Genomic DNA, 72,089 nt, shown 5'->3' with positions numbered 1-72,089 from the left:
GCATATGACTATGATTTTAAATTGTAACCATTTTAATAACATTATTTATACAAAATAGTGTTGTGTGCCATGTTTTGTGAAAACAAACAAGTTTGAGCAACTTTATGCGCGAAAGTGCTAAAAACGATTTATTAGACTACAAATGAAAACTTATCACGTAATTTGATGCATATGACTAAGATTTTCAATTCTTATCATTTTAACAAAATAATTTATACCAAATAGTGTTGTGTGGCAAGTTTTGTGCTAAACAAACCAAGTTTGAGCAACTTTATGTGCAAAAGTGCGCAAAAGGCTTATACACCCTTATCGCAACATAGCAGGTAATTTCAAGCATATGGCTATGATTTTCGATTCTAACCATTTCAACACAATAATATATACCAAATAGTGTTGTGTGCCATGTTTCGTGCAAATTAAACCAAGTTTGAGCTACTTTATGCGTGAAAGTGCCAAACACGCTTAAAAACCCTTAAAAATCGCATCTCAGAACGTAAATTGAAGCATATGACTATGATTTTCAATTCTAACTATTTCTACACAATAATATATACCAAATAGTGTTGTGTGAGTAGTTTTGAGCTAAACAAACAAATTTTGAGCTACTTTATGCACGAAACTGCCCAAAAAACTTCAAAACCCTTACATTCGCAACTTAGCACGTAAAATCAAGCAAATGACTATGATTTTCAATTCTAACCATTTCAACACTATAATATATACCAAATAGTGTTGTGTGCCAACATTCGTGCAAAACAAACCAAGTTAGAAGCTACGAGTAAGTATATGACTATGAGTTTCAATTATAAGCATTTTAGCTCAATAATATATACCGAATAGTGTTGTGTGACAAGTTTCGTGCAAAAGAAACAAAGTTTCAACTACATTATGCGTGAAATTGCAAAAAACGCTTAAAAACCCTGAATATCACAACACAGCACGTAATTTAAAACATATGACTATGATTTTAAATTCTAACCTTTTTAACATAATAATATATACCAAATAGTGTTGTGTTTCATGTTTCGTGCAAAACAAACCAAGTTTGAGATACTTTATGCGCGAAAGTGCCAAACACGCTTAAAAACCCTAAAAATCACAAATTTGCAGATACTTTTAGGCATATGAATATGATTTTCAATTATAAGCATTTCAACTCAATAATATATACAAAATAGTATTGTTTGCCAAGTTTCGTGCAAAACAAACAAAGTTTCAACTACATTATGCGTGAAATTGCAAAAAACGCTTTAAAAACCCTTAAAATCGCTACTTAGCACGTAATTTTAAGCATATAACTATGATTTTCAATACTAACTATTCAACACAATAATATATAACAATTTGTGTTGTGTACCAAGTTTTGTGCAAAACAAACCAAGTTTGACCTACTTTATGCGTGAAAATGTCCATAAACCTTAAAAACCTTTAAAATGGAAACTTAGCATGTAATTGCAAGCATATTACTATGACTAAGATTTTCAATTCCAAGCATTTCAACACAATAATTTGTACCAAATAGTGTTCTGAGGCAAGTTTTGTGCAAAACAAACAAAGTTTGAGCTACTTTATGCGCAAAAGTGCGCAAAACGCTTAAACACCCATAAAATCGCAACATAGCACGTAATTTCAAGCATATGACTATGATTTTCAATTCTAACCATTTCAACACAATAAAATAAACCAAATAGTGTTGTGTGCAAAGTTTCGTGCAAAACAAACCAAGTTTGAGCTAATTTATGCGCGAAATTTCAAAAAACGCTTAAAAACCCTTAAAATCGCAAATTAACACGTAAATTTAAGCATATAACTATGATTTTGAATTCTAACCATTTTAACACAATAATATATACAAAATAGTGTTGTGTTCCATGTTTTTTGCAAAACTAACAAAGTTTCAAGTACTTTATGAGTGAAATTGCCAAAAACGCTTCAAAACCCTTAAAATCGCAACTTAGCACGTAATTTTAAGCATATAACTATGATTTTAAATTCTAACCATTTTAAGACAATAATATATACCAAATAGTGTTGTGTTCCATGTTTTGAGCAAAACAAACCAAGTTTGACCTACTTTATGCGCGAAAGTGCCAAAAAAGCTTTAAACCTTTAAAATGGCAACTTAGCACGTAATTTCAAGCATATAAATATGATTTTAAATTGGAACCATTTTAACAACATAATTTATACCAAATAGTGTTGTGTGCCATGTTTTGTGAAAACAAACAAGTTTGAGCAACTTTATGCGCGAAAGTGCCAAAAACGCTTTATTAGCCTACAAATGAAAACTTATCACGTAATTTGAAACATATGACTAAGATTCTCAATTCTTACCATTTCAACACAATAATTTATACCAAATAGTGTTGTGTGGCAAGTTGTGTGCTAAACAAACCAAGTTTGAGCAACTTTATGTGCAAAAGTGCGCAAAACGCTTAAACACCCTTATCGCAACATAGCACGTAATTTCAAGCATATGACTATGATTTTCGATTCTAACAATTTCAACACAATAATATATACCAAATAGTGTTGTGTGCCAAGTTTCGTACAAAACAAACCAAGTTTGAGCCACTATATGCGCGAAAGTGCCAAAAACGCTTAATTACCCTTAAAATCGAAACTTACCTCGTAAATTCAAGCATATGACAATGATTTTCAATTCGAACCATTTGAACACAATAATTTATACCAAATAGTGTTGTGTGCCATGTTTTGTGAAAACAAACAATTTTGAGCAATTTTATGCGCGAAAGTTTCAAAAACGCTTAATTAGCCTACAAATCGAAACTTAGCACATAATTTGATGCGTATGACTAAGATTTTCAATTCTAACCATTTCAAAAAAATAATTTAAAGTAAATATCATTGTGTGCCAAGTTTGAGCAACTATATGCGCGAAAGTACCAAACACGGTTAAAAAACATTAAAATGGGAACTTAACACGTAATTTCAAGCGTATGACTACGATTTTCAATTCTAACCATTTTAACAATATCATATATACCTAATAGTGTTGTGTGCCATGTTTCGTGCAAAACAAACCAAGTTTGTGCTACTTTATGCGTGAAAGTGCCCAAAACGCTTAAAAACTCTTAGCATCGTAATTTAGCATATCCTTTTAAGCATATGACTATGATTTCAAATTATAAGCATTTCAACTCAATAATATAAACCAAATAGTGTTGTGTGCCACGTTTTGTCCAAAAAAAACCAAGTTTGAGCTACTTTATGCGTGAAAGTGCCAAAAACGCTTAAAAACCCTTAAAATAACAACATAGCATGTAATTTCAAGCATATGACAATAATTTTAAATTCTAACCTTTAACACACAATACCAAATAGTGTTGTGTTCCATGTTTCGTGCAAAAAAAACCAAGTTTGAGCTACTTAATGCGCGAAAATTCCAAACATGCTTAAAAACCTTTAAAATCGCAAATTTGCAAATACTTTTAAGCATATGACTATGAGTTTCAATTATAAGCATTTCAATTCAATAAAATATACCAAATAGTGTTGTGTGACAAGTTTCGAGCAAAACAAACAGAGTTTGAGCTACTTAGCACGTAATTTAAAGCATATGACTATGATTTTGAAATCTAACCATTTTAAAAAAATAATATATATACCACATAGTGTTGTGTGCCAAGTTTTATGCAAAACAAACCAAGTTTGAGCTAGTTTATTCGCAAAATTTCCCAAAACACTTAAAAACTTTTAAACTCGCAACTTAGCACGTAATTTCAATAATATATACCAAATAGTGTTGTGTGCCAAGTTTCAACCACTTTATGCGCGAAATTGCCCAAAACGCTTAAAAACTCTTAAAATTTAAACTTTACACGTAAATTCAAGTATTTGACTATGATTTTCAATTATAACCATTTAAAGACAATAATATATACCAAATGGTTTTGTGTGTCAAGTTTCGTGAAAAAAAATCCAAGTTTGAGCTACTTTATGAGCGAAAGTGCCAAAGACGCTTAAAAAACCCTTAAAATAACAACTTACCTCGTAATTTGAAGCATATGACTATGATTTTCAATTCTAAACATTTAAAAAAAATAATATATACCAAATAGTGTTGTGTTCCTTGTTTCGAGCAAAACAAACCAAGTTTGAGCTACTTTATGCGCGAAAGTGCTAAACATGCTTAAAAACCCTTAGAATCACAACTATGCATATACTTTTAAGCATATGACTATGAGTTTCAATTATAACTATTTCAACTCAATAATATATACCAAATAGTGATGTGTTCCGTGTTTCGTGCAAAACAAACAAAGTTAGTGCTACTTTATGCGCGAAAGTGCCAAACACGCTTAAAAACCTTTAAAGTAACTACTTTGCAGATACTAATTAGCGAGATACGCTGCAATTTATCAAGGACAAAAATTAGCAAGATACGCTGCAATCTTGTCTTTTAATTCGCGCATCTCTCCACTTCTCAGAGGGCGTGTTTCCGTCGGAATGTCGTATAAAACCTATAATATAATATAAAATTAATAGATTAATAAACACTAGATTTTACAAATAATAATAATTTAAGAATGTAACAAATACTTACGGCATCTATCTTTTTGACTCCAACCTCCTTCATGGATTTTAAGATATCGTCCATGTACTTGAGAGTGTATTAGCCGCAATCAACGGAATTAGAAGGTTGTTGAAAGCACTAAGAGAAAATAGATGTTAGTGCCAAAAAAGCATAAAAACGCATAAAATCGCAACTTAATACGTAATTTCTAGCATATGTCTATGATTTTCAATTGTAACCAATTCAACATAATAAGATATACCAAATAGTGTTGTGTGCCAAGTTTCGCGCAAAACAAACCAAGTTTGAGCTACTTTATGCGCAAAAGTGCCAAAAACGGTTAAAAACCCTTAAAATCGCAGCTTAACACGTAATTTCTAGCATATGACTATGATTTTCAATTCTAACCACTTCAACACAATAATATATACTAAATAGTGTTGTAGGCCAAGTTTTGTGCAAAACAAACCAAGTTTGAGCTACTTTAAGCGCAAAAGTGCCTAAAACGCATAAAAACACATATAATCGCAACTCAATACGTAATTTCTAGCATATGACTACAATAATATATAACAAATAGTGTTGTGTGCTAAGTTTCGTGCAAAACAAACCAAGTTTGAGCTACTTTATGCGAAAAAGTGCCAAAAACGGTTAAAACGCATAAAATCGCAACATAACACGTAATTTCTAGCATATGGCTATGATTTTCAATTCTAACCACTTCAACACAATAATATATACCAAATAGTGTTGTGAGCCAAGTTTCGTGCAAAACAAACAAAGTTTGAGCTACTTTATGCGTAAAAGTGCCAAAAACGCTTAAAAACGCATAAAATTGCAAATTAACTCGTAATTTCTAGCATATGACTATGATTTTCAATTCAAACCACTTCAATATAATAATATGTACCAAATAATCTTGTGTGCCATGTTTCGTGCAAAACAAACCAAGTTTGAGCTACTTTATGCGCAAAAGTGCCAAAAACGCTTAGAAAACCATTAAAATCCCAACTTAACACGTAATTTCTAGCATATATACAACAATGATTTTCAATTTTAACCACTTTAACACAATAATATATACCAAATAATGTTGTTTTGCAAGTTTCGAGCAAATCTGATACAAATGTGGTTGTATCGAATGAAGATACCAAAGGAACCCACACACGGCTGCATAGGCTGCATAGAAACTTCACAGAACAGGTCATGGTTTTAGAACAGGACAACAGCAAACTAGCGACCAGACCACCTTGCACGACACGTGGAAACCAAACCTATGCATCCAGGACCTAGGCTAAAGTGGAAATGGAATCTTGGTACTTGGATCTAGCTATCAAGGTCCTAAAAAAATTCTAATAATCCTCGTGGACTCCTAGAAGCTGAGCTGAAGGAGAGCCGCTCGACAGTTTACTAGATCAGCATTGTATAAGTGTTTTTTTGTTTTCTATTTCTATTTTAAGTGCCAATGTAATAGCACGTGCGTTGTAATTAGGCGTGTGCTAATATAGCCGTTATGTTAGTTGAGAGCTCGAAATAAGGAGAACCTCACTTGTGTAATAAACGTTGAACAACTTATGTTTCAGATTTAATCAAAGTAATAAAGAGGTATTTCAGAACATTGATCCTTGGTTTTGTTTGTGGTTGTTTTGTGTTGTTTTCATGATCATTTGCAGTTTTTGTCTGTGTCATTAATCGAAGCTTCCGCACAACATTTATCCTTGCATAACCAAGGCCTTAATCTGCCCCAGTTTCGCATCAAAATCATACCAAGTTTGAGCTACTTTATGCGCAAAAGTGCCAAAAACAGTTAAAAACCCTTAAAATTGCAACTTGACACGTAATTACTAGCATATGAAAATGATATTCAATTCTAACCAGTTCAACGCAATAATATATACCAAATAGTGTTGTGTGGCAAGTTTCGTGCAAAAACAAACCAAGTTTGAGCAACTTTATGCGAAAAAGTGCCTAAAACGTTAAAAAACGCATAAAATCGCAACTTAACACGTAATTTCAAGCATATGACTATGATTTTAAATTCTAACCACTTAAACATAATATATCAAAAAGTGTTGTGTGCCAAGTTTCGTGCAAAACAAACCAAGTTTGAGCTACTTTATGCGCAAAAGTGCCTCAAACGCTTAAAAACGCATAAAATTGCAACTTAACACGTAATTTCTAGGATATGACAATGATTTTCAATTCTAACCACTTCAACACAATAATATACAGCAAATAGTGTTGTGTGCCAAATTTCGTGCAAAACAAACCAAGTTTGAGCTACTTTATGCGCAAAGTGCCTAAAACGCTTTGAAACGCATAAAATCGCAACTTAACACGTAATTTCTAGCATATGACTATAATTTTCAACTCTAACCACTTCAACACAATAATTTATACCAAATAGTGTTGTGTGCCAAGTTTCGTGCAAAATAAACCAAGTTGAGCTACTTTATGCGCAAAAGTGCCAAAAACGCTTAAAAACGCATAAAATCGCAACTTAACACGTAATTTCTAGCATATGACAATTATTTTTCTATTCTAACTACTTAAACACAATAATATATACCAAATAGTGTTGTGTGCCATGTTTCGCGCAAAACAATCCTAGTTTGAGCTACTTTATGCGTAAAAGTGCCAAAAACGGTTAAAAACGCATAAAATCGCAACATAACATGTAATTTCTAGCATATGGCTATGATTTTCAATTCTAACCACTTCAACAAAATACTATATATCAAATAGTGTTGTGTGCCACGTTTCGTGCAAAACAAACCATGTTTGATCTACTTTATGCGTAAAAGTGCCAAAAGCGCTTAAAAACGCATAAAATCGCAACTTAACTCGTAATTTCTAGCATATGACTATGATTTTCAATTCAAAGCACTTCAACACAAAAATATATACCAAATAATATTGTGTGCCATGTGTCGTGGAAAACAAACCAAGTTTGAGCTACTTTATGCGCAAAAGTTCCAAAAACGCTTAAAACCCTTAAAATCGCAACTTAACACGTAAGTTCTAGCATATATACGACTATGATTTTCAATTCTAACCACTTCAACACAATAATATATACCAAATAATGTTGTGTGCCAAGTTCCAAGCAAATCTAATACAAATGTGGTTGTATCGAATGAAGATACCAAAGGAGCCCACACAAGGCTGCATAGGCTGCATACAAACCTCACAGAACAGGTCATGACTTCAGAACAGGACAGCAAGAAACTAGCGACCAGACCACCTTGCAAGACACGTGGAGACCAAACCTATGCATCCATGACCTAGGCTAAAGTGGAAATGGAATGTTGGTACCTGGATATAGCTATCAAGGTCCTAAAAAAATTCTAACAATCCTTGTGGACTCATAGAAGCTGAGCTGAAGGAGAGCTGCTCGAAAGTTTGCTAGATCAGAATTGTTTAAGTGTTTTTTTGTTTTTTGTTTCTGTTTTAAGTGCCAATGTAATAGCACGTGCGTTTTAATTAGGCGTGTGCTAATATAGCCGTTATGTTAGTTGAGAGCTCTATATAAGGAGAGCCTTACTTGTGTAATAAACGTTGAACAACTTATGTTTCAGATTTAATCAAAGTAATAAAGAGGTATTTCAGAACATTGATCCTTGGTTTTGTTTGTGGTTGTTTTGTGTTGTTTTCATGATCATTTGCAGTTTTTGTCTGTGTCATTAATCGAAGCTTCCGCACAACATTTATCCTTGCATAACCAAGGCCTTAATCTGCCCCAGTTTCGCATCAAAATCATACCAAGTTTGAGCTACTTTATGCGCAAAAGTGCCAAAAACAGTTAAAAACCCTTAAAATTGCAACTTGACACGTAATTACTAGCATATGAAAATGATATTCAATTCTAACCAGTTCAACGCAATAATATATACCAAATAGTGTTGTGTGGCAAGTTTCGTGCAAAAACAAACCAAGTTTGAGCAACTTTATGCGAAAAAGTGCCTAAAACGTTAAAAAACGCATAAAATCGCAACTTAACACGTAATTTCAAGCATATGACTATGATTTTAAATTCTAACCACTTAAACATAATATATCAAAAAGTGTTGTGTGCCAAGTTTCGTGCAAAACAAACCAAGTTTGAGCTACTTTATGCGCAAAAGTGCCTCAAACGCTTAAAAACGCATAAAATTGCAACTTAACACGTAATTTCTAGGATATGACAATGATTTTCAATTCTAACCACTTCAACACAATAATATACAGCAAATAGTGTTGTGTGCCAAATTTCGTGCAAAACAAACCAAGTTTGAGCTACTTTATGCGCAAAGTGCCTAAAACGCTTTGAAACGCATAAAATCGCAACTTAACACGTAATTTCTAGCATATGACTATAATTTTCAACTCTAACCACTTCAACACAATAATTTATACCAAATAGTGTTGTGTGCCAAGTTTCGTGCAAAATAAACCAAGTTGATCTACTTTATGCGCAAAAGTGCCAAAAACGCTTAAAAACGCATAAAATCGCAACTTAACACGTAATTTCTAGCATATGACAATTATTTTTCTATTCTAACTACTTAAACACAATAATATATACCAAATAGTGTTGTGTGCCATGTTTCGCGCAAAACAATCCTAGTTTGAGCTACTTTATGCGTAAAAGTGCCAAAAACGGTTAAAAACGCATAAAATCGCAACATAACATGTAATTTCTAGCATATGGCTATGATTTTCAATTCTAACCACTTCAACAAAATACTATATATCAAATAGTGTTGTGTGCCACGTTTCGTGCAAAACAAACCATGTTTGATCTACTTTATGCGTAAAAGTGCCAAAAGCGCTTAAAAACGCATAAAATCGCAACTTAACTCGTAATTTCTAGCATATGACTATGATTTTCAATTCAAAGCACTTCAACACAAAAATATATACCAAATAATATTGTGTGCCATGTGTCGTGGAAAACAAACCAAGTTTGAGCTACTTTATGCGCAAAAGTTCCAAAAACGCTTAAAAACCCTTAAAATCGCAACTTAACACGTAAGTTCTAGCATATATACGACTATGATTTTCAATTCTAACCACTTCAACACAATAATATATACCAAATAATGTTGTGTGCCAAGTTCCAAGCAAATCTAATACAAATGTGGTTGTATCGAATGAAGATACCAAAGGAGCCCACACAAGGCTGCATAGGCTGCATACAAACCTCACAGAACAGGTCATGGCTTCAGAACAGGACAGCAAGAAACTAGCGACCAGACCACCTTGCAAGACACGTGGAGACCAAACCTATGCATCCATGACCTAGGCTAAAGTGGAAATGGAATGTTGGTACCTGGATATAGCTATCAAGGTCCTAAAAAAATTCTAACAATACTTGTGGACTCATAGAAGCTGAGCTGAAGGAGAGCTGCTCGAAAGTTTGCTAGATCAGAATTGTTTAAGTGTTTTTTTGTTTTTTGTTTCTGTTTTAAGTGCCAATGTAATAGCACGTGCGTTTTAATTAGGCGTGTGCTAATATAGCCGTTATGTTAGTTGAGAGCTCTATATAAGGAGAGCCTTACTTGTGTAATAAACGTTGAACAACTTATGTTTCAGATTTAATTAAAGTAATATAGAGGTATTTCAGAACATTAATCCTTGGTTTTGCTTGTGGTTGTTTCGTGTTGTTTTCATGATCATTTGCAGTTTTTGTCTGTGTCATTAATCGAAGCTTCCGCACAACATTAATCCTTGCATAACCAAGGCCTTAATCTGCCCCAGTTTCGCATCAAAATCATACCAAGTTTGAGCTACTTTATGCGCAAAAGTGCCAAAAACAGTTAAAAACCCTTAAAATTGCAACTTGACACGTAATTACTAGCATATGAAAATGATATTCAATTCTAACCAGTTCAACGCAATAATATATACCAAATAGTGTTGTGTGGCAAGTTTCGTGCAAAAACAAACCAAGTTTGAGCAACTTTATGCGAAAAAGTGCCTAAAACGTTAAAAAACGCATAAAATCGCAACTTAACACGTAATTTCAAGCATATGACTATGATTTTAAATTCTAACCACTTAAACATAATATATCAAAAAGTGTTGTGTGCCAAGTTTCGTGCAAAACAAACCAAGTTTGAGCTACTTTATGCGCAAAAGTGCCTCAAACGCTTAAAAACGCATAAAATTGCAACTTAACACGTAATTTCTAGGATATGACAATGATTTTCAATTCTAACCACTTCAACACAATAATATACAGCAAATAGTGTTGTGTGCCAAATTTCGTGCAAAACAAACCAAGTTTGAGCTACTTTATGCGCAAAGTGCCTAAAACGTTTTGAAACGCATAAAATCGCAACTTAACACGTAATTTCTAGCATATGACTATAATTTTCAACTCTAACCACTTCAACACAATAATTTATACCAAATAGTGTTGTGTGCCAAGTTTCGTGCAAAATAAACCAAGTTGAGCTACTTTATGCGCAAAAGTGCCAAAAACGCTTAAAAACGCATAAAATCGCAACTTAACACGTAATTTCTAGCATATGACAATTATTTTTCTATTCTAACTACTTAAACACAATAATATATACCAAATAGTGTTGTGTGCCATGTTTCGCGCAAAACAATCCTAGTTTGAGCTACTTTATGCGTAAAAGTGCCAAAAACGGTTAAAAACGCATAAAATCGCAACATAACATGTAATTTCTAGCATATGGCTATGATTTTCAATTCTAACCACTTCAACAAAATACTATATATCAAATAGTGTTGTGTGCCACGTTTCGTGCAAAACAAACCATGTTTGATCTACTTTATGCGTAAAAGTGCCAAAAGCGCTTAAAAACGCATAAAATCGCAACTTAACTCGTAATTTCTAGCATATGACTATGATTTTCAATTCAAAGCACTTCAACACAAAAATATATACCAAATAATATTGTGTGCCATGTGTCGTGGAAAACAAACCAAGTTTGAGCTACTTTATGCGCAAAAGTTCCAAAAACGCTTAAAAACCCTTAAAATCGCAACTTAACACGTAAGTTCTAGCATATATACGACTATGATTTTCAATTCTAACCACTTCAACACAATAATATATACCAAATAATGTTGTGTGCCAAGTTCCAAGCAAATCTAATACAAATGTGGTTGTATCGAATGAAGATACCAAAGGAGCCCACACAAGGCTGCATAGGCTGCATACAAACCTCACAGAACAGGTCATGGCTTCAGAACAGGACAGCAAGAAACTAGCGACCAGACCACCTTGCAAGACACGTGGAGACCAAACCTATGCATCCATGACCTAGGCTAAAGTGGAAATGGAATGTTGGTACCTGGATATAGCTATCAAGGTCCTAAAAAAATTCTAACAATCCTTGTGGACTCATAGAAGCTGAGCTGAAGGAGAGCTGCTCGAAAGTTTGCTAGATCAGAATTGTTTAAGTGTTTTTTTGTTTTTTGTTTCTGTTTTAAGTGCCAATGTAATAGCACGTGCGTTTTAATTAGGCGTGTGCTAATATAGCCGTTATGTTAGTTGAGAGCTCTATATAAGGAGAGCCTTACTTGTGTAATAAACGTTGAACAACTTATGTTTCAGATTTAATCAAAGTAATAAAGAGGTATTTCAGAACATTAATCCTTGGTTTTGTTTGTGGTTGTTTTCATGATCATTTGTAGTTTTTGTCTGTGTCATTAATCGAATCTTCCGCACAACATTTATCCTTGCATAACCAAGGCCTTAATCTGCCCTAGTTTCGCATCAAAATCAAACCAAGTTTGAGCTACTTTATGCGCAAAAGTGCCAAAAACGGTTAAAAACCCTTAAAATTGAACCTTGACACGTAATTTCTAGCCTATGACAATGATTTTCCATTCTAACCACTTCAAAAAAATAATATATACTAATTAGTGTTGTGTGCCAAGTTTCGTGCAAAACAAACCAAGTTTGAGCTACTTTATGCGTAAAAGTGCCTAAAACGCTTAAAAGCGCATAAAATCGCAACTTAAGACGTAATTTCTAGCATATGACTATGACTTTAAATTCTAACCACTTAAATACAATATACAAAATAGTGTTGTGTGCCAAGTTTCGTGCAAAACAAACCAAGTTTGAGGTACTTTATGCGCAAAGTGCCTAAAACGCTTAAAAACGCATAAACTCGCAAATTAACACGTAATTTCTAGCGTATGACTATGATTTTCAACTCTAACCACTTCAACACAATAATATATACCAAATAGTGTTGTGTGCCATGTTTCGTGCAAAACAAACCAAGTTTGAGCTACGTTATGCGCAAAAGTGCCAAAAACGCTTAAAAACGTATAAAATCGCAACTTAACACGTAATTTCTAGCATATGACAATTATTTTTCTATTCTAACTACTTAAACACAATAATACATACCAAATAGTGTTGTGTACCAAGTTTCGCGCAAAACAAACCTAGTTTGAGCTACTTTATGCGCAAAAGTGCCAAAAACGGTTAAAAACGCATAAGATCGCAACATAGCACGTAATTTCTAGTGTATGGCTACGATTTTCAATTTTAACCACTTCAACACAATAATATATACCAAATAGTGTTGTGTGCCATGTTTCGTGCAAAACAAACCAAGTTTGAGCTACTTTATGCACAAAAGTGGCAAAAATACTTAAAAACGCATAAAATCGCAACTTAACACGTAGCTTCTAGCATATGAAAATTTTTTTTTCTATTCTAACTACTTAAACACAATAATATATACCAAATAGTGATGTGTGCCAAGTTTCGCGCAAAACAAACCTAGTTTGAGCTACTTTATGCGCAAAAGTGACAAAAACGGTTAAAAACACATAAAATCGCAACGTAATTTCTAGCATATATACGACAATGATTTTCAATTCTAACCACTTCAACACAGTAATATATACCAAATGATGTTGTGTGCCAAGTTTCGGGCAAATCTGATACAAATGTGGTTAGGCTGCATACAAACCTCAAAGAAAAGGTCATGGCTTCAGAATAGGACAACAGCAAAGTAGCGACAAGACCACTTTGGACTAGACGTGGAGACCAAACCTATGCATCCAGGACCTAGGCTAAAGTGGAAATGGAATCTTGGTACTTAGATCTAGCTATCAAGGTCCTAAAAAATTTCTAACAATCCTCGTGGACTCCTAGAAGCTGAGCTGAAGGAGAGCTGCTCGATAGTTTTCTAGATCAGAATTGTCTAAGTGTTATTTTGTTTTCTGTTTCTTTTTTAAGTGCCAATGTAATAGCACGTGCGTTATTATTAGGCGTGTGCTAATATAGCCGTTATCTTAGTTGAGAGCTCTATATAAGGAAAGCCTCACTTGTGTAATAAACGTTGAACAACTTATGTTTCAGATTTAATCAAAGTAATATAGAGGTATTTCAGAACATTAATCCTTGGTTTTGTTTGTGGTTGTTTCGTGTTGTTTTCATGATCATTTGTAGTTTTTAACTGTGTCATTACTCAAAAACATTAATCCTTGCATAACCAAGGCCTTAATCAGCCCCAGTTTCGAATTAATATCAAACCAAGTTTGAGCTACTTTATGCGCAAGAGTGCCAAAAACGGATAATAACCCTTAAAATTGCAACTTTACGCGTCATTTCTAGCATATGACAATGATTTTCAATTCTAACCACTTCAACACAATAATACATACCAAATAGTGTTGTGTGCCAAGTTTCGTGAAAAACTAACCAATTTTGAGCTACTTTATGTGCAAAAGTGCCTAAAACGCTTAAAAACGCATAAAATCGCAACTTAACACGTAATTTCTAGCATATGACAATTATTTTTCTATTCTAACTACTTAAACACAGTAATATATACCAAATAGTGTTGTGTGCCAAGTTTCGCGCAAAACAAACCTAGTTTGAGCTACTTTAAGCGCAAAAGTGACAAAAACGGTTAAAAACGCATAAAATCGCAACATAACACGTAATTTCTAGCATATTGCTATGATTTTGAATTCTAACCACTTCCACACAATAATATATACCAAATAGTGTTGTGTGCCAAGTTTCGTGCAAAACAAACCAAGTTTGAGCTACTTTATGTACAAAACTTCCCAAAACGCTTATTAACCCTTAAATTCGCAGTTTAACACGTAATTTCTAGCATATGACTATGATTTTCAATTCAAACCACTTCAACACAATAATATATACCAAATAATCTTGTGTGCCATGTTTCGTGAAAAACAAACCAAGTTTGAGTTTCTTTATGCGCAAAAGTACCAAAAACGCTTAAAAACCCTTAAAATCGCAACTTAACACGTAATTTCTAGCATATATACGACAATGATTTTCAATTCTAACCACTTCAACACAATAATATATACCAAATAATGTTGTGTGCCAATTTTCATGCAAATCTAATACAAATGTGGTTGTATCGAATGAAGATACCAAAGGAGCCCACACAAGGCTGCATAGGCTGCATACAAACCTCACAGAACATGTCATGGCTTTAGAACAGCACAGCAAGAAACTAGCGACCAGACCACCTTGCACGACACGTGGAGACCAAACCTATGCATCCATGACCTAGGCTAAAGTGGAAATGGAATGTTGGTACCTGGATCTAGCTATCAAGGTCCTAAAAAAATTATAACAATCCTCGTGGACTCATAGATGCTGAGCTGAAGGAGAGCTGCTCGAAAATTTGCTAGATCAGTATTGTTTAAGTGTATTTTGGTTTTCTGTTTCTGTTTTAAGTGCCAATGTAATAGCACGTGTGTTTTAATTAGGCGTGTGCTAATATAGCCGTTATGTTAGTTGAGAGCTCTATATAAGGAGAGCCTCACTTCTGTAATAAACGTTGAACAACTTATGTTTCAGATATAATCAAAGTAATATAGAGGTATTTCAGAACATTAATCCTTGGTTTTGTTTGTGGTTGTTTCGTGTTGTTTTCTTGATCATTTGTAGTTTTTGTCTGTGTCATTAATCGAAGCTTCTGCACAACATTTATCCTTGCATAACCATGGCCTTAATCTGCCCCAGTTTCGCATCAAAATCAAACCAAGTTTGAGCTACTTTATGCGCAAAAGTTCCAAAAACGGTTAAAAACCCTTAAAATTGAACCTTGACACGTAATTTCAAGCATATGACAATGATTTTCCATTCTAACCACTTCAACAAAATAATATATACCAAATAGTGTTGTGTGCCATGTTTCGTGCAAAACAAACCAAGTTTGAGCTACGTTATGCGCAAAAGTGCCAAAAACGCTTAAAAACGTATAAAATCGCAACTTAACACGTAATTTCTAGCATATGACAATTATTTTTCTATTCTAACTACTTAAACACAATAATACATACCAAATAGTGTTGTGTACCAAGTTTCGCGCAAAACAAACCTAGTTTGAGCTACTTTATGCGCAAAAGTGCCAAAAACGGTTAAAAACGCATAAGATCGCAACATAGCACGTAATTTGTAGCATATGGCTACGATTTTCAATTTTAACCACTTCAACACAATAATATATACCAAATAGTGTTGTGTGCCAAGTTTCGTGCAAAACAAACCAAGTTTGAGCTACTTTATGCACAAAAGTGGCAAAAATGCTTAAAAACACATAAAATGCAACTTAACACGTAGCTTCTAGCATATGACAATTTTTTTTCTATTCTAACTACTTAAACACAATAATATATACCAAATAGTGTTGTGTGCCAAGTTTCGCGCAAAACAAACCTAGTTTGAGCTACTTTATGCGCAAAAGTGACAAAAACGGTTAAAAACACATAAAATCGCAACGTAATTTCTAGCATATATACGACAATGATTTTCAATTCTAACCACTTCAACACAGTAATATATACCAAATGATGTTGTGTGCCAAGTTTCGGGCAAATCTGATACAAATGTGGTTAGGCTGCATACAAACCTCAAAGAAAAGGTCATGGCTTCAGAACAGGACAACAGCAAAGTGGCGACAAGACCACTTTGGACTAGACGTGGAGACCAAACCTATGCATCCAGGACCTAGGCTAAAGTGGAAATGGAATCTTGGTACTTAGATCTAGCAATCAAGGTCCTAAAAAATTTCTAACAATCCTCGTGGACTCCTAGAAGCTGAGCTGAAGGAGAGCTGCTCGACAGTTTGCTAGATCAGAATTGTCTAAGTGTTATTTTGTTTTCTGTTTCTTTTTTAAGTGCCAATGTAATAGCACGTGCGTTATTATTAGGCGTGTGCTAATATAGCCGTTATCTTAGTTGAGAGCTCTATATAAGGAAAGCCTCACTTGTGTAATAAACGTTGAACAACTTATGTTTCAGATTTAATCAAAGTAATATAGAGGTATTTCAGAACATTAATCCTTGGTTTTGTTTGTGGTTGTTTCGTGTTGTTTTCATGATCATTTGTAGTTTTTAACTGTGTCATTACTCAAAAACATTAATCCTTGCATAACCAAGGCCTTAATCAGCCCCAGTTTCGAATTAATATCAAACCAAGTTTGAGCTACTTTATGCGCAAGAGTGCCAAAAACGGATAATAACCCTTAAAATTGCAACTTTACGCGTCATTTCTAGCATATGACAATGATTTTCAATTCTAACCACTTCAACACAATAATACATACCAAATAGTGTTGTGTGCCAAGTTTCGTGGAAAAATAACCAATTTTGAGCTACTTTATGTGCAAAAGTGCCTAAAACGCTTAAAAACGCATAAAATCGCAACTTAACACGTAATTTCTAGCATATGACAATTATTTTTCTATTCTAACTACTTAAACACAGTAATATATACCAAATAGTGTTGTGTGCCAAGTTTCGCGCAAAACAAACCTAGTTTGAGCTACTTTATGCGCAAAAGTGACAAAAACGGTTAAAAATGCATAAAATCGCAACATAACACGTAATTTCTAGCATATTGCTATGATTTTAAATTCTAACCACTTCCACACAATAATATATACCAAATATTGTTGTGTGCCAAGTTTCGTGCAAAAAAAACCAAGTTTGAGCTACTTTATGTACAAAACTGCCCAAAACGCTTATTAACCCGTAAAATCGCAGCTTAACACGTAATTTCTAGCATATGACTATGATTTTCAATTCAAACCACTTCAACACAATAATATATACCAAATAATCTTGTGTGCCATGTTTCGTGAAAAACAAACCAAGTTTGAGTTTCTTTATGCGCAAAAGTACCAAAAACGCTTAAAAACCCTTAAAATCGCAACTTAACACGTAATTTCTAGCATATATACGACAATGATTTTCAATTCTAACCACTTCAACACAATAATATATACCAAATAATGTTGTGTGCCAATTTTCATGCAAATCTAATACAAATGTGGTTGTATCGAATGAAGATACCAAAGGAGCCCACACAAGGCTGCATAGGCTGCATACAAACCTCACAGAACATGTCATGGCTTTAGAACAGGACAGCAAGAAACTAGCGACCAGACCACCTTGCACGACACGTGGAGACCAAACCTATGCATCCATGACCTAGGCTAAAGTGGAAATGGAATGTTGGTACCTGGATCTAGCTATCAAGGTCCTAAAAAAATTATAACAATCCTCGTGCACTCATAGAAGCTGAGCTGAAGGAGAGCTGCTCGAAAGTTTGCTAGATCAGTATTGTTTTTAAGTGTTTTTTGTTTTCTGTTTCTGTTTTAAGTGCCAATGTAATAGCACGTGCGTTTTAATTAGGTGTGTGCTAATATAGCCGTTATTTTAGTTGAGAGCTCTATATAAGGAGAGCCTCACTTCTGTAATACAGGTATTTCAGAACATTAATCCTTGGTTTTGTTTGTGGTTGTTTCGTGTTGTTTTGTTGATCATTTGTAGTTTTTGTCTGTGTCATTAATCGAAGCTTCCGCACAACATTTATCCTTGCATAACCATGGCCTTAATCTGCCCCAGTTTCGCATCAAAATCAAACCAAGTTTGAGCTACTTTATGCGCAAAAGTTCCAAAAACGGTTAAAAACCCTTAAAATTGAACCTTGACACGTAATTTCTAGCATATGACAATGATTTTCCATTCTAACCACTTCAACAAAATAATATATACCAAATAGTGTTGTGTGCCATGTTTCGTGCAAAACAAACCAAGTTTGAGCTACGTTATGAGCAAAAGTGCCAAAAACGCTTAAAAACGTATAAAATCGCAACTTAACACGTAATTACTAGCATATAACTACGACTTTAAATTCTAACCACTTAAAAACAATATACAATATAGTGTTGTGTGCCAAGTTTCGTGCAAAACAAACCAAGTTTGAGCTACTTTATGCGCAAAAGTGCCTAAAATGCTTAAAAACACATAAAATCGCAAATTAACACGTAATTTCTAGCGTATGACTATGATTTTCAACTCTAACCACTTCAACAAAAGAATATATACCAAATAGTGTTGTGTGCCATGTTTCGTGCAAAACAAACCAAGTTTGAGCTACGTTATGCGCAAAAGTGCCAAAAACGCTTAAAAACGTATAAAATCGCAACTTAACACGTAATTTCTAGCATATGACAATTATTTTTCTATTCTAACTACTTAAACACAATAATACATACCAAATAGTGTTGTGTACCAAGTTTCGCGCAAAACAAACCTAGTTTGAGCTACTTTATGCGCAAAAGTGCCAAAAACGGTGAAAAACGCATAAAATCGCAACATAACACGTAATTCCTAGCATATGGCTACGATTTTCAATTTTAACCACTTCAACACAATAATATATACCAAATAGTGTTGTGTGCCAAGTTTCGTACAAAACAAACCAAGTTTGAGCTACTTTATGCACAAAAGTGCCAAAAATGCTTTAAAACGCATAAAATTGCAACTTAACACGTAATTTCTAGCATATGACAATTGTTTTTCTATTCTAACTACTTAAACACAATAATATATACCAAATAGTGTTGTGTGCCAAGTTTCGCGCAAAACAAACCTAGTTTGAGCTACTTTGTGCGCAAAAGTGACAAAAACGGTTAAAAACACATAAAATCGCAACGTAATTTCTAGCATATAAGACAATGATTTTCAATTCTAACCACTTCAACACAGTAATATATACCAAATGATGTTGTGTGCTAAGTTTCGGGCAAATCTGATACAAATGTGGTTAGGCTGCATACAAACCTCAAAGAACAAGTCATGGCTTCAGAACAGGAAAGCAGCAAAGTAGCGACCAGACCACTTTGGACTGGACGTGGAGGCCAAACCTATGCATCCAGTACCTAGGCTAAAGTGGAAATGGAATCTTGGTACTTAGATCTAGCTATCAAGGTCCTAAAAAATTTCTAACAATCCTCGTGGACTCGTAGAAGCTGAGCTGAAGGAGAGTTGCTCGACAGTTTGCTAGATCAGAATTGTCTAAGTGTTATTTTGTTTTCTGTTTCTTTTTTAAGTGCCAATGTAATAGCACGTGCGTTAAAATTAGGCGTGTGCTAATATAGCCGTTATTTTAGTTGAGAGCTCTATATAAGGAAAGCCTCACTTGTGTAATAAACGTTGAACAACTTATGTTTAAGATTTAATCAAAGTAATATAGAGGTATTTCAGAACATTAATCCTTGGTTTTGTTTGTGGTTGTTTCGTGTTGTTTTCATGATCATTTGTAGTTTTTGACTGTGTCATTAATCGAAAACATTAATCCTTGCATAACCAAGGCCTTAATCAGCCCCAGTTTCGCAAGAAAATCAAACCAAGTTTGAGCTACTTTATGCGCAAGAGTGCCAAAAACGGTTAATAACCCTTAAAATTGCAAATTTACGCGTCATTTCTAGCATATGACAATTATTTTCAATTCTAACCACTTCAACAAAATAATACATACCAAATACTGTTGTGTGCAAGGTTTCGTGAAAAACTAACCAATTTTGAGCTACTTTATGTGCAAAAGGACCTAAAACGCTTAAAAACGCATAAAATCGCAACTTAACACGTAATTTCTAGCATATGACAATTATTTTTCTATTCTAACTACTTAAACACAATAATATATACCAAATAGTGTTGTGTGCCAAGTTTCGCGCAAAACAAACCTAGTTTGAGCTACTTTATGCGCAAAAGTGACAAAAACGGTAAAAAACGGATAAAATCGCAACATAACACGTAATTTCTACCATATTGCTATGATTTTAAATTCTAACCACTTCCACACAATAATATATACCAAATAGTGTTGTGTGCCAAGTTTCGTGCAAAACAAACCAAGTTTGAGCTACTTTATGTACAAAACTGCCCAAAACGCTTGTTAACCCTTAAAATCGCAGCTTAACACGTAATTTCTAGCATATGACTATGATTTTCAATTCAAACCACTTCAACACAATAATATATACCAAATAATCTTGTGTGCCATGTTTCGTGAAAAACAAACCAAGTTTGAGTTACTTTATGCGCAAAAGTACCAAAAACGCTTAAAAACCCTTAGAATCGCAACTTAACACGTAATTTCTAGCATATATACGACAATGATTTTCAATTCTAAACACTTCAACACAATAATATTTACGAAATATTGTTGTGTGCCAATTTTCGTGCAAATCTAATACAAATGTAGTTGTATCGAATGAAGATACCAAAGAAGCCCACACAAGGCTGCATAGGCTGCATACAAACCTTACAGAACAAGTCATGGCTTTAGAACAGGACAGCAACAAACTAGCGACCAGACCACCTTGCACGACACGTGGAGACCAAACCTATGCATCCATAACCAAGGCCTTAATCTGAGCCAGTTTCGCATCAAAATCAAACCAAGTTTGAGCTACTTTATGCGCAAAAGTTCGAACAACTGTTAAAAACCTTAAAATTGAACCTTGACACGTAATTTCTAGCATATGACAATGATTCTCCATACTAACCACTTCAACACAATAATAAATACCAAATAGTGTTGTGTGCCAAGTTTCGTGCAAAACAAACCAAGATTGAGCTATTTTATGCGCAAAAGTGCCTAAAATGCTTAAAAACGCATAAAATCGCAACTTAACACGTAATTTCTAGTATATCACTATGGTTTTAAATTTTAAAAACTTCAAAACAATATACCAAATAGTGTTGTGTGCCAACTTTCGCGCAAAACAAACCAAGTTTGAGCTACTTTATGCGCAAAAGTGCCTAAAACGCTTAAAAACGCATAAAATAGCAACTTAACACGTAATTTCTAGCATATGACTATGATTTTAAATTCTAACCACTTAAACACAATATACCAAATAGTGCTGTCTGCCAACTTTCGTGCAAAACAAACCATGTTTGAGCTACTTTATGCGCAAAAGTGCCAAAAACGCTTAAAAACGCTTAAAATCGCAACTTAACACGTAATTTCTAGCATATGACAATTTTTTTTCTATTCTAACTACTTAAACACAATAATATATATCAAATAGTGTTGTGTGCCAAGTTTCGCGCAAAACAAACCTAGTTTGAGCTACTTTATGCGCAAAAGTGACAAAAACGGTTAAAAACGCATAAAATCGCAACATAACACGTAATTTTAAGCATATATACGACAATGATTTTCAATTCTAAGCACTTCAACACAATAATATATACCAAATGATATTGTGTGCCAATTTTCGTGCAAATCTGATAAAAATGTGGTTAGGCTGCATACAAACCTCAAAGAACAGGTCATGGCTTCAGAACAAGACAGCAGCAAACTAGCGACCAGACCACTTTGGACGGGACGTGGAGACCAAACCTATGCATCCAAGACTTAGGCTAAAGTGGAAATGGAATCTTGGTACTTAGATCTAGCTATCAAGGTCCTAAAAAAATTCTAACAATCGTCGTGGACTCCGAGAAGCTGAGCTGAAGGAGAGCTGCTCGACAGTTTGCAAGATCAGAATTGTCTAAGTGTTATTTTGTTTTCTGTTTCTTTTATAATTTCCAATGTAATAGCACGTGAGTTGAAATTGGGCGTGTGCTAATATAGCTGTTATCTTAGTTGAGAGCTTTATATAAGGAGAGCCTCACATGTGTAATAAACGTTGAACAACTTATGTTTCAGATTTAATCAAAGTGATATAGAGGTATTTCAGAACATTAATCCTTGGTTTTGTTTGTGGTTGTTTCGTGTTGTTTTCATGATCATTTGTAGTTTTTGACTGTGTCATTAATCGAAAACATTAATCCTTGCATAACCAAGGCCTTAATCAGCCCCAGTTTCGCATTAAAATCAAACCAAGTTTGAGCTACTTTATGCGCAAGAGTGCCAAAAACGGTTAATAACCCTTAAAATTGCAAATTTACGCGTCATTTCTAGCATATGACAATTATTTTCAATTCTAACCACTTCAACAAAATAATACATACCAAATACTGTTGTGTGCAAGGTTTCGTGAAAAACTAACCAATTTTGAGCTACTTTATGTGCAAAAGTGCCTAAAACGCTTAAAAACGCATAAAATCGCAACTTAACACGTAATTTCTAGCATATGACAATTATTTTTCTATTCTAACTACTTAAACACAATAATATATACCAAATAGTGTTGTGTGCCAAGTTTCGCGCAAAACAAACCTATTTTGAGCTACTTTATGCGCAAAAGTGATAAAAACGGTTAAAAACGGATAAAATCGCAACATAACACGTAATTTCTAGCATATTGCTATGATTTTAAATTCTACCCACTTCCACACAACAATATATACCAAATAGTGTTGTGTGCCAAGTTTCGTGCAAAACAAACCAAGTTTGAGCTACTTTATGTACAAAACTGCCCAAAACGCTTGTTAACCCTTAAAATCGCAGCTTAACACGTAATTTCTAGCATATGACTATGATTTTCAATTCAAACCACTTCAACACAATAATATATACCAAATAATCTTGTGTGCCATGTTTCGTGAAAAACAAACCAAGTTTGAGTTACTTTATGCGCAAAAGTACCAAAAACGCTTAAAAACCCTTAAAATCGCAACTTAACACGTAATTTCTAGCATATATACGACAATGATTTTCAATTCTAAACACTTCAACACAATAATATTTACGAAATATTGTTGTGTGCCAATTTTCGTGCAAATCTAATACAAATTTAGTTGTATCGAATGAAGATACCAAAGAAGCCCACACAAGGCTGCATAGGCTGCATACAAACCTTACAGAACAGGTCATGGCTTTAGAATAGGACAGCAACAAACTAGCGACCAGACCACCTTGCACGACACGTGGAGACCAAACCTATGCATCCATAACCAAGGCCTTAATCTGAGCCAGTTTCGTATCAAAATCAAACCAAGTTTGAGCTACTTTATGCGCAAAAGTTCCAAAAACTGTTAAAAACCTTAAAATTGAACCTTGACACGTAATTTCTAGCATATGACAATGATTCTCCATACTAACCACTTCAACACAATAATAAATACCAAATAGTGTTGTGTGCCAAGTTTCGTGCAAAACAAACCAAGATTGAGCTACTTTATGCGCAAAAGTGCCTAAAATGCTTAAAAATGCATAAAATCGCAACTTAACACGTAATTTCTAGTATATCACTATGGTTTTAAATTCTAACAACTTCAAAACAATATACCAAATAGTGTTGTGTGCCAACTTTCGTGCAAAACAAACCAAGTTTGAGCTACTTTATGCGCAAAAGTGCCTAAAGCGCTTAAAAACGCATAAAATAGCAACTTAACACGTAATTTCTAGCATATGACTATGATTTTAAATTCTAACCACTTAAACACAATATACCAAATAGTGCTGTGTGCCAACTTTCGTGCAAAACAAACCATGTTTGAGCTACTTTATGCGCAAAAGTGCCAAAAACGCTTAAAAACGCTTAAAATCGCAACTTAACACGTAATTTCTAGCATATGACAATTTGTTTTCTATTCTAACTACTTAAACACAATAATATATATCAAATAGTGTTGTGTGCCAAGTTTCGCGCAAAACAAACCTAGTTTGAGCTACTTTATGCGCAAAAGTGACAAAAACGGTTAAAAACGCATAAGATCGCAACATAACACGTAATTTTAAGCATATATATGACAATGATTTTCAATTCTAAGCACTTCAACACAATAATATATACCAAATGATGTTGTGTGCCAATTTTCGTGCAAATGTGATAAAAATGTGGTTAGGCTGCATACAAACCTCAAAGAAATGGTCATGGCTTCAGAACAAGACAGCAGCAAACTAGCGACCAGACCACTTTGGACGGGACGTGGAGACCAAACCTATGCATCCAAGACTTAGGCTAAAGTGGAAATGGAATCTTTGTACTTAGATCTAGCTATCAAGGTCCTAAAAAAATTCTAACAATCGTCGTGGACTCCTAGAAGCTGAGCTGAAGGAGAGCTGCTCGACAGTTTGCAAGATCAGAATTGTCTAAGTGTTATTTTGTTTTCTGTTTCTTTTATAAGTGCCAATGTAATAGCACGTGAGTTAAAATTGGGCGTGTGCTAATATAGCCGTTATCTTAGTTGAGAGCTTTATATAAGGAGAGCCTCACATGTGTAATAAACGTTGAACAACTTATGTTTCAGATTTAATCAAAGTGATATAGAGCTATTTCAGAACATTAATCCTTGGTTTTGTTTGTGGTTGTTTCATGTTGTTTTCATAATCAATTGTAGTTTTTGACTGTGTCATTAATCGAAGCTTCCGCACAATATTAATACTTGCATAACCAAGGCCTTAATCAGCCCCAGTTTCGCAACAAAATCAAACCAAGTTTGAGCTACTTTATGCGCAAAAGTGCCAAAAACGGTTAAAAACCCTTAAAATTGCAACTTTACGCGTCATTTCTAGCATATGACAATGATTTTCAATTCTAACCACTTCAACACAATAATATATACAAAATAGTGTTGTGTGCCAAGTTTCGTGAAAAAAAAACCAATTTTGAGCTACTTTATGTGCAAAAGTGCCTAAAACGCTTAAAAACGCATAAAGTCGCAACTTAACACGTAATTTCTAGCATATGACTATGATTTTCAATTCTAACCACTTCAACACAATAATATATAGCAAATAGTGTTGTGTGCCATGTTTTGTGCAAAACAAATCAAGTTTGAGCTACTTTATGCGCAAAGTGCCTAAAACGCTTAAAAATATATAAAATCACAACTTAACACGTAATTTCTAGCATATGACTATGATTTTCAACTAAAACACTTCAACCCAATAATATATACCAAATAGTGTTGTGTGCTAAGTTTCGTGAAAAACAAATTAAGTTTGAGCTACTTTATGCGCAAAAGTGCCAAAAACGCTTAAAAACGCATAAAATCGCAACTTAACTCGTAATTTCTAGCATATGACAATTATTTTTCTATTCTAACTACTTCAACACAATAATATATACCATATAGTGTTGTGTGCCAAGCTTCGCGCAAAACAAACCTAGTTTGAGCTAGTTTATGCGCAAAAGTGACAAAAACGGTTAAAAACGCATAAAATCGCAACATAACAAGTAATTTCTAGCATATGGCTATGATTTTCAATTCTAACCACTTCTACACAATAATATATACCAAATAGTGTTGTGTGCCAAGTTTCGTGCAAAACAAACAAAGTTTGAGCTACTTTATGTACAAAACTGCCCAAAACGCTTTTTAACTCTTAAAATCGCAGCTTAACACGTAATTTCTAGCATATGACTATGATTTTGAATTCAAACCACTTCAACACAATAATATATACCAAATAATGTTGTGTGCCATGTTTCGTGCAAATATGATACAAATGTGGTTGTATCGAATGAAGATACCAAAAGAGCCCACACAAGGCTAAATAGGCTGCATACAAACCTCACAGAACAGGTCATGGCTTCAGAACAGGACAACAGCAAACTAGCGACTAGACCACCTTGCACGACACGTGGAGACCAAACCGATGCATCCAGGACTTAGGCTAAAGTGGAAATGGAATCTTGGTACTTAGATCTAGCTATCAAGGTCCTAAAAAAATTCTAACAATCCTCGTGGACTCCTAGAAGCTGAGCTGAAGGAGAACTGCTCGACACTTTGCTAGATAAGAATTGTCTAAGTGTTTTTTTATTTTCTGTTTCTGTTTTAAGTGCCAATGTAATAGCACGTGTGTTTTAATTAGGCGTGTGCTAATATAGCCATTATGTTAGTTGAGAGCTCTATATAAGGAGAGCCTAACCCGTGTAATAAACGTTGAACAGCTTATGTTTCAGATTTAATCAAAACAATATAGAGGTATTTCAGAACATTAATCCTTGGTTTTGTTTGTGGTTGTTTCGTGTTGTTTTCATGATCATTTGTAGTTTTTCTCTGTGTCATTAATCGAAGCTTCCGCACAACATTAATCCTTGCATAACCAAGGCCTTAATCAGCCCCAGTTTCGCATCAAAATCAAACCAAGTTTGAGCTATTTTATGCGCAAAAGTGCCAAAAACGGTTAAAAACCCTTAAAATTGCTACTTGACACGTAATTTCTAGCATATGACAATGATTTTCAATTCTAACCACTTCAAAATAGTAATATATACCAAATAGTGTTGTGTGCCATGTTTCGTGCAAAACAAACCAAGTTTGAGCTACTTTACGCGCAAAAGTGCCTAAAACGTTTAAAAACGCATAAAATCGCAACTTAACACGTAAGTACTAGCATATGACTATGATTTTAAATTCTAACCACTTCAACATAATATACCAAATAGTGTTGTGTGCTAAGTTTCGTGCAAAACAAACCAAGATTGAGCTACTTTATGCGCAAAAGTGCCTAAAATGCTTAAAAACGCATAAAATCGCAACTTAACACGTAATTTCTAGTATATCACTATGGTTTTAAATTCTAACAACTTCAAAACAATATACCAAATAGTGTTGTGTGCCAACTTTCGTGCAAAACAAACCAAGTTTGAGCTACTTTATGCGCAAAAGTGCCTAAAACGCTTAAAAACGCATAAAATAGCAACTTAACACGTAATTTCTAGCATATGACTATGATTTTAAATTCTAACCACTTAAACACAATATACCAAATAGTGCTGTGTGCCAACTTTCGTGCAAAACAAACCATGTTTGAGCTACTTTATGCGCAAAAGTGCCAAAAACGCTTAAAAACGCTTAAAATCGCAACTTAACACGTAATTTCTAGCATATGACAATTTGTTTTCTATTCTAACTACTTAAACACAATAATATATATCAAATAGTGTTGTGTGCCAAGTTTCGCGCAAAACAAACCTAGTTTGAGCTACTTTATGCGCAAAAGTGACAAAAACGGTTAAAAACGCATAAAATCGCAACATAACACGTAATTTTAAGCATATATACGACAATGATTTTCAATTCTAAGCACTTCAACACAATAATATATACCAAATGATGTTGTGTGCCAATTTTCGTGCAAATCTGATAAAAATGTGGTTAGGCTGCATACAAACCTCAAAGAACAGGTCATGGCTTCAGAACAAGACAGCAGCAAACTAGCGACCAGACCACTTTGGACGGGACGTGGAGACCAAACCTATGCATCCAAGACTTAGGCTAAAGTGGAAATGGAATCTTGGTACTTAGATCTAGCTATCAAGGTCCTAAAAAAATTCTAACAATCGTCGTGGACTCCTAGAAGCTGAGCTGAAGGAGAGCTGCTCGACAGTTTGCAAGATCAGAATTGTCTAAGTGTTATTTTGTTTTCTGTTTCTTTTATAAGTGCCAATGTAATAGCACGTGAGTTAAAATTGGGCGTGTGCTAATATAGCCGTTATCTTAGTTGAGAGCTTTATATAAGGAGAGCCTCACATGTGTAATAAACGTTGAACAACTTATGTTTCAGATTTAATCAAAGTGATATAGAGGTATTTCAGAACATTAATCCTTGGTTTTGTTTGTGGTTGTTTCGTGTTGTTTTCATAATCAATTGTAGTTTTTGACCGTGTCATTAATCGAAGCTTCCGCACAATATTAATACTTGCATAACCAAGGCCTTAATCAGCCCCAGTTTCGCAACAAAATCAAACCAAGTTTGAGCTACTTTATGCGCAAAAGTGCCAAAAACGGTTAAAAACCCTTAAAATTGCAACTTTACGCGTCATTTCTAGCATATGACAATGATTTTCAATTCTAACCACTTCAACACAATAATATATACAAAATAGTGTTGTGTGCCAAGTTTCGTGAAAAACAAACCAATTTTGAGCTACTTTATGTGCAAAAGTGCCTAAAACACTTAAAAACGCATAAAGTCGCAACTTAACACGTAATTTCTAGCATATGACTATGATTTTCAATTCTAACCACTTCAACACAATAATATATAGCAAATAGTGTTGTGTGCCATGTTTTGTGCAAAACAAATCAAGTTTGAGCTACTTTATGCGCAAAGTGCCTAAAACGCTTAAAAATATATAAAATCACAACTTAACACGTAATTTCTAGCATATGACTATGATTTTCAACTAAAACACTTCAACACAATAATATATACCAAATAGTGTTGTGTGCTAAGTTTTGTGAAAAACAAATTAAGTTTGAGCTATTTTATGCGCAAAAGTGCCAAAAACGCTTAAAAACGCATAAAATCGCAACTTAACTCGTAATTTCTAGCATATGACAATTATTTTTCTATTCTAACTACTTCAACACAATAATATATACCATATAGTGTTGTGTGCCAAGCTTCGCGCAAAACAAACCTAGTTTGAGCTAGTTTATGCGCAAAAGTGACAAAAACGGTTAAAAACGCATAAAATCGCAACATAACAAGTAATTTCTAGCATATGGCTATGATTTTCAATTCTAACCACTTCTACACAATAATATATACCAAATAGTGTTGTGTGCCAAGTTTCGTGCAAAACAAACAAAGTTTGAGCTACTTTATGTACAAAACTGCCCAAAACGCTTTTTAACCCTTAAAATCGCAGCTTAACACGTAATTTCTAGCATATGACTATGATTTTGAATTCAAACCACTTCAACACAATAATATATACCAAATAATGTTGTGTGCCATGTTTCGTGCAAATATGATACAAATGTGGTTGTATCGAATGAAGATACCAAAAGAGCCCACACAAGGCTAAATAGGCTGCATACAAACCTCACAGAACAGGTCATGGCTTCAGAACAGGACAACAGCAAACTAGCGACTAGACCACCTTGCACGACACGTGGAGACCAAACCGATGCATCCAGGACTTAGGCTAAAGTGGAAATGGAATCTTGGTACTTAGATCTAGCTATCAAGGTCCTAAAAAAATTCTAACAATCCTCGTGGACTCCTAGAAGCTGAGCTGAAGGAGAACTGCTCGACACTTTGCTAGATAAGAATTGTCTAAGTGTTTTTTTATTTTCTGTTTCTGTTTTAAGTGCCAATGTAATAGCACGTGTGTTTTAATTAGGCGTGTGCTAATATAGCCATTATGTTAGTTGAGAGCTCTATATAAGGAGAGCCTAACCCGTGTAATAAACGTTGAACAGCTTATGTTTCAGATTTAATCAAAACAATATAGAGGTATTTCAGAACATTAATCCTTGGTTTTGTTTGTGGTTGTTTCGTGTTGTTTTCATGATCATTTGTAGTTTTTCTCTGTGTCATTAATCGAAGCTTCCGCACAACATTAATCCTTGCATAACCAAGGCCTTAATCAGCCCCAGTTTCGCATCAAAATCAAACCAAGTTTGAGCTATTTTATGCGCAAAAGTGCCAAAAACGGTTAAAAACCCTTAAAATTGCTACTTGACACGTAATTTCTAGCATATGACAATGATTTTCAATTCTAACCACTTCAAAATAGTAATATATACCAAATAGTGTTGTGTGCCATGTTTCGTGCAAAACAAACCAAGTTTGAGCTACTTTACGCGCAAAAGTGCCTAAAACATTTAAAAACGCATAAAATCGCAACTTAACACGTAAGTACTAGCATATGACTATGATTTTAAATTCTAACCACTTCAACATAATATACCAAATAGTGTTGTGTGCTAAGTTTCGTGCAAAACAAACCAAGATTGAGCTACTTTATGCGCAAAAGTGCCTAAAATGCTTAAAAACGCATAAAATCGCAACTTAACACGTAATTTCTAGTATATCACTATGGTTTTAAATTCTAACAACTTCAAAACAATATACCAAATAGTGTTGTGTGCCAACTTTCGTGCAAAACAAACCAAGTTTGAGCTACTTTATGCGCAAAAGTGCCTAAAACGCTTAAAAACGCATAAAATAGCAACTTAACACGTAATTTCTAGCATATGACTATGATTTTAAATTCTAACCACTTAAACACAATATACCAAATAGTGCTGTGTGCCAACTTTCGTGCAAAACAAACCATGTTTGAGCTACTTTATGCGCAAAAGTGCCAAAAACGCTTAAAAACGCTTAAAATCGCAACTTAACACGTAATTTCTAGCATATGACAATTTGTTTTCTATTCTAACTACTTAAACACAATAATATATATCAAATAGTGTTGTGTGCCAAGTTTCGCGCAAAACAAACCTAGTTTGAGCTACTTTATGCGCAAAAGTGACAAAAACGGTTAAAAACGCATAAAATCGCAACATAACACGTAATTTTAAGCATATATACGACAATGATTTTCAATTCTAAGCACTTCAACACAATAATATATACCAAATGATGTTGTGTGCCAATTTTCGTGCAAATCTGATAAAAATGTGGTTAGGCTGCATACAAACCTCAAAGAACAGGTCATGGCTTCAGAACAAGACAGCAGCAAACTAGCGACCAGACCACTTTGGACGGGACGTGGAGACCAAACCTATGCATCCAAGACTTAGGCTAAAGTGGAAATGGAATCTTGGTACTTAGATCTAGCTATCAAGGTCCTAAAAAAATTCTAACAATCGTCGTGGACTCCTAGAAGCTGAGCTGAAGGAGAGCTGCTCGACAGTTTGCAAGATCAGAATTGTCTAAGTGTTATTTTGTTTTCTGTTTCTTTTATAAGTGCCAATGTAATAGCACGTGAGTTAAAATTGGGCGTGTGCTAATATAGCCGTTATCTTAGTTGAGAGCTTTATATAAGGAGAGCCTCACATGTGTAATAAACGTTGAACAACTTATGTTTCAGATTTAATCAAAGTGATATAGAGGTATTTCAGAACATTAATCCTTGGTTTTGTTTGTGGTTGTTTCGTGTTGTTTTCATAATCAATTGTAGTTTTTGACCGTGTCATTAATCGAAGCTTCCGCACAATATTAATACTTGCATAACCAAGGCCTTAATCAGCCCCAGTTTCGCAACAAAATCAAACCAAGTTTGAGCTACTTTATGCGCAAAAGTGCCAAAAACGGTTAAAAACCCTTAAAATTGCAACTTTACGCGTCATTTCTAGCATATGACAATGATTTTCAATTCTAACCACTTCAACACAATAATATATACAAAATAGTGTTGTGTGCCAAGTTTCGTGAAAAACAAACCAATTTTGAGCTACTTTATGTGCAAAAGTGCCTAAAACACTTAAAAACGCATAAAGTCGCAACTTAACACGTAATTTCTAGCATATGACTATGATTTTCAATTCTAACCACTTCAACACAATAATATATAGCAAATAGTGTTGTGTGCCATGTTTTGTGCAAAACAAATCAAGTTTGAGCTACTTTATGCGCAAAGTGCCTAAAACGCTTAAAAATATATAAAATCACAACTTAACACGTAATTTCTAGCATATGACTATGATTTTCAACTAAAACACTTCAACACAATAATATATACCAAATAGTGTTGTGTGCTAAGTTTCGTGAAAAACAAATTAAGTTTGAGCTATTTTATGCGCAAAAGTGCCAAAAACGCTTAAAAACGCATAAAATCGCAACTTAACTCGTAATTTCTAGCATATGACAATTATTTTTCTATTCTAACTACTTCAACACAATAATATATACCATATAGTGTTGTGTGCCAAGCTTCGCGCAAAACAAACCTAGTTTGAGCTAGTTTATGCGCAAAAGTGACAAAAACGGTTAAAAACGCATAAAATCGCAACATAACAAGTAATTTCTAGCATATGGCTATGATTTTCAATTCTAACCACTTCTACACAATAATATATACCAAATAGTGTTGTGTGCCAAGTTTCGTGCAAAACAAACAAAGTTTGAGCTACTTTATGTACAAAACTGCCCAAAACGCTTTTTAACCCTTAAAATCGCAGCTTAACACGTAATTTCTAGCATATGACTATGATTTTGAATTCAAACCACTTCAACACAATAATATATACCAAATAATGTTGTGTGCCATGTTTCGTGGAAATATGATACAAATGTGGTTGTATCGAATAAAGATACCAAAAGAGCCCACACAAGGCTAAATAGGCTGCATACAAACCTCACAGAACAGGTCATGGCTTCAGAACAGGACAACAGCAAACTAGCGACTAGACCACCTTGCACGACACGTGGAGACCAAACCGATGCATCCAGGACTTAGGCTAAAGTGGAAATGGAATCTTGGTACTTAGATCTAGCTATCAAGGTCCTAAAAAAATTCTAACAATCCTCGTGGACTCCTAGAAGCTGAGCTGAAGGAGAACTGCTCGACACTTTGCTAGATAAGAATTGTCTAAGTGTTTTTTTATTTTCTGTTTCTGTTTTAAGTGCCAATGTAATAGCACGTGTGTTTTAATTAGGCGTGTGCTAATATAGCCATTATGTTAGTTGAGAGCTCTATATAAGGAGAGCCTAACCCGTGTAATAAACGTTGAACAGCTTATGTTTCAGATTTAATCAAAACAATATAGAGGTATTTCAGAACATTAATCCTTGGTTTTGTTTGTGGTTGTTTCGTGTTGTTTTCATGATCATTTGTAGTTTTTCTCTGTGTCATTAATCGAAGCTTCCGCACAACATTAATCCTTGCATAACCAAGGCCTTAATCAGCCCCAGTTTCGCATCAAAATCAAACCAAGTTTGAGCTATTTTATGCGCAAAAGTGCCAAAAACGGTTAAAAACCCTTAAAATTGCTACTTGACACGTAATTTCTAGCATATGACAATGATTTTCAATTCTAACCACTTCAAAATAGTAATATATACCAAATAGTGTTGTGTGCCATGTTTCGTGCAAAACAAACCAAGTTTGAGCTACTTTACGCGCAAAAGTGCCTAAAACATTTAAAAACGCATAAAATCGCAACTTAACACGTAAGTACTAGCATATGACTATGATTTTAAATTCTAACCACTTCAACATAATATACCAAATAGTGTTGTGTGCTAAGTTTCGTGCAAAACAAACCAAGATTGAGCTACTTTATGCGCAAAAGTGCCTAAAATGCTTAAAAACGCATAAAATCGCAACTTAACACGTAATTTCTAGTATATCACTATGGTTTTAAATTCTAACAACTTCAAAACAATATACCAAATAGTGTTGTGTGCCAACTTTCGTGCAAAACAAACCAAGTTTGAGCTACTTTATGCGCAAAAGTGCCTAAAACGCTTAAAAACGCATAAAATAGCAACTTAACACGTAATTTCTAGCATATGACTATGATTTTAAATTCTAACCACTTAAACACAATATACCAAATAGTGCTGTGTGCCAACTTTCGTGCAAAACAAACCATGTTTGAGCTACTTTATGCGCAAAAGTGCCAAAAACGCTTAAAAACGCTTAAAATCGCAACTTAACACGTAATTTCTAGCATATGACAATTTGTTTTCTATTCTAACTACTTAAACACAATAATATATATCAAATAGTGTTGTGTGCCAAGTTTCGCGCAAAACAAACCTAGTTTGAGCTACTTTATGCGCAAAAGTGACAAAAACGGTTAAAAACGCATAAAATCGCAACATAACACGTAATTTTAAGCATATATACGACAATGATTTTCAATTCTAAGCCCTTCAACACAATAATATATACCAAATGATGTTGTGTGCCAATTTTCGTGCAAATCTGATAAAAATGTGGTTAGGCTGCATACAAACCTCAAAGAACAGGTCATGGCTTCAGAACAAGACAGCAGCAAACTAGCGACCAGACCACTTTGGACGGGACGTGGAGACCAAACCTATGCATCCAAGACTTAGGCTAAAGTGGAAATGGAATCTTGGTACTTAGATCTAGCTATCAAGGTCCTAAAAAAATTCTAACAATCGTCGTGGACTCCTAGAAGCTGAGCTGAAGGAGAGCTGCTCGACAGTTTGCAAGATCAGAATTGTCTAAGTGTTATTTTGTTTTCTGTTTCTTTTATAAGTGCCAATGTAATAGCACGTGAGTTAAAATTGGGCGTGTGCTAATATAGCCGTTATCTTAGTTGAGAGCTTTATATAAGGAGAGCCTCACATGTGTAATAAACGTTGAACAACTTATGTTTCAGATTTAATCAAAGTGATATAGAGGTATTTCAGAACATTAATCCTTGGTTTTGTTTGTGGTTGTTTCGTGTTGTTTTCATAATCAATTGTAGTTTTTGACCGTGTCATTAATCGAAGCTTCCGCACAATATTAATACTTGCATAACCAAGGCCTTAATCAGCCCCAGTTTCGCAACAAAATCAAACCAAGTTTGAGCTACTTTATGCGCAAAAGTGCCAAAAACGGTTAAAAACCCTTAAAATTGCAACTTTACGCGTCATTTCTAGCATATGACAATGATTTTCAATTCTAACCACTTCAACACAATAATATATACAAAATAGTGTTGTGTGCCAAGTTTCGTGAAAAACAAACCAATTTTGAGCTACTTTATGTGCAAAAGTGCCTAAAACGCTTAAAAACGCATAAAGTCGCAACTTAACACGTAATTTCTAGCATATGACTATGATTTTCAATTCTAACCACTTCAACACAATAATATATAGCAAATAGTGTTGTGTGCCATGTTTTGTGCAAAACAAATCAAGTTTGAGCTACTTTATGCGCAAAGTGCCTAAAACGCTTAAAAATATATAAAATCACAACTTAACACGTAATTTCTAGCATATGACTATGATTTTCAACTAAAACACTTCAACACAATAATATATACCAAATAGTGTTGTGTGCTAAGTTTTGTGAAAAACAAATTAAGTTTGAGCTATTTTATGCGCAAAAGTGCCAAAAACGCTTAAAAACGCATAAAATCGCAACTTAACTCGTAATTTCTAGCATATGACAATTATTTTTCTATTCTAACTACTTCAACACAATAATATATACCATATAGTGTTGTGTGCCAAGCTTCGCGCAAAACAAACCTAGTTTGAGCTAGTTTATGCGCAAAAGTGACAAAAACGGTTAACAACGCATAAAATCGCAACATAACAAGTAATTTCTAGCATATGGCTATGATTTTCAATTCTAACCACTTCTACACAATAATATATACCAAATAGTGTTGTGTGCCAAGTTTCGTGCAAAACAAACAAAGTTTGAGCTACTTTATGTACAAAACTGCCCAAAACGCTTTTTAACCCTTAAAATCGCAGCTTAACACGTAATTTCTAGCATATGACTATGATTTTGAATTCAAACCACTACAACACAATAATATATACCAAATAATGTTGTGTGCCATGTTTCGTGCAAATATGATACAAATGTGGTTGTATCGAATGAAGATACCAAAAGAGCCCACACAAGGCTAAATAGGCTGCATACAAACCTCACAGAACAGGTCATGGCTTCAGAACAGGACAACAGCAAACTAGCGACTAGACCACCTTGCACGACACGTGGAGACCAAACCGATGCATCCAGGACTTAGGCTAAAGTGGAAATGGAATCTTGGTACTTGGATCTAGCTATCAAGGTCCTAAAAAAATTCTAACAATCCTCGTGGACTCCTAGAAGCTGAGCTGAAGGAGAACTGCTCGATACTTTGCTAGATAAGAATTGTCTAAGTGTTTTTTTATTTTCTGTTTCTGTTTTAAGTGCCAATGTAATAGCACGTGTGTTTTAATTAGGCGTGTGCTAATATAGCCATTATGTTAGTTGAGAGCTCTATATAAGGAGAGCCTAACCCGTTTAACAAACGTTGAACAGCTTATGTTTCAGATTTAATCAAAACAATATAGAGGTATTTCAGAACATCAATCCTTGGTTTTGTTTGTGGTTGTTTCGTGTTGTTTTCATTATCATTTGTTTTCATTATCAGTCCTAGTTTCGCATCAAAATCAAACCAAGTTTGAGCTACTTTATGCGCAAAAGTGCCAAAAACGGTTAAAAACCCTTAAAATTGCAACTTTACACGTCATTTCTAGCATATCACAATGATTTTCAATTCTAACCACTTCATCACAATAATATGTACCAAATAGTGTTGTGTGCCTAGTTTCGTGCAAAACAAACCATGTTTGATCTACTTTATTCGCAAAAGTGCCTAAAACGCTTAAAAACGCATAAAATCGCAACTTAACACGTATTTTCTAGCATATGACTATGATTTTAAATTCTAACCACTTCAACACAATATACCAAATAGTGTTCTGTGTCAAGTTTCGTGCAAAACAAACCAAGTTTGAGCTACTTTATGCGCAAAAGTGCCTAAACGCTTAAAAACGCATAAAATCGCGACTTAACACGTAATCTCTAGCATATGACTATGATTTTCAATTCTAAAAACTTCAACACAATAATATACAACAAATAGTGTTGCGTGCCAAGTTTCGTGCGAAACAAACCAAGTTTGAGCTACTTTATGTGCAAAGTGGCTAAAACGCTTAAAACCGCATAAAATCGCAACTTAACACGTAATCTCTAGCATATGACTATGATTTTCAACTCTAACCACTTCAACACAATAATATATACCAAATAGTGTTGTGTGCCAAGTTTCGTGCAAAACAAATGAAGTTTGATCTACTTTATGCGCAAAATAACCGAAAACGCTTAAAAACGCATAAAATCGCAACTTAACACGTAATTTCTAGCATATGACAATTATTTTTCTATTCTAACTACTTAAACACAATAATATATACCAAATAGTGTTGTGTGCCAAGTTTTGCGCAAAACAAACCTAGTTTGAGCTAATTTATGCGCAAAAGTGCCAAAAACGGTTAAAAACGCATAAAATCGCAACACAACACGTAATTTCAAGCATATGGCTATGATTTTCAATTCTAACAACTTCAACACAATAATATATACCAAATAGTGTTGTGTGCCAAGTTTCGTGCAAAACAAACCAAGATTGAGCTACTTTATGCGTAAAAGTGCCAAAAACGCTTAAAAACGTATATAATCGCAACTTAACTCGTAATTTCTAGCATATGATTATGATTTTCATTTCAAACCACTTCAACACTATAATATATACCAAATAATCTTGTGTGCCATGTTTCGTGCAAAACAAACCAAGTCGGAGCTACTTTATGCGCAAAAGTTCCAAAAACGCTTAAAAACCCTTAAAATTGCAACTTAACACGTAATTTCTAGCATATATAAGACAACGATTTTCAATTCTAACCTCTTAAAAACAATAATCTATACCAAATAATGTTGTGTGCCATGTTTCGTGCAAATCTGATACAAATGTGGTTGTACCGAATGAAGATACCAAAGGAGCCCACACAAGGCTGCATAGGCTGCATACAGACCTCACAGAACAGTTCATGGCTTCAGAACAGGACAGCAGCAAACTAGCGACCAGACCACCTTTCACGACACGTGGAGACCAAACCTATGCATCCAGTAGCTAGGCTAAATTGGAAATGGAATCTTGGTACTTGGATCTAGCTATCAAGGTCCTAAGAAAATTCTAACAATCCTCGTGGATTCCTAGAAGCTGAGCAGAAGGAGAGCTGCTCGACAGTTTGCTAGATCAGAATTGTCCAAGTGTTTTTTTGTTTTCTGTTTCTGTTTTAAGTACCAATGTCATAGCACGTGCGTTTTAATTAGGCGTGTGCTAATATAGTCGTTATGTTAATTGAGAGTAGGGGTGTCAAACAGGTCGGGTTGGGTCGTTTTCAGGTTCCGGTCATATATAAATGGGTCAATAGATCCTTGACCTGAACCTGACCCATTTAATTAAATGGGTCAAAAATTGAAATCCCGACCTGATCTGTTGCAGGTCGGGTCAACCTGAAAATGACCCATTTAACCTGCTTTTTTTTTCAGGTCATTGAACCCATATATTTCAGGTCATTTGACCCATTTGACCCATATATTATATTCACATTTCATAATAAAATTAAACATGCTTCAAAATTCTTAAAAGTCTTCAAAATTTAACAAACATCAAACAAGTAAAATAGCACAACAAAGTATCATAATTAGTTTCTAGTTTCTACAAATCATCATAATCTAAAATATGGTGGCTGAGGAAGATGCTTTTGAGCTGAATTCATGTTGATCGAAACTTTGACATGGACTTGGACTTGTACTTGGACTAGGGTAAGATATGTCTTCTTCTTCTTCAACTTTAATCTTCATTACCAACCCACAAAGCTCATCCAATTGTGATTCTATTTTTGCTTCATTAAAAAACAAAAATATTAGTTATCAAACAAACCAAAACCAATATTAACTTAAGACATATTATTATATAGAAAATTACCTCCTTCAAATGTCCAATCCTTTAGAAAAACAATAGCTTGGACAATATTTGGCTTCAAAGCACTTCGATAGCAATCAAGTACCCGACCACCAATGCTAAAGGCAGATTCGGAAGCCACGGTAGATATAGGAATGGCAAGAATATCTCTGGCCATTAAAGAAAGTACCGGATAACGAGATACATTTGCCTTCCAATGCGCAAGAATATGAAGATTAACTGAACGAGGCACTAGTTGCTCCTCAAAATACATCTCCAAATCAGATTTCATACTCACAGTACTATGCTCATTAGAGAAACTATCAAAGTCCTATAAAACAAGCATTTACATTAAAATCTCTAAAAGGTAAAGAAACAAACAAAAACTTATATAATTATGAAAAAAAAATCAGAAACTTACGGTCATAAACTCATCGGTAGCATCTTCAATATTTACAACATGTAAACTTCCATATTTTTGTCTTGGAGAAGTTGCAGATAGTTTAAAAGCATATATGTTATAAATTTTTTGAGTTTTCTCCCTCACCTTAGCCAATTCTTCCTCATAATCAACACCATCTCCATAAACTTTTTTGAAGCTCCATTGAACAAATTGAAGCTTAAACCTAGGATCTAACACAATAGCGACTGCCATAATAGTGCTAAAATCACTCCAATATTTTCCAAATTTTTCATACATCTTACAAGCCATTTTCTTCATAAAACCATCTGTACTCTCCATCTCACTTTTTAAAAGCAATCTTACCCTCAACACATTAGGAAAGTATAAGTTAGCAGTAGGATATTTAGTCCCAGAAAAAGCAAGAGTAGCTTCATAAAAAACTTTTAAAAACTTGAAAATTTTTTCAATTTTAGCCCATTCTTCCGCAGTAGGACAATGAATATAGTTTACATCAACTTTCTGAAAATGAATTAAAGCTTTCTTGTAATACAATGCACTTTCAAGCATTAAATATGTGGAATTCCATCGTGTTATGACATCTTGTTTTAAACCCTTAGAGCTTTGAAGGCCTACATGCTCAATACAACTTAAGAAACGTTGTTTTCTAGCTTGTGGTCCCTTACAATATTTCACACTTTCTCTCACCTTAATCACAGCATCATCTATTTCTTTCAATCCATCTTGAACTACTAAGTTCATGATATGTGCACAACACCTCACATGGAAAAATTCTCCTGCACATAACAATTCAAGCTCACCTTTAAGACAATCCGCAAACACATCATTTGAAGCCGCATTATCAAGAGTAATGCTAAAAATCTTTTGCAAAATACCCCAATCTTTCAACAAGGAACACACATGATCACTTAAATGAACTCCCGTATGAGGGGGAGGCATAAAACAAAAATTCAACACTTCTTTTTCAAGACCCAATTATCATCAACATAATGTGCAGTTAAAGTGATATATCCATCTGAGGTTATTGAACTCCAACAATCAGAAGTAAGGAAAATTCTACTACTAATTGAACCTAACAAAAACTTCAAATTCTCCTTCTCCCTTTCATACATCTTAACAACATCAGACTTAGATGTATTACGTGAAATTGTTTTAGTCGTAGGATTCAAATAACTAAATAATCTCCTAATCCCTTCATATTCAACAAATTGGAAAGGGAGATCATGTCTTACTATTGCAAGAGCTAATAGTTCACGAAAAATAGCAACATCAAATACAGGCAATTTATTTGCAAAACCAGCAGTGGAATTCTCCAATATCATTTGACCAACATCACGAAATGTCCTCATTTTACAATTTTTTACATGACGAATTAAATTTTCTATCCCCATTTTACTATCTGCCCTAAACATTTTTTCACATTTTTTACATTTACAAAACAAATTTCCATCTTCATCAGTTTCATCCACAAATTCAATGTTTACCCAAACACCAGATGTAAGTTTACGTTGTCGTTTAAAATTCTTGCCAGATATATGAATTGTTTTGTTACCTATGTTTTTAGGATCCTTCTTACTCATTGTGTCACTACTCTTAACCTCCACCAGATCTTCTGTTGGCCTCTTAAGGTTTTGATGATGACTTTACTTTTAAATAAACAAACATATTATTAGAGATTGTTTTGTAGGTATATATCCGATTTAATGTGAATCGTTGATGAAGCCTATGACTTGATTCGTGGAAGAAGTACATGTCTCAAATATCCAAGAAGTTGGGAAATTGCTCTGGAAAACAGTCTGCTGTTCCTAGAGTTGAAGTTCTGACGAATGTTGTAGATGGAGACAGTGTGCTGTTCCTCACGATACAGGTCCGAAGAAGACATTGACTGGAAATTACGAAAATTAAGTTTTTATTTTTTTGGTTAATGTAAAAGGTTAAAATTTAATTAGTTGCTTAATTAAATTTATTTATTAATTGGCAAAATAATTTTAATTCGCCTAAAAACATGGAGAAGATCAATTCCTTGTTTATCTCCTATAAACTCGAAATTCAAGAGACTTGTTCTCTACTTTGAATTGGTCTCCTATAAAATAGGATCTTCCTTAACCCATGATGTTTTAACCGTGCATGTGTACAGCAGTTACATTCCACTCCTACCTTTAACTAACTTTCCGTTTTCTTTGGGAGTAAGTTAGTTATGAAGAACGTGGGATGTGTGCAGCTCCTGGAGAACATGGGCTGAGTGCACTGCTTGCTGTTTCCCTTTTAAAAAGAGGGAACTTACGGTTCAGATGGGTATGAATGAATGTTGCATTGAGAGTGTCCATCTAAGGGAGAATTAATTGAGAAAAATATTCTAAGTTTTTAATGCCAATTAATTCATAATATTTTTCTTAAAGCAACTATTTCATTTTGATCTTTATGAATTGGCCTTGTAAAGGGTAATTGAGTGTTATTGTTGTAATTAGACTTATGGGAAGTCTAAGGGAATAGAGAATAGAAACGTGAGAAGAGAAAGAGAAGGAGAGAAGAGAAGAGAAGAGAAGAGAAGAGAAGTGGGCCTAAGTAGAGAAGCTTTGAGTAAAGCGTTTAGAGAATTGAGAAGCTTCAAGTGAAGCAAAACATTGTTATGTGTAATTGTAATTGATTGCCTTAACATAGTGAGAATTTTGAAATCCCGGGGGGTCGTGGTTTTTCCTTCTTATTAGGCCTAGAAGGTTTCCACGTAAAATCTTTGTCTCCTTTATTATTTTTCTTTTCGTTTTCAAGTTTAAGTTTTGTTCTTTACTTAATATAATTCCGCAAAAATTAGAGGCAAAAATCTTAAACTAACAACACAACAATTCACCCCCCCCTCTTGTTGCATTCGATCATCCATTAGTATTTCTACATCTTCTTCTGAGTCAACATGAACACGTTCAGATTCAATGGTATTGGTATCCATTACCTAAGAAGAAATACACAAAATAGTTTAAACTAATTTATAAAAACTAATTGAAGAAATACACAAAATCACCATAAGATGATACACTAAATCACAATGAACATTCTTACTTTGTAAAACGACACTAATCACAAAATTCAGCATATAATTCGAGTAAATTCAACAACCAGTAAAGCAAAATTAAAATTAAAATCCACAAAATTGAACCGAATTCATTGTGTATAACTTATCAATATCAGTATAAGACCAAAATGAATGAAATAACTGAAAATCAAACCAAAAAATTATCAAAATTCACCATAAGAATATAAGATGATACACTAAATCACAATGAATATTCTTACTTTGTAAAACGACACTAATCACAAAATTCAGCATATAATTCGAGTAAATTCAACAACCAGTAAAGCAAAATTAAAATTAAAATCTACACCATCAAACCTAACATAATAAATCAACATTAAAATGGAATCTTTTTTAGAAACAAAAATAATTTCACCCACTTAATGACATTATAAATCAACCCTTATTATCAAACCAAAATCATATTAAAAAACTAAAACTTGCTCATGAACACAGCTTTCACTAAAACAAAACAACCCACAAACCCAAATCAAGAAATGAATGAATTTCACATTTCAAAACAAAACCATGACAAAAATAGAAGAATAATGTAACCTTTACAAGAAGATGATGATAGCAATGAAAGAAAGAACACGTAAGAACTTAGAAGTAGTTTAGAATTAAGGGTGATGTATAAAAGAAAAAGAAAGAAAGTTGAGAGAGAATCATTTGGAATTTTAGAAGAAAATGATTAAAATAAACTAAAAAAAAAAAAAAAAGTAAAGACCAAAATGAATGAAATAACTTATCAATATCAGTATAAAACCAAAATGAATGAAATAACTGAAAATCAAACCAAAAAATTATCAATATCAGTAAAAATTCGAGAAAGAACTAACCTCGGAATTCGGATACACCGAAACAATGAATAGCTTAGAGGATTGGAGAAATGGAGCGAAGATACTTCGGCAGAGAAGGAATCAGGAATTAGGGAATCCGAATTACAACCCAGTTTACAGGAGAGAGAAGTTAAGTTAAGGAAGAAAGAGGAAGAAGAAGGCGCGGCGCAGTTCGGCATAGAAGGAGAAGTTTATGATTATTTTAGGTTTTTAGGGTTTATGAATTATGATACACTTGGGCTTGGGCCGCTTAGGCGCTTATAATATTCCAGTTTCAAACTTTTAAAAAAAATTTCAATGGGTTATTAAATGGGTTAATATGGGTCGACCTGACCTGATTGACCTATTTAATAAATGGGTTAAACAGGTTTTTTTCGGGTTTAAATATTCAACCTGAACCTAACCCATTTAATAAACATATCAGGTCGGGTTGACCCATTTAATTAATTGGGTCAAAAATCTAAACCCAAATCCGCTAATTTCGGGTCGGTTTCAGATCAGGTTAGCAGGTCGGGTTAGCTTTTGCCAGCCCTAATTGAGAGCTCTATACAAGGAGAGCCTTACTTGTGTAATAAACGTTGAACAACTTATGTTTCAGATTTAATCAAAGTAATACAGAGGTATTTCAGAACATTAATCCTTGGTTTAGTTTGTGGTTGTTTCGTGTTCTCTTCATGATCATTTGTAGTTTTTGTCTGTGTCATTAATCGAAGCTTTCGCACAACGTTAATCCTTGCATAACCAAGGCCTTAATCAACCCTAGTTTCGCAAAAAATCAAACCAAGTTTGAGCTACTTTATGCGGAAAAGTGCCAATAACGGTTAAAAACCCTTAAAATTTCAACTTGACACATAATTTCTAAAATATGACAATGATTTTCAATTCTAACCACTTCAACACAATAATATATACCAAATAGTGTTATGTGCCAAGTTTCATGCAAAACAAACCAAGTTTGAGCTACTTTATGCGCAAAAGTGCCTAAAACGCTTAAAAACGCATAAAATCGCATCTTAACATGTAATTTCTAGCATATGACTATGATTTTCAATTCTAACCACTTCAACACAATATACCAAATAGTGTTTTGTGCCAAGTTTCATGCAAAACAAACCAAATTTGAGCTAGTTTATGCGCAAAGTGCCTAAAACGCTTATAAACGCATAAAATCGCAACTTAACACGTAATTTCTAGCATATGACTATGATTTTCAATTCTAACCACTTCAACACAATAATATATACCAAATAGTGTTGTGTGCCATGTTTCGTGCAAAACAAACCAAGTTTGAGCTACTATATGCGCATAGTGCCTAAAACGCTTAAAAACGCATAAAATCGCAACCAAACACGTGATTTTCTAGCATATGACTATGATTTTAAACTTTAACCAGTTCAACAAAATAATATATTCCAAATAGTGTTGTGTGCCAAGTTTCGTGCAAAACAAACCAAGCTTGAGCAACTTTATGCGTAAAAGTACCAAAAACGCTTAAAAACGCATATAATCGCAACTTAACTCGTAATTTCTAGCATATGACTATGATTTTCATTTCAAACCACTTAAACACAATAATATATACCAAATAATCTTGTGTGCCATGTTTCGTGCAAAACAAACCACGTTGGAGCTACTTTATGCGCAAAAGTGCCAAAAACGCTTAAAAACCCTTAAAATTGCAACTTAACACGTAATTTCTAGCATATATACGACAATGATTTTCAATTCTAACCACTTAAAAACAATAATATATACCAAATAATGTTGTGTGCCATGTTTCGTGGAAATCTGATACAAATGTGGTTGTATCGAATGAAGATACCAAAGGAGCCCACACAAGGCTGCATAGAGACCTCACAGAACAGGTCATGGCTTCAGAATAGGACAGCAGCAAACTAGCGACCAGACCACCTTGCACGACACGGGGAGACAAAACCTATGCATCCAGTACCTAGGCTAAAGTGGAAATGGAATCCTGGTACTTTGATCTAGCTATCAAGGTCCTAAAAAAATTCTAAAAATCCTCGTGGACTCCTAGAAGCTGAGCTGAACGAGAGCTGCTCGACAGTTTGGTAGATCAGAATTTTCTACGTGTTTTTTTGTTTTTAGTTTCTGTTTTAAGTGCCAATGTCATAGCACGTTCGTTTTAATTAGGCGTGTGCTAATATAGCCGTTATGTTAGTTGAGAGCTCTATATAAGGAGTGCCTCACTTGTGTAATAAACGTTGAATAACTTTTGTTTCAGATTTAATCAAAGTAATATAGAGGTATTTCAGAACATTAATCCTTGGTTTTGTTTGTGGTTGTTTCGTGTTCATTTCATGATCATTTGTAGTTTTTGTATATGTCATTAACCAAAGCTTTTGCACAACATTAATCCTTGCATAACCAAGGCCTTAATCAACCCCAGTTTCGCATTAAAATCAAACCAAGTTTGAGCTACTTTATGCGCAAAAGTGCCAAAAACGGTTAAAAACCCTTAAAATTGCAACTTGACACGTAATTTCTAAAAAATGACAATGATTTTCAATCTAACCGCTTCAACACAATAATATATACCAAATAGTGTTGTGTGCCAAGTTTCGTGCAAAACAAACCAAGTTTGAGTTAGTTTATGTGCAAAAGTGCCTAAAACGCTTATAAACGCATAAAATCGCAACTTAACACGTAATTTCTAGCATTTGACTAAGATTTTCAATTCTAACCACTTCAACACAATATACCAAATAGTGTTTTGTGCCAAGTTTCATGCAAAACAAACCAAGTTTGAGCAACTTTATGCGCAAAAGTGCCTAAAACGCTTAAAAACGCATAAAATCGCTACTTAACACATAATTTCTAGCATATGACTAAGATTTTCAATTCTAACCACTTCAACACAATATACCAAATAGTGTTTTGTGCCACGTTTCATGCAAAACAAACCAAGTTTGAGCTACTTTATGCGCAAAAATGCCTAAAACGCTTTAAAACGAATAAATCGCAACTTAACACGTAATTTCTAGCATATGACTATGATTTTCAATTCTAATCACTTCAACACAATAATATATAGCAAATAGAGTTGTGTGCCAAGTTTCGTGCAAAACAAACAAGTTTTGAGCTACTTTATGCGCATAGTGCCTAAAACGCTTAAAAACGCAAATTGCAACTTAACACGTGATTTCTAGCATATGACTATGATTTTCAACTCTAACCACTTCAACAAAATAATATATATCAAGTAGTGTTGTGCGCCAAGTTTCGTGCAAAACAAACAAAGTTTGAGCAACTTTATGCGTAAAACTGCCAAAAACGCTTAAAAATGCATATAATCGCAACTTAACTCGTAATTTCTAGCATATGACTATGATTTTCAATTCTAACCACTTCAACACAATAATATATAGATAATAGTGTTGTGTGCTAATTTTCGTGCAAAACAAACCAAGTTGTAGCTAATTTATGCGAAAAAGTGCCAAAAACGCTAAAAAAAACCCTTAAAATTGCAACTTAACACGTAATTTCTACCATATATACGACAATGATTTTAAATTCTAACCACTTAAAAACAATAATATATACCAAACAATGTTGTGTGCCAAGTTTCGTTCAAATCTGATACAAATGTGGTTGTATCGAATGAAGATACCAAAGGAGCCCACACAAGGCTGCATAGGCTGCATAGAGACCTATAAAAACAGGTCATGGCTTCAGAACAGGTCAGCAGCAAACTAGCGACCAGACCACCTTGCACGACACGTGGAGACAAAACCATTGCATCCAGTACCTAGGCTAAAGTGGAAATGGAATCTTGGTACTTTGATCTAGCTATCAAGGTCCTAAAAAAACTCTAACAATCCTCGCAGACTCCTAGAAGCTGAGCTGAAGGAGAGCTGCTCGACAGTTTGGTAGATCAGAATATTCTAAGTGTTTTTTTGTTTTTAGTTTCGGTTTTAAGTGCCAATGTCATAGCACGTGCGTTTTAATTAGGCATGTGCTAATATATCCGTTATGTTAGTTCAGAGCTCTATATAAGGAGAGCCTCACTTGTGTAGTAAACGTTGAACAACTTATGTTTCAGATTTAATCAAAGTAATATAGAGGTATTTCAGAACATTAATCCTTGGTTTTGTTTGTGGTTGTTTCGTGTTCTTTTCATGATCATTTGTAGTTTTTGTCTGTGTCAATAATCGAAGCTTCCGCACAACATTAATCCTTGCAAAACCAAGGCCTTAATCAACCCCATTTTCGCATCAAAATCAAACCAAGTTTGAGCTACTTTATGCGCAAATGTGCCAAAAACGGTTAAAAACCCTTAAAATTTCAATTTGACACGTAATTTATAAAATATGACAATGATTTTCAATTCTAACCACTTCAACACAATAATATATACCAAATAGTGCTGTGTGCCAAGTTTCGCGCAAAACAAACCAAGTTTGAGCTACCTTATGTGCAAAAGTGCCTAAAACGCTTAAAAACGCATAAAATTGCAACTTAACACGTAATTTCAAGCATATGACTAAGATTTTCAAATCTAACCACTTCTACACAATATACCAAATAGTGTTTTGTGCCAAGTTTCATGAAAAACAAACCAAGTTTGAGCTACTTTATGCGCAAAGTGCCTAAAACGCTTATAAACGCATAAAATCGCAACTTAACACATTATTTCTAGCATATGACTATGATTTTCAATTCTAAACACTTCAACACAATAATATATACCAAATAGTGTTGTGTGCCAAGTTTCGTGCAAAACAAACCAAGTTTGAGCTACTTTATGCGCATAGTGCCTAAAACGCTTAAAAACGCATAAAATCGCAACTAAACACGTGATTTCTAGCATATGATTATGATTTTCAACTCTAACCAGTTCAACAAAATAATATATACTAAATAGTGTTGTGTGCTAAGTTTCGTGCAAAACAATCCAAGTTTGAGAACCTTTATGCGTAAAAGTGCCAAAAACGCTTAAAAACGCATATAATCGCAAGTTAACTCGTAATCTGTAGCATATGACTATGATTTTCATTTCAAACCACATAAACACAATAATATATACCAAATAATCTTGTGTGCCATGTTTCATGCAAAACAAACCAAGTTTGAGCTACTTTATGCGCAAAAGTGCCAAAAACGGTTAAAAGCCCTTAAAATTGCAACTTGACACGTAATTTCTAAAATATGTCAATGATTTTAAATTCTAACCGCTTCAACACAATAATATATACCAAATAGTGTTGTGTGCCAAGTTTCGTGCAAAACCTACCAAGATTGAGCAACTTTATGTGCAAAACTACCTAAAACGGTTAAAAACGCATAAAATCGCAACTTAACACGTAATTTCTAGCATATGACTAAGAATTTCAATTCTAACCACTTCAACACAATATACCAAATAGTGTTTTGTGCCAAGTTTCATGCAAAACAAACCATGTTTGAGCTACTTTATGCACAAAAGTGCCTAAAACGCTTAAAAACGCATAAAATCGCAACTTAACACGTAATTTCTAGCATAAGACTAAGATTTTCAATTCTAACCACTTCAACACAATAATATATAGCAAATAGTGTTGTGTGCCAAGTTTCGTGCAAAACAAACGAAGTTTGAGCTCTTTATGCGCATAGTGCCTAAAACGCTTAAAAACGCATAAAATCGCAACTTAATACGTAATTTCTAGAATATGACTATAATTTTAAATTCTAACCACTTCAAATCAATAATATATACCAAACAATGTTGTGTGCCAAGTTTCGTTCAAATCTGATACAAATGTGGTTGTATCGAATGAAGATACCAAAGGAGCCCACACAAGGCTGCATAGGCTGCATAGAGACCTATAGAAACAGGTCATGGCTTCAGAACAGGTCAGCAGCAAACTAGCGACCAGACCACATTGCACGACACGTGGAGACAAAACCATTGCATCCAGTACCTAGGCTAAAGTGGAAATGGAATCTTGGTACTTTGATCTAGCTATCAAGGTCCTAAAAAAAGTCTAACAATCCTCGCAGACTCCTAGAAGCTGAGCTGAAGGAGAGTTGCTCGAAAGTTTGGTAGATCAGAATATTCTAAGTGTTTTTTTAATTTTAGTTTCGGTTTTAAGTGCCAATGTCATAGCATGTGCGTTTTAATTAGGCGTGTGCTAATATAGCCGTTATGTTAGTTCAAAGCTCTATATAAGGAGAGCCTCACTTGTGTAGTAAACGTTGAACAACTTATGATTCAGATTTAATCAAAGTAATACAGAGGTATTTCAGAACATTAATCCTTGGTTTTGTTTGTGGTTGTTTCGTGTTCTTTTCATGATCATTTATAGTTTTTGTCTGTGTCAATAATCGAAGCTTCCGCACAACATTAATCCTTTCAAAACAAAGGCCTTAATCAACCCCAGTTTCGCATCAAAATCAAACCAAGTTTGAGCTACTTTATGCGCAAAAGTGCCAAAAACGGTTAAAAACCCTTAAAATTTCAATTTGACACGTAATTTCTAAAATATGACAATGATTTTCAATTCTAACCACTTCAACACAATAATATATACCAAATAGTGCTGTGTGCCAAGTTTCGCGCAAAACAAACCAAGTTCGAGCTACCTTATGTGCAAAAGTGCCTAAAACGCTTAAAAACACATAAAATTGCAACTTAACACGTAATTTCAAGCATATGACTAAGATTTTCAATTCTAACCACTTCTACACAATATACCAAATAGTGTTTTGTGCCAAGTTTCATGAAAAATAAACCAAGTTTAAGTTACTTTATGCGCAAAGTGCCTAAAACGCTTATAAACGCATAAAATCGCAACTTAACACATTATTTCTAGCATATGACTATGATTTTCAATTCTAAAACCTTCAACACAATAATATATACCAAATAGTGTTGTGTGCCAAGTTTCGTGCAAAACAAACCAAGTTTGAGCTACTTTATGCGCATAGTGCCTAAAACGATTAAAAATGCATAAAATCGCAACTTAACACGTTATTTCTAGCATATGACTAAGATTTTCAATTCTAACCACTTCAACACAATATACCAAATAGTGTTTTGTGTCAAGTTTCTTGCAAAACAAACCATGTTTGAGGTACTTTACGCGCAAAAGTGCCTAAAACGCTTAAAAACGCATAAAATCGCAACTTAACACGTAATTTCTAGCATATGACTATGATTTTCAATTCTAACCACTTCAAAACAATAATATATAGCAAATAGTGTTGTGTGCCAAGTTTCGTGCAAAACAAACCAAGTTTGAGCTACTTTATGTGCATTGTGTCTAAAACGCTTATAAACGCATAAAATCGCAACTTAAAACGTAATTTCTAGAATATGACTATGATTTAAATTCTAACCACTTCAAATCAATAATTAATACCAAATAGTGTTGTGTGCCAAGTTTCTTGCAAAACAAACCAAGTTTGAGCTACTTTATGCGCAAAGTGCCTAAAACGCTTATAAACGCATAAAATCGCAACTTGACACATAATTTCTAGCATATGACCATGATTTTCAATTCTAACCACTTCAACACAATAATATATACCAAATAGTGTTGTGTGCCATGTTTCGTGCAAAACAAACCAAGTTTGAGCTACTTTATGCGCATAGTGCCTAAAACGCTTAAAAACGCATAAAATCGCAACTAAACACGTGATTTCTAGCATATGACTATGATTTTCAACTCTAACCAGTTCAACAAAATAATATATACCAAATAGTGTTGTGTGCTAAGTTTCGTGCAAAACAATCCAAGTTTGAGCAACTTTATGCGTAAAAGTGCCAAAAACGCTTAAAAACGCATATAATCGCAACTTAACTCGTAATTTGTAGCATATGACTATGATTTTCATTTCAAACCACTTAAACACAATAATATATACCAAATAATCTGGTGTGCCATGTTTCGTGCAAAACAAACCACGTTGGAGCTACTTTAAGCGCAAAAGTGCCAAAAACGCTTAAAAAAACCTTAAAATTGCAACTTAACACGTAATTTCTAGCACATATACGACAATGATTTTCAATTCTAACCAATTAAAAAACAATAATATATACCAAATAATGTTGTGTGCCATGTTTCGTACAAATCTGATACAAATGTGGTTGTACCGAATGAAGATACCAAAGGAGCCCACACAAGGCTGCATAGGCTGCATACAGACCTCACAGAACAGGTCATGGCTTCAAAATAGAACAGCAGCAAACTAGCGACAAGACCACCTTGCACGACACGTGGAGACAAAACCTATGCATCCAGTACCTAGGCTAAAGTAATATAGAGGTATTTCAGAACATTAATCCTTGGTTTTGTTTGTGGTTGTTTCGTGTTCTTTTCATGATCATTTATAGTTTTTGTCTGTGTCATTAATCGAAGCTTCCGCACAACCAAGGCCTTAATCAACCCCAGTTTCGCATCAAAATCAAACCAAGTTTCAGCTACTTTATGCGCAAAAGTGCCAAAAACGGTTAAAAGCCCTTAAAATTGCAACTTGACACGTAATTTCTAAAATATGTCAATGAATTTCAATTCTAACCGCTTCAACACAATAATATATACCAAATAGTGTTGTGTGCCAAGTTTCGTGCAAAACCTACCAAGATTGAGCAACTTTATGTGCAAAACTACCTAAAACGGTTAAAAACGCATAAAATCGCAACTTAACACGTAATTTCTAGCATATGACTAAGATTTTCAATTCTAACCACTTCAACAAAATATACCAAATAGTGTTTTGTGCCAAGTTTCATGCAAAACAAACCATGTTTGAGCTACTTTATGCACAAAAGTGCCTAAAACGCTTAAAAACGCATAAAATCGCAACTTAACACGTAATTTGTAGCATAAGACTAAGATTTTCAATTCTAACCACTTCAACACAATAATATATAGCAAATAGTGTTGTGTGCCAAGTTTCGTGCAAAACAAACGAAGTTTGAGCTCTTTTATGCGCACAGTGCCTAAAACGCTTAAAAACGCATAAAATCGCAACTTAATACTTAATTTCTAGAATATGACTATAATTTTAAATTCTAACCACTTCAAATCAATAATATATACCAAATAGTGTTGTGTGCCAAGTTTCGTGCAAAACAAACCAAGTTTGAGCTACTTTATGCTCAAAGTGCCTAAAACGCTTATAAACGCATAAAATCGCAACTTAACACGTAATTTTTAGCATATGACTATGATTTTCAATTCTAACCACTTCAACAAAATAAAATATACCAAATAGTGTCGTGTGCCAAGTTTCGTGCAAAACAAACCAAGTTTGAGATACTTTATGCGCATAGTGCCTAAAACGCTTAAAAACGCATAAAATCGCAACTTAACACTTAATTTCTAGCATATGACTAAGATTTTCAATTCTAACCACTTCAACACAATATACCAAATAGTGTTTTGTGTCAAGTTTCTTGCAAAACAAACCATGTTTGAGCTACTTTATGCGCAAAAGTGCCTAAAACGCTTAAAAACGCATAAAATCGCAACTTAACACGTAATTTCGAGCATATGACTATGATTTTCAATTCTAACCACTTCAAAACAATAATATATAGCAAATAGTGTTGTGTGCCAAGTTTCGTGCAAAACAAACCAAGTTTGAGCTACTTTATGTGCATTGTGTCTAAAACGCTTATAAACGCATAAAATCTCAACTTAAAACGTAATTTCTAGAATATGACTATGATTTTAAATTCTAACCACTTCAAATCAATAATTAATACCAAATAGTGTTGTGTGCCAAGTTTCTTGCAAAACAAACCAAGTTTGAGCTACTTTATGCGCAAAGTGCCTAAAACGCTTATAAACGCATAAAATCGCAACTTGACACATAATTTCTAGCATATGACTATGATTTTCAATTCTAACCACTTCAACACAATAATATATACCAAATAGTGTTGTGTGCCAAGTTTCGTGCAAAACAAACCAAGTTTGAGCTACTTTATGCGCATAGTGCCTAAAACGCTTAAAAAAGCATAAAATCGCAACTAAACACGTGATTTCTAGCATATGTTTATGATTTTCAACTCTAACCAGTTGAACAAAATAATATATACCAAATAGTGTGGTGTGCTAAGTTTCGTGCAAAACAATCCATGTTTGAGCAACTTTATGCGTAAAAGTTCCAAAAACGCTTAAAAACGCATATAATCGCAACTTAACTCGTAATCTGTAGCATATGACTATGATTTTCATTTCAAACCACTTAAACACAATAATATATACCAAATAATCTTGTGTGCCATGTTTCGTGCAAAACAAACCACGTTGGAGCTACTTTATGCGCAAAAGTGCCAAAAACGCTTAAAAAAACCATAAAATTGCAACTTAACACGTAATTTCTAGCATATATACGACAATGATTTTCAATTCTAACCAATTAAAAACAATAATATGTACCAAATAATGTTGTGTGCCATGTTTCGTGCAAATCTGATATAAATGTGGTTGTACCGAATGAAGATACCAAAGGAGCCCACACAAGGCGGCATAGGCTGCATACAGACCTCACAGAAGAGGTCATGGCTTCAGAATAGAACAGCAGCAAACTAGCGACAAGACCACCTTGCACGACACGTGGAGACAAAACCTATGCATCCAGTACCTAGGCTAAAGTGGAAATGGAATCTTGGTACTTTCATCTAGCTATGAAGGTCCTAAAAAAATTCTAAAAATCCTCGCGGACTCCTAGGAGCTGAGCTGAAGGAGAGCTACTCGGCAGTTTGGTAGATCAGAATTTTCTAAGTGTTTTTTTTGTTTTTAGTTTCTGTTTTAAGTGCCAATGTCATAGCACGTGCATTTTAATTAGGCGAGTGCTAATATAGCCGTTATGTTAGTTGAGAGCTCTATTTAAGGAGAGCTTCACTTGTGTTATAAACGTTGAATACCTTATGTTTCAGATATAATCAAAGTAATATAGAGGTATTTCAGAACATTAATCCTTGGTTTTGTTTGTGGTTGTTTCGTGTTCTTTTCATGATCATTTATAGTTTTTGTCTGTGTCATTAATCGAAGCTTCCGCACAACCAAGGCCTTAATCAACCCCAGTTTCGCATCAAAATCAAACCAAGTTTGAGCTACTTTATGCGCAAAAGTGCCAAAAACGGTTAAAAGCCCTTAAAATTGCAACTTGACACGTAATTTTTAGCATATGACTATGATTTTCAATTCTAACCACTTCAACAAAATAAAATATACCAAATAGTGTCGTGTGCCAAGTTTCGTGCAAAACAAACCAAGTTTGAGATACTTTATGCGCATAGTGCCTAAAACGCTTAAAAACGCATAAAATCGCAACTTAACACGTAATTTCTAGCATATGACTAAGATTTTCAATTCTAACCACTTCAACACAATATACCAAATAGTGTTTTGTGTCAAGTTTCTTGCAAAACAAACCATGCTTGAGCTACTTTATGCGCAAAAGTGCCTAAAACGCTTAAAAACGCATAAAATCGCAACTTAACACGTAATTTCGAGCATATGACTATGACTTTCAATTCTAACCACTTCAAAACAATAATATATAGCAAATAGTGTTGTGTGCCAAGTTTCGTGCAAAACAAACCAAGTTTGAGCTACTTTATGTGCATTGTGTCTAAAACGCTTATAAACGCATAAAATCTCAACTTAAAACGTAATTTCTAGAATATGACTATGATTTTAAATTCTAACCACTTCAAATCAATAATTAATACCAAATAGTGTTGTGTGCCAAGTTTCTTGCAAAACAAACCAAGTTTGAGCTACTTTATGCGCAAAGTGCCTAAAACGCTTATAAACGCAAAAAATCGCAACTTGACACATAATTTCTAGCATATGACTATGATTTTCAATTCTAACCATTTCAACACAATAATATATACCAAATAGTGTTGTGTGCCAAGTTTCGTGCAAAACAAACCAAGTTTGAGCTACTTTATGCGCATAGTGCCTAAAACGCTTAAAAACGCATAAAATCGCAACTAAACACGTGATTTCTAGCATATGTTTATGATTTTCAACTCTAACAAGTTGAACAAAATAATATATACCAAATAGTGTTGTGTGCTAAGTTTCGTGCAAAACAATCCATGTTTGAGCAACTTTATGCGTAAAAGTGCCAAAAACGCTTAAAAACGCATATAATCGCAACTTAACTCGTAATCTGTAGCATATGACTATGATTTTCATTTCAAACCACTTAAACACAATAATATATACCAAATAATCTTGTGTGCCATGTTTCGTGCAAAACAAACCACGTTGGAGCTACTTTATGCGCAAAAGTGCCAAAAACGCTTAAAAAAACCATAAAATTGCAACTTAACACGTAATTTCTAGCATATATACGACAATGATTTTCAATTCTAACCAATTAAAAACAATAATATATACCAAATAATGTTGTGTGCCATGTTTCGTGCAAATCTGATATAAATGTGGTTGTACCGAATGAAGATACCAAAGGAGCCCACACAAGGCGGCATAGGCTGCATACAGACCTCACAGAAGAGGTCATGGCTTCAGAATAGAACAGCAGCAAACTAGCGACAAGACCACCTTGCACGACACGTGGAGACAAAACCTATGCATCCAGTACCTAGGCTAAAGTGGAAATGGAATCTTGGTACTTTCATCTAGCTATGAAGGTCCTAAAAAAATTCTAAAAATCCTCGCGGACTCCTAGGAGCTGAGCTGAAGGAGAGCTACTCGGCAGTTTGGTAGATCAGAATTTTCTAAGTGTTTTTTTTGTTTTTAGTTTCTGTTTTAAGTGCCAATGTCATAGCACGTGCGTTTTAATTAGGCGAGTGCTAATATAGCCGTTATGTTAGTTGAGAGCTCTATTTAAGGAGAGCTTCACTTGTGTAATAAACGTTGAATACCTTATGTTTCAGATATAATCAAAGTAATATAGAGGTATTTCAGAACATCAATCCTTGGTTTTGTTTGTGGTTGTTTCGTGTTCTTTTCATGATCATTTATAGTTTTTGTCTGTGTCATTAATCGAAGCTTCCGCACAACCAAGGCCTTAATCAACCCCAGTTTCGCATCAAAATCAAACCAAGTTTGAGCTACTTTATGCGCAAAAGTGCCAAAAAGGTTAAAAGCCCTTAAAATTGCAACTTGACACGTAATTTCTAAAATATGTCAATGATTTTCAATTCTAACCGCTTCAACACCATAATATATAGCAAATAGTGTTGTGTGCCAAGTTTCGTGCAAAACCTACCAAGATTGAGCAACTTTATGTGCAAAACTACCTAACACGGTTAAAAACGCATAAAATCGCAACTTAACACGTAATTTCTAGCATATGACTAAGATTTTCAATTCTAACCACATCAACACAATATACCAAATAGTGTTTTGTGCCAAGTTTCATGCAAAACAAACCATGTTTGAGCTACTTTATGCATAAAAGTGCCTAAAACGCTTAAAAACGAATAAAATCGCAACTTAACACGTAATTTTTAGCATAAGACTAAGATTTTCAATTCTAACCACTTCAACACAATAATATATAGCAAATAGTGTTGTGTGCCAAGTTTCGTGCAAAACAAACGAAGTTTGAGCTCTTTATGCGCATAGTGCCTAAAACGCTTAAAAACGCATAAAATCGCAACTTAATACGTAATTTCTAGAATATGACTATAATTTTAAATTTTAACCACTTCAAATCAAAAATATATACCAAATAGTGTTGTGTGCCAAGTTTCTTGCAAAACAAACCAAGTTTGAGCTACTTTATGCTCAAAGTGCCTAAAACGCTTATAAACGCATAAAATCGCAACGTAACACGTAATTTCTAGCATATGACTATGATTTTCAATTCTAACCACTTCAACAAAATAAAATATACCAAATAGTGTCGTGTGCCAAGTTTCGTGCAAAACAAACCAAGTTTGAGCTACTTTATGCGCATAGTGCCTAAAACGCTTAAAAACGCATAAAATCGCAACTTAACACGTAATTTCTAGCATATGACTAAGATTTTCAATTCTAACCACTTCAACACAATATACCAAATAGTGTTTTGTGTCAAGTTTCTTGCAAAACAAACCATGTTTGAGCTACTTTATGCGCAAAAGTGCCTAAAACGCTTAAAAACGCATAAAATCGCAACTTAACACGTAAATTCTAGCATATGACTATGATTTTCAATTCTAACCACTTCAACACAATAATATATAGCAAATAGTGTTGTGTGCCAAGTTTCGTGCAAAACAAACGAAGTTTGAGCTCTTTATGCGCATAGTGCCTAAAACGCTTAAAAACGCATAAAATCGCAACTTAATACGTAATTTCTAGAATATGGCTATAATTTTAAATTCTAACCACTTCAAATCAATAATATATATCAAATAGTGTTGTGTGCCAAGTTTCTTGCAAAACAAACCAAGTTTGAGCTACTTTATGCTCAAAGTGCCTAAAACGCTTATAAAAGCATAAAATCGCAACTTAACACGTAATTTCTAGCATATGACTATGATTTTCAATTCTAACCACTTCAACAAAATAAAATATACCAAATAGTGTCGTGTGCCAAGTTTCGTGCAAAACAAACCAAGTTTGAGCGAGCTACTTTATGCGCATAGTGCCTAAAACGCTTAAAGACGCATAAAATCGCAACTTAACACGTAATTTCTAGCATATGACTAAGATTGTCAATTCTAACCACTTCAACACAATATACCAAATAGTGTTTTGTGTCAAGTTTCTTGCAAAACAAACCATGTTTGAGCTACTTTATGCGCAAAAGTGCCTAAAACGCTTAAAAACGCATAAAATCGCAACTTAACACGTAATTTCTAGCATATGACTATGATTTTCAATTCTAACCACTTCAAAACAATAATATATAGCAAATAGTGTTGTGTGCCAAGTTTCGTGCAAAACAAACCAAGTTTGAGCTACTTTATGTGCAATGTGTCTAAAACGCTTATAAACGCATAAAATCGCAACTTAAAATGTAATTTCTATAATATGACTATGATTTTAAATTCTAACCACTTCAAATCAATAATTAATACCAAATAGTGTTGTGTGCCAAGTTTCTTGCAAAACAAACCAAGTTTGAGCTACTTTATGCGCAAAGTGCCTAAAACGCTTATAAACGCATAAAATCGCAACTTGACACATAATTTCTAGCATATGACTATGATTTTCAATTCTAACCACTTCAACACAATAATATATACCAAATAGTGTTGTGTGCCAAGTTTCGTGCAAAACAAACCAAGTTTGAGCTACTTTATGCGCATAGTGCCTAAAACGCTTAAAAACGCATAAAATCGCAACTAAACACGTGATTTCTAGCATATGACTATGATTTTCAACTCTAACCAGTTCAACAAAATAATATATACCAAATAGTGTTGTGTGCTAAGTTTCGTGCAAAACAATCCAAGTTTGAGAAACTTTATGCGTAAAAGTGCCAAAAACGCTTAAAAACGCATATAATCGCAACTTAACTCGTAATCTGTAGCATATGACTATGATTTTCATTTCAAACCACTTAAACACAATAATATATACCAAATAATCTTGTGTGCCATGTTTCGTGCAAAACAAACCACGTTGGAGCTACTTTATGCGCAAAAGTGCCAAAAACGCTTAAAAAAACCTTAAAATTGCAACTTAACACGTAATTTCTAGCATATATACGACAAAGATTTTCAATTCTAACCAATTAAAAACAATAATATATACCAAATAATGTTGTGTGCCATGTTTCGTGCAAATCTGATACAAATGTGGTTGTACCGAATGAAGATACCAAAGGAGCCCACACAAGGCTGCATAGGCTGCATACAGACCTCACAGAACAGGTCATGGCTTTTGAATAGAACAGCAGCAAACTAGCGACAAGACCACCTTGCACGACACGTGGAGACAAAACCTATGCATCCAGTACCTAGGCTAAAGTGGAAATGGAATCTTGGTACTTTCATCTAGCTATGAAGGTCCTAAAAAAATTCTAAAAATCCTCGCGGACTCCTAGGAGCTGAGCTGAAGGAGAGCTGCTCGGCAGTTTGGTAGATCAGAATTTTCTAAGTGTTTTTTTGTTTTTAGTTTCTGTTTTATGTGCCAATGTCATAGCACGTGCGTTTTAATTAGGCGAGTGCTAATATAGCCGTTATGTTAGTTGAGAGCTCTATTTAAGGAGAGCTTCACTTGTGTAATAAACGTTGAATACCTTATGTTTCAGATATAATCAAAGTAATATAGAGGTATTTCAGAACATTAATCCTTGGTTTTGTTTGTGGTTGTTTCGTGTTCTTTTCATGATCATTTATAGTTTTTGTCTGTGTCATTAATCGAAGCTTCTGCACAACCAAGGCCTTAATCAACCCCAGTTTCGCATCAAAATCAAACCAAGTTTGAGCTACTTTATGCGCAAAAGTGCCAAAACGGTTAAAAGCCCTTAAAATTGCAACTTGACACGTAATTTCTAAAATATGTCAATGATTTTCAATTCTAACCGCTTCAACACAATAATATATACCAAATAGTGTTGTGTGCCAAGTTTCGTGCAAAACCTACCAAGATTGAGCAACTTTATGTGCAAAACTACCTAAAACGGTTAAAAACGCATAAAATCGCAACTTAACACGTAATTTCTAGCATATGACTAAGATTTTCAATTCTAACCACTTCAACACAATATACCAAATAGTGTTTTGTGCCAAGTTTCATGCAAAACAAACCATGTTTGAGCTACTTTATGCACAAAAGTGCCTAAAACGCTTAAAAACGCATAAAATCGCAACTTAACACGTAATTTCTAGCATAAGACTAAGATTTTCAATTCTAACCACTTCAACACAATAATATATAGCAAATAGTGTTGTGTGCCAAGTTTCGTGCAAAACAAACGAAGTTTGAGCTCTTTATACGCATAGTGCCTAAAACGCTTAAAAACGCATAAAATCACAACTTAATACGTAATTTCTAGAATATGACTATAATTTTAAATTCTAACCACTTCAAATCAATAATATATACCAAATAGTGTTGTGTGCCAAGTTTCTTGCAAAACAAACCAAGTTTGTGCTACTTTATGCTCAAAGTGCCTAAAACGCTTATAAACGCATAAAATCGCAACTTAACACGTAATTTCTAGCATATGACTATGATTTTCAATTCTAACCACTTCAACAAAATAAAATATACCAAATAGTGTCGTGTGCTAAGTTTCGTGCAAAACAAACCAAGTTTGAGCTACTTTATGCGCATAGTGCCTAAAACGCTTAAAAACGCATAAAATCGCAACTTAACACGTAATTTCTAGCATATGACTAAGATTTTCAATTCTAACCACTTCAACACAATATACCAAATAGTGTTTTGTGTCAAGTTTCTTGCAAAACAAACCATGTTTGAGCTACTTTGTGCGCAAAAGTGCCTAAAACGCTTAAAAACGCATAAAATCGCAACTTAACACGTAATTTGTAGCATATGTCTATGATTTTCAATTCTAACCACGTCAAAACAATAATATATGGCAAATAGTGTTGTGTGCCAAGTTTCGTGCAAAACAAACCAAGTTTGAGCTACTTTATGTGCATTGTGTCTAAAACGCTTATAAACGCATAAAATCGCAACTTAACACGTAATTTCTAGAATATGACTATGATTTTAAATTCTAACCACTTCAAATCAATAATTAATACCAAATAGTGTTGTGTGCCAAGTTTCTTGCAAAACAAACCAAGTTTGAGCTACTTTATGCGCAAAGTGCCTAAAACGCTTATAAACGCATAAAATCGCAACTTGACACATAATTTCTAGCATATGACTAGGATTTTCAATTCTAACCACTTCAACACAATAATATATACCAAATAGTGTTGTGTGCCAAGTTTCATGCAAAACAAACCAAGTTTGAGCTACTTTATGCGCATAGTGCCTAAAACGCTTAAAAACGCATAAAATCGCAACTAAACACGTGATTTCTAGCATATGACTATGATTTTCAACTCTAACCAGTTCAACAAAATAATATATACCAAATAGTGTTGTGTGCTAAATTTCGTGCAAAACAATCCAAGTTTGAGCAACTTTATGCGTAAAAGTGCCAAAAACGTTTAAAAACGCATATAATCGCAACATAGCTCGTAATTTGTAGCATATGACTATGATTTTCATTTCAAACCACTTAAACACAATAATATATACCAAATAATCTTGTGTGCCATGTTTCGTGCAAAACAAACCACGTTGGAGCTACTTTATGCGCAAAAGTGCCAAAAACGCTTAAAAAACCGTTAAAATTGCAACTTAACACGTAATTTCTAGCATATATACGACAATGATTTTCAATTCTAACCACTTAAAAACAATAATATATACCAAATAATGTTGTGTGCCATGTTTCGTGCAAATCTGATACAAATGTGGTTGTACCGAATGAAAATACCAAAGGAGCCTCACTTGTGTAATAAACGTTGAATACCTTATGTTTCAGATATAATCAAAGTAATATAGAGGTATTTCAGAACATTAATCCTTGGTTTTGTTTGTGGTTGTTTCGTGTTCTTTTCATGATCAGTTGTAGTTTTTGTCTGTGTCATTAATCGAAGCTTCCGCACAACCAAGGCCTTAATCAACCCCAGTTTCGCATCAAAATCAAACCAAGTTTGAGCTTACTTTATGCGCAAAAGTGCCCAAAAACGGTTAAAAACCCTTAAAATTGCACATAGTGCCTAAAACGCTTAAAAACACATAAAAACGCAACTTTACACGTAATTTCTATAATATGACTATAATTTTAAATTCTAACCACTTCAAATCAATAATATATACCAAATAGTGTTCTGTGCCAAGTTTCTTGCAAAACAAACCAAGTTTGAGCTACTTTATCGCAAAGTGCCTAAAACGCTTATAAACGCCTAAAATTGCAACTTAACACGTAAATTCTAGCATATGACTATGATTTTCAATTCTAACCACTTTAAAAAAATAATATATACCAAATAGTGTCGTGTGCCAAGTTTCGTGCAAAACAAACCAAGTTTGAGCTACTTTATGCGCAAAAGTGCCAAAAACGCTTATAAACGCATAAAATCGCAACTTAACACGTAATTTCTAGCATATGAGAATTATTTTCTATTCTAACCACTTAAACACAATAATATATACCAAATAGTGTTGTGTGCCAAGTTTCGCAAAAACAAACCTAGTTTGAGCTACTTTATGCGCAAAAGTGCGAAAAACGGTTAAAAACGCATAAAATCACAAAATAACACGTAATTTCTACCATATGGCTACTATATTCAATTTTAACAACTTCAACACAATAATATATACCAAATAGTTTTGTGTTCCAAGTTTAGTGAAAAACAAACGAGGTTTGAGCTACTTTATGCACAAAAGTGTAAAAAACGCATAATGTCGCAACTTAACACGTAATTTCTAGCATATGACTATGAATTTCAATTCAAACCACTTCAACACAATAATATATACCAAATAATCTTGTGTGCGATGTTTCGTGCAAAACAAACAAAGTTTGAGCTACTTTATGCGCAAAAGCATAAAATCGCAAATTAACATGTAATTTCTAGCATATATACGACAATGAGTTTCAATTCTAACCACTTCAACACAATAATATATACCAAATAATGTTGTGTGCCAAGTTTCGTGCAAATCTGATACAAATGTGGTTGTATTCAATAAAGATACCAAAGGAGCCCGCACAAGGCTGCATAGGCTGCATATAGATCTTACAGAACAGGTCATGGCTTTAGAACAGGACAGCAGTAAACTAGCGACCAGACCACCTTGCACGCTAAGGTGGAAATGGAATCTAGGTACTTAGATCTAGCTATCAAGGTCCTAAAACAATTCTAAAAATCCTCGCGGACTCCTAGAAGCTGAGCTGAAGGAGGGTTGCTCGACAGTTTGCTGGATCAGTATTGTCCAAGTAATTTTTTGTTTTCTATTTCTATTTTAAGTGCCAATGTAATAGCACGTGCATTTTAATTAGGCGTGTGCTAATATAGCTGTTATGTTAGTTGAGAGCTCTATATAAGGAGAGCCTCACTTGTGTAATAATTGTTGAACAACTTATGTTTCAGATTTAATCAAAGTAATATAGAGGTATTTCAGAACATTAATTCTTGGTTCCGTTTGTGGTCGTTTCCTGCACTTTTCATGATCATATGTAGTTTTTGTCTGTGTCATTAATCGAAGCTTACGCACAACATTAATCCTTGCATAAACAAGGCCTTCATAAGACCCAAATTCGCATCAAAATCAAACCAAGTTTGAGCTACTTTATGCGCAAAAGTTACAAAAACAGTTAAAAACCGTTAAAATCGCAACTTGACAGGTAATTTCTAGCATATGACAACGATTTTAAATTCTAACCACTTCAACACAATAATATATACCAAATAGTGTTGTGTGCCATGTTTCGTGCAAAACAAACCAAGTTTAAGCGACTTTTTGAGCAAAAGTGCCTAAAACGCTTAAAAACACATAAAATCGCAACTTAACACGTAATTTGTAGCATATGACTATGATTTTAAATTCTAACCACTTCCACACAATAATATATACCTAATAGTGTTGTGTGCCAAGTTTCGTGCAAATCAAACCAAGTTTGAGCTACTTTATGCGCAAAGTACCTAAACCGCAAAAAAAACGCATAAAATCGCAACTTAACTCGTAATTTCTAGCATATTACTATGATTTTCAATTCTAACTACTTCAACACAATAATATATAGTAAATAGTGTTGTGTGCCAAGATTCGTGCACAAGAAACCAAGTTTGAACTACTTTATGCGCAAAATTGCCAAAAACGGTTAAAAACCCTTAAAATAGCAACTTAAAATGTAATTTCTAGCATATGACTATGATTTTCAATTCTACCCACTTCAAAACAATAATATATATCAACTAGTGTAGGCCAAGTTTTGTGCAAAACAAACTAAGTTTCAGCTACTTTATGCGCAAAAGTGCCTAAAACGCTTAAAAACACATATAATTGCAACTTGATACGTAATTTCTAGCATTTGACTATGATTTTCAATTCTAACCACTTGAACACAATAATATATACCAAATAGTGTTGTGTGCCAAGTTTCGTGCAAAACAAACCAAGTTTGAGCTACTTTATGCGAAAAAGTGCCATAAACGATTAAAAACCCTTAAAATCGCAAATTAACATGTAATTTCTAGCATATATACGACAATAATTTTCAATTCTAACCACTTCAACACAATAATATATACCAAATAATGTTGTGTGCCAAGTTTCGTGCAACTTTGATACAAATGTGGTTGTATCGAATGAAGATACCAAAGGAGCCCACACAAGGCTGCATAGGCTGCATACAGACCTTACATAACAGGTCTTGGGTTTAGAACAGGACAGCAACAAACTAGCGACCAGACCACATTGCACGACACATGGAGACCAAACCTATACATCCAGGACCTAGGCTAAAGTGGAAATGGAATTTTGGTACTCAGATGTAGCTAACAATGTCCTAAAACAGTTCTAAAAATCCTCGTGGACTCCTAGAAGTTGAGCTGAAGTAGGGCTGCTCGATAATTTGCTAGATCAGAATTGTCTAAGTACTTTTTTCTTTTCTGTTTCTGTTTTTAGTGCCAATGTAATAGCACGTGCGTTTTAATTAAGCGTGTGGTAATATAGATATTATGTTAGTTGAGAGCTCTATATAAGGAGAGCCTCACTTGTGTAATAAACTTTGAACAACTTATGTTTCAGATTTAATCAAAGTAATAAAGAGGTATTTCAGAACATCAATCCTTGGTTCTGCTTGTGGTTGTTTCGTGTTATTTTCATGATCATTTGTAGTTTTTATCTATGTCATTAATCGAAGCTTCCGCACAACATTATTCCTTGTATAACCAAGGCCTTAATCATCCCCAGTTTCGCATCAAAATCAAACCAAGTTTGAGCTACTTTATGCGCAAAAGTGCCTAAAACGATTAAAAACCCTTAAAATCACAACTTGACACGTAATTTCTAGCATATGACAATAATTTTCAATTCTAACCACTTCAACACAATAGTATGTACCGAATAGTGTTATGCGCCAAGTTTCGTGCAAAACAAACCAAGTTTGAGCTACTTTATGCGCAAAAGTGCCTAAAACGCTTAAAAACGCATAAAATCGCAACTTAACACTTAATTTCTAGCATATGACTATGATTTTCAATTCTAACCACTTCAACACAATAATATATAGCAAATAATGTTGTGTGCCAAGTTTCGTGCACAACAAACCAAGTTTGAGCTACTTTATGCGCATAGTGCCTAAAACACTTAAAAACGCATAAAATCGCAACTTAACACGTAATTTCTAGCATATGAGAATTATTTTCTATTCTAACCACTTAAACACAATAATATATACCAAATAATGTTGTGTGCCAAGTTTCGCGCAAAACAAAACTAGTTTGAGCTACTTTATGCGCAAAAGTGCCAAAAACGGTTAAAAACGCATAAAATCGCTAAATAACACGTAAGTTCTAGCATATGGCTACGATTTTCAATTCTTACCACTTCAACACAATAATATATAACAATTAGTTTTGTGTTCCAAGTTTCGTGCAAAACAAACCAATTTTGAGCTACTTTATGCGCAAAAGTGTAAAAAAACGCTTAAAAACGCATAAAATCGCAAGTTAACACGTAATTTCTAGCATATGACTATGATTTTCAATTCAAACCACTTCAACACAATAATATATACCAAATAATCTTGTGTGCGATGTTTCGTGCAAAACAAACTAAGTTTGTGATACTTTATGCGCAAAAGCTTAAAATCGCAAATTAACACGTAATTTCTAGCATATATACGACAATGATTTTCAATTCTAACCACTTCAACACAATAATATATACCAAATAATGTTGTGTGCCAAGTTTCGTGCAAATCTGATACAAATGTGGTTGTATCGAATGAACATACCAAAGGAGCCCACACAAGGCTGCATACAGACCTTACTGAACAGGTCTTGGCTTCAGAACAAGACAGCAACAAACTAGCGACCAGACCACCTTGCACGACACATGGAGACCAAACCTATGCATCCAAGACCTAGGCTAAAGTGGAAATGGAATCTTGGTACTCGGATGTAGCTATCAATGTCCTAAAACAGTTCTAAAAATCCTCGTGGACTCCTAGAAGCTGAGATGAAGGAGGGCTGCTCGATAGTTTGCTAGATCAGAATTGTCTAAGTATTTTTTTGTTTTTTGTTTCTGTTTTTAGTGCCAATGTAATAGCGCGTGCGTTTTAATTAGGCGTGCGGTAATATAGATGTTATGTTAGTTGAGAGAACTATATAAGGAGAGCCTCACTTGTGTAATAAACATTGAACAACTTATGTTTCAGATTTAATCAAAGTAATATAGAGGTATTTCAGAACATTAATCCTTGGTTCTGTTTGTGGTTGTATCGTGTTTTTTTCAAGATCATTTGTAGTTTTTGTTTGTGTCATTAATCGAAGCTTCCGCACAACATTATTCCTTGTATAACCAAGGCCTTAATCAGGCCCAGTTTCGCATCAAAATCAAACCAAGTTTGAGCTACTTTATGCGCAAAAGTGCCAAAAACGGTTTAAAACCCTTAAAATCGCAACTTGACACGTAATTTCTAGCATATGACAATGATTTTCAATTCTAACCACTTCAACACAATAATATGTACCAAATAATGTTATGTGCCAAGTTTCGTGCAAAACAATCCAAGTTTGAGCTACTTTATGCCCAAAAGTGGCTAAAACGCTTAAAAACGCATAAAATCGTAACTTAACACGTAATTTCTAGCATATGACAAAGATTTTCAATTCTAACCACTTCAACACAATATACCAAATAGTGTTTTGTGCCAAGTTTCATCCAAAACAAACCAAGTTTGAGCTACTTTATGCGCAAAAGTGCCTAAAACGCTTAAAAACGCATAAAATCGCAACTTAATACGTAATTTCTAGCATATGACTATGATTTTTAATTCTAACCACTTCAACAAAATAATTTATAGCAAAAAGTGTTGTGTGCCAAGTTTCGTGCAAAAAAAACCAAGTTTCAGCTACTTTATGCGCATAGTGCCTAAAACGCTTAAAAACGCATAAAATCGCAACTTAACACGTAATTTCTTGAATATTATTATGATTTTAAATTCTAACCACTTCAAATCAATAATATATAGCAAAGAGTGTTGTTTGCCAAGTTTCTTGCAAAACAAACCAAGTTTGAGCTACTTTATGCGCAAAGTGCCTAAAACGCTTATTAACGCATAAAATCGCAACTTAACACGTAATTTCTAGCTTTTGACTATGATTTTAAATTCTAACCGCTTCAACACAAGAATATATAGCAAATAGTGTTGTGTGCCAAGTTTCGTGCAAAACAAATCAAGTTTGAGCTACTTTATGCACAAAAGTGCCAAAAACACTTAAAAACGCATAAAATCGCAACTTAACACGTAATTTCTAGCATATGAGAATTATTTTCTATTCTAACCACTTAAACACAACAATATATACCAAATAGTGTTGTGTGCAAAGTTTCGCGCAAAACAAACCTAGTTTGAGCTACTTTATGCGCAAAAGTGCCAAAAAACGGTTAAAAACGCATAAAATCGCAAAATAACACGTAATTTCTAGCATATGGCTACGATTTTCATTTCTAAGCACTTCAACACAATAATATATACCAAATAATTTTGTGTTCCAAGTTTCGTGCAAAACAAACCAAGTTTGAGCTACTTTATGCGCAAAAGTGTAAAAAACGCTTAAAAACACATAAAATCGCAACTTAACACGTAATTTCTAGCAAATGACTATGATTTTCAATTCAAACCACCTCAACACAATAATATATACCAAATAATCTTGTGTGCGATGTTTCGTGCAAAACAAACCATGTTTGAGCTACTTTATGCGCAAAAGTGCATAAAACGGTTAAAAACCCTTAAAATCGCAACTTGACACGTAATTTCTAAAATATGAAAATGATTTTGAATTCTAAACACTTCAACACAATAATATGTACCAAATAGTGTTGTATGCCAAGTTTCGTGCAAAACAAACCAAGTTTGAGCTACTTTATGCGCAAAAGTGCATAAAACGCTTAAAAACGCATAAAGTCGCAACTTAACACGTAATTTCTAGCATATGATTATGATTTTATATTCTAACCACTTCATCCCAAGATACCAAATAGTGTTGTGTGCCAAGTTTAGTCCAAAACAAACCAAGTTTGAGCTACTTTATGGGCAAAAGTGCCTAAAACGCTTAAAAACGCATAAAATCGCAACTTAACACGTAACTTCTAGCATATGACTATGATTTTAAATTCTAACCACTTCAACACTATAATATATACCAAATAGTGTTGTGCGCCAAGTTTCGTGCAAAAAAAACCAAGTTTGAGCTACTTTATGCGCAAAGTACCAAATACGCTTAAAAATGCATAAAATCGCAACTTAACTCGTAATTTCTAGCATATGACTAAAATTTTCAATTCTAACCACTTCAACACAATAATATATACTAAATAGTATTGTGTGCCAAGATTCGTGCATAACAAACCATGTTTGAGCTACTTTATGCGCAAAAGTGCCAAAAACGGTTAAAAACGCATAAAATCGCAAGTTAACACGTAATTTCTAGTATATATACGACAATGATTTTCAATTCTAACCACTTCAACACAATAATATATACCAAATAATGTTGTTTGCCAAGTTTCGTGCAAATCTGATACAAATGTGGTTGTATCGAATGAAGATACCAAAGGAGCCAACACAAGGCTGCATACATACCTTACAGAATAGGTCTTGGCTTCAGAACAGGACAGCAACAAACTAGCGACCAGACCACCTTGCACGACACATGCAGACCAAACCTATGCATCCAGGACCTAGGCTAAAGTGGAAATGGAATCTTGCTACTCGGATGTAGCTATGAATGTCATAAAACAGTTCTAAAAATGCTCGTGGAATCCTAGAAGTTGAGCTGAAGGAGGGCTGCTCGATAGTTTGCTAGATCAGAATTGTCTAAGTATTTTTGTGTTTTCTGTTTCTGTTTTTAGTGCCAATGTAATAGCGCGTGCGTTTTAATTAGGCGTGCGGTAATATAGATGTTATGTTAGTTGAGAGAACTATATAAGGAGAGCCTCACTTGTGTAATAAACGTTGAACAACTTATGTTTCAGATTTAATCAAAGTAATATAGAGGTATTTCAGAACATTAATCCTTGGTTCTGTTTGTGGTTGTATCGTGTTTTTTTCAAGATCATTTGTAGTTTTTGTTTGTGTCATTAATCGAAGCTTCCGCACAACATTATTCCTTGTATAACCAAGGCCTTAATCAGGCCCAGTTTCGCATCAAAATCAAACCAAGTTTGAGCTACTTTATGCGCAAAAGTGCCAAAAACGGTTAAAAACCCTTAAAATCGCAACTTGACACGTAATTTCTAGCATATGACAATGATTTTCAATTCTAACCACTTCAACACAATAATATGTACCAAATAATGTTATGTGCCAAGTTTCGTGCAAAACAATCCAAGTTTGAGCTACTTTATGCCCAAAAGTGGCTAAAACGCTTAAAAAAGCATAAAATCGTAACTTCACACGTAATTTCTAGCATATGACAAAGATTTTCAATTCTAACCACTTCAACACAATATACCAAATAGTGTTTTGTGCCAAGTTTCATCCAAAACAAACCAAGTTTGAGCTACTTTATGCGCAAAAGTGCCTAAAACGCTTAAAAACGCATAAAATCGCAACTTAATACGTAATTTCTAGCATATGACTATGATTTTTAATTCTAACCACTTCAACAAAATAATTTATAGCAAAAAGTGTTGTGTGCCAAGTTTCGTGCAAAACAAACCAAGTTTGAGCTACTTTATGCGCATAGTGCCTAAAACGCTTAAAAACGCATAAAATCGCAACTTAACACGTAATTTCTAGCTTTTGACTATGATTTAAAATTCTAACCACTTCAACACAAGAATATATAGCAAATAGTGTTGTGTGCCAAGTTTCGTGCAAAACAAACCAAGTTTGAGCTACTTTATGCACAAAAGTGCCAAAAACACTTAATAACGCATAAAATCGCAACTTAACACGTAATTTCTAGTATATGAGAATTATTTTCTATTCTAACCACTTAAACACAACAATATATACCAAATAGTGTTGTGTGCCAAGTTTCGCGCAAAACAAACATAGTTTGAGCTACTTTATGCGCAAAAGTGCCAAAAACGGTTAAAAACGCATAAAATCGCAAAATAACACGTAATTTCTAGCATATGGCTACGATTTTCATTTCTAAGCACTTCAACACAATAATATATACCAAATAATTTTGTGTTCCAGGTTTCGTGCAAAACAAACCAAGTTTGAGCTACTTTATGCGCAAAACTGCAAAAAACGCTTAAAAACAAATAAAATCGCAACTTAACACGTAATTTCTAGCATATGACTATGATTTTCAATTCAAACCACCTCAACACAATAATATATACCAAATAATCTTGTGTGCGATGTTTCGTGCAAAACAAACCAAGTTTTAGCTACTTTATGAGCAAAAGTGCATAAAACGGTTAAAAACCCTTAAAATCACAACTTGACACGTAATTTCTAACATATGAAAAAGATTTTCAATTCTAACCACTTCAACACAATAATATGTACCAAATAGTGTTGTGTGCCAAGTTTCGTGCAAAACAAACCAAGTTTGAGCTACTTTATTTGCAAAAGTGCATAAAACGCTTAAAAACGCATAAAATCGCAACTTAACACGTAATTTCTAGCATATGATTATGATTTTATATTCTAACCACTTCATCACAATATACCAAATAGTGTTGTGTGCCAAGTTTAGTCCAAAACAAACCAAATTTGAGCTACTTTATGCGCAAAAGTGCCTAAAACGCTTAAAAACGCATAAAATCGCAACTTAACACGTAATTTCTAGCATATGACTATGATTTTAAATTCTAACCACTTCAACACTATAATATATACCAAATAGTGTTGTGCGCCAAGTTTCGTGCAAAAAAAACCAAGTTTGAGCTACTTTATGCGCAAAGTACCAAATACGCTTAAAAATGCATAAAATCGCAACTTAACTCGTAATTTCTAGCATATGACTAAAATTTTCAATTCTAACCACTTCAACACAATAATATATACTAAATAGAGTTGTGTTCCAAGATTCGTGCATAACAAAGCATGTTTGAGCTACTTTATGCGCAAAAGTGCCAAAAACGGTTAAAAACGCATAAAATCGCAACATAACATGTAATTTCTAGCATATGGCTATGATTTTCAATTCTAACCACTTCAACACAATAATATATACCAAATAGTTTTGTGTGCCAAGATTCGTGCAAAACAAACCAAGTTTGAGCTACTTTATGCGCAAAAGTGCCAAAAACGATTAAAAACTCTTAAAATCGCAAATTAACACGTAATTTCTAGTATATATACGACAATGATTTTCAATTCTAACCACTTCAACACAATAATATATACCAGATAATGTTGTGTGCCAAGTTTCGTGCAAATCTGATACAAATGTGGTTGTATCGAATGAAGATACCAAAGGAGCCCACACAAGGCTGCATAGGCTGCATACAGACCTTACAGAATAGGTCTTGGCTTCAGAACAGGACAGCAACAAACTAGCGACCAGACCACCTTGCACGACACATGCAGACCAAACCTATGCATCCAGGACCTAGGCTAAAGTGGAAATGGAATCTTGCTACTCGGATGTAGCTATGAATGTCATAAAACAGTTCTAAAAATGCTCGTGGAATCCTAGAAGTTGAGCTGAAGGAGGGCTG

The sequence above is a fragment of the Amaranthus tricolor genome, chromosome 4 (genome assembly GCF_026212465.1).
Source record: "Amaranthus tricolor cultivar Red isolate AtriRed21 chromosome 4, ASM2621246v1, whole genome shotgun sequence".
Taxonomy (NCBI): domain Eukaryota; kingdom Viridiplantae; phylum Streptophyta; class Magnoliopsida; order Caryophyllales; family Amaranthaceae; genus Amaranthus; species Amaranthus tricolor.
The sequence above is the reverse complement of the archived record's forward strand: the minus strand, read 5'-3'. Positions refer to the sequence as shown.